General features: G+C 38.1%; 1 protein-coding gene, 1 long non-coding RNA gene and 1 pseudogene across 10 annotated transcripts; all 3 read right to left on the bottom strand.

Moving 5' to 3' along the window:
- Positions 1-35869: 35869 nt before the first annotated feature.
- On the bottom strand, positions 35870-38190 carry LOC143880066 (L-type lectin-domain containing receptor kinase IV.1 pseudogene; annotated as a pseudogene).
- A 14175-nt stretch (positions 38191-52365) lies between these two features.
- Positions 52366-53484, bottom strand: LOC143878811 (uncharacterized). The gene has a single exon (XM_077381046.1). It carries the CDS (start codon positions 53482-53484, stop codon positions 52366-52368), a length of 1119 nt encoding a protein of 372 aa, XP_077237161.1.
- A 1775-nt stretch (positions 53485-55259) lies between these two features.
- LOC143880064 (uncharacterized) lies at positions 55260-64589 on the bottom strand. Of its 9 annotated transcripts, none has more exons than XR_013251484.1 (9): positions 64495-64589; positions 64080-64232; positions 62279-62426; positions 60268-60424; positions 59986-60041; positions 56560-56815; positions 56154-56288; positions 55953-55994; positions 55260-55446 (listed from the first exon to the last, which is right to left on the bottom strand). It is a non-coding gene; the product is annotated as an uncharacterized LOC143880064 (long non-coding RNA). The 9 variants fall into 9 exon arrangements; XR_013251481.1 differs by lacking the exon at positions 59986-60041 and adding an exon at positions 59120-59333; XR_013251480.1 differs by lacking the exon at positions 59986-60041.
- Positions 64590-72089: the final 7500 nt, after the last annotated feature.

Below are 72089 nucleotides of genomic sequence, written 5' to 3'. Positions count from 1 at the left end.
GTTTTCAACTCTCATTATGTTGCCTCCATCTGACTTGAGTGTCGAATGGTACCCCTGGAGTTCCCACTCTGGATGTCTCTAACCTTTTGTCTATGAGGGTAGGCCGTGGAATGAGATCACCACTATTGTACTAAAGTGATGATGTTGAAATCTGGTCCCTTGATCCAAGGTATGGTAGAGCTCCAATTTGTGATATCCTATGCTCACAGACATAAATAATAACTGAGAGGGAGCATATCTCATGGGCTTAAGTTGAAGGTGAAGTAATGGCTAGAAAAGAATAGATTATGGTAACTTTTAGCATGGGGACTTATATAGAGAAGGATCCTCTACACTATAGCTTAGTGTGAGCGCCACGCGACATAGTCTCATCGGGGGAGAGGTGATGATGGCGCTATGCCATATTGGAAAGTCTCTTTTAACACTCCTTGACAGTATATCACAAGAGCGACGGATAGGGATACGGGTCAAAGGGTGTGCCACTAGCACGTGATAGGGTGCAGAAGCCATTCATACACGGCTGGATTTGAGCCGCAATACTAGCTATAAAAGTTTTAGAATTCCCAAAAAGCTCTGGATAAAAAAATTAGTGCCATTATCAAAATAGGGAAATGATTTCTGCGCTCCAATTTTTGTCGTGTAGTATTTAAAGGGCTATCAGAGGAATATTATTGCTCTAAAAAAATTCTTAAATCCCTTTAAATACTACATGACAAATAGGTGGAGCGCATGTTTATCAAAACATTGGAGCGCTGAAATCATTTCCCTATCAAAATATTGTGATTAGAAGAACTAGTCACAATGTTCTGGAATTTTCGTGGCATGAAGAAGAATTTGTTGATAAGATTGGAATCAGGTAGACCTGGCAAGAAGTGACCCAGACCTGCGGGTCAACTCGGCCCACCCGTAATTTCTGTGTCCGGGTCCTAATGTAGTGACCCATTTCAATTTTACCCGCGGGTCCACCCGGCCAGTCAAAACTGGTGCGGGCCGGGTGGACCCGTGGGTGCCCTCTGTTGCCCGTTAAAAAGACCAAGTGATAATAAGGTTTTTGATAACAGTGAAAGTTAAGGTTTATTTCGATCTCTCACAACTCCATCGTTTATTTGCTCGACTCCATCTCTCTCGAAAGTTACGGTTTCTGAAATATGGGTCTAGGGAACCAAGATGGGGGTGAATTGGTTTTCACAAAATTTATCCCATTTTAAATTCAAATATTAAACCTAATTCAAGTTTTCTTTACTTGCTTAGTTTTTGGTTAGTTTCAATAATATCAAAAATGAAAACTAGAAGTTCAACCAAAACAAAAAAAATGAAAGTGCAAGAAGGAGAAACAAAACACACTGATGTATAGTGGTTCGGGTAAAACCCTACTCCACTCTTCTTGAGATCATCCTCAAGGATTTTCACTATTTGAGACCTCCACGATGCTCGGCTCTGAGGCAATTACAATCCCAAGGGTATTAAAAGAGGATTCTCTTGCCACCTTTACACCGACTCTCCTTCTTCGCCGAGTTCTAAGCGCTTCTTCCTAGGGTATTAAGAATAGGATGCCCTAGCCACCTTTACAATGAAGAAAGAAGATTGCTATGCCTTCCTCTAAGACTTGATGCACAATGATGTCCCCTTAAATGTTCTCCAAGATAACAAGTTGAAAGCCTAAATCGAAACTCAAAAGATTTGCATGGGCAAGGCAAGTTTGGGGGAGACAACAAAAGCTTAAGCCAAAATGGGTTGCAAGTGTTTTTAAATGCTTAAGATGGTTTTTCAATCATTCAAAAGAGTTGAAAGAACCTCTTGAATGTGTATTTATAAGCCCATATCAATTTATGACCGTTTGGGGGTGGAGGTAACAAAAACACCCAAAAAATCAATTTTCCATTTGAAACATAACGGCTATTTTTTTTGCTGTCGCGACGTTCTCGGAGCTCTGAGAAAATTCTTGGAGTTCCTAGAAAATGACCAGGGAATGAATTTTAATCCATAGACCATTTCTCGGAATTTCGAGAAAAATCTCGGAGTTCTGAGAAGCCTATAACAGCAGATTGTTTCTTATTTTTTGTGTTGTTTAGTTTTGGGCTTTTGGAACTCAACTTTACAAAGATAAATGGAATGTCATGAGGGTCCAAGCATGTTGGTCCACCTCACGAACATTCACTTAACCGTTTAAGTTTAATACGGGGAGTGTTAGTCTTTTTTGAAAACATATTTAAAAAGCTTGTCTTGACTTAGAAATCCAAAGAGAAAGGATGTACAACAAATTTAAGTATAGCTACACTTCTCTTTGGTCTTGGTCTTTATAGATCTTCCATTGTGTGCTTGCTTTGCTTGACTGTGTTGATGTGAGCTCCACATTGAATGTTCTTCCAAGGTAAGTTGGCCCATGTGATCTTGAGTTCCTTTGACTCCTATGTGGTACATCTTCAAGCACGATCAAGTGGTGTGTTGGTTTGTTCCATGATTGTCCTGTCTTAAAACAACACTTCAAGGCAAATTGATTAGTATTCAAAAGCATAATCAATTTAGTTTGAGAATCATCAAAACAAGGTAAAAGGATGAGCCATTAGGCTTACAATCTCCCCCTTTTTTATGATGACAAACATAATTGATTATGAAGTGTGTGTGGAGTGACATAATTAGCAAGTGAATACACATACTCCCCCTCAACATATGCACAAATGAAAAATAACAAGTGAAGGCAGATAGTGCATATGGAACATGAATAGATAATCAATTTCCAAAATTCTCCCCCTTTTGTCATCGACAAAAAGAAAAATTTATCAAGTTTAAGTGCATACATAAACAAGGAGATATCCAATAAGTGATTCATGTTGATTAGCTATAAAAAAAATTCCCCATTAAGATTTTGAATGAGGCAAACGAAAATATATAGCAAGTATGACTAGACTAAGCCTCCAACCCCTTTTTTTTGTTTTTTTTTTGAAAAATCTAAAGAAAAATAAGTAAACATATCATGATAAGCAAGTGATTCATACATTTGAAACTCCCCCTGAAGAAATGCATATGATATGAGTATATAGCCAATTAATGCACATGTACCTGTTCATGATTAAGATGCTGGCTCAATGCCAAATTATTAGGTATTTTAATTAAGGTGAAAGTACCTCTCCCCCTTAGAGAACTAAGAAGGCTAAGAGTACCAATTGAGTGACTTTTAAAGATTAGGGTTTGTCATCGCATTCATGCAGATACTACCAAAACAAGGATGGTACATATATACTATATAGATAAGCAGGTGAAAGGCATAAAGTATTTATTTGGCAATTTCTTTGACTTGATCTGCACTCCAAATGTTTAAGGCACTTCTGATATAATATATTCTATCATCACTAAGGGGTTTTGTAAAGATGTCAGCCAATTGTTCCTCAGTATTGATATACTTTAGACAAATGTCCCCTTTTTGTGAGTGATTTCTAATGAAGTGGTGCCTAATCTCAATATGTTTGGTTCTAGAGTGTTGTATGGGGTTCTTTGTCAAGTTTATAGCACTAGTGTTGTCACATTGGATGGGAATATTTTTCAATTTAATTCCATAGTCCATCAATGTGCTTTTCATCCATGGGATTTGCGCACAGCAAGCCCCAACTGCCACATATTCAGCTTCTGTTGTGGATAGAGCTACTGAATTTTGTTTCTAACTAAACCATGAGACAAGTGATTTGCCCAAGAATTGACAAGTCCCAGTAGTGCTTTTCTTATCCACTCTACATCTAGTAAAGTCTGCATCTGAATATCCACTGAGAGTGAAGTCACTAGATCTTTCATACCATAGTCCCAGACTTTGGGTTCCTCTTAAGTACTTGAAGATCTTCTTGACTGCAGATAGATGAGACTCCTTTGGATCTGATTGAAACTGAGCACAGAGACAGACAGTAAACATAATGTGTGGTCTACTGGCTGTCAAATAGAGTAGACTACATATCATACCCCTGTACATTTTTGGTCCACTGACTTGCCAAATTCATCATTTTCTAACTTAGCGGCTGTACTCATTGGAATTCTTGATGTCTTGCTGCTATCCATACCATACTTCTTCATTAACTCCTTTGTATATTTTTCTTTATTTATAAATGTCCCATTTTAGTACTGTTTGATTTGGAGTCCTAAGAAGTAGGTTAACTCACCTATCATGCTTATTTCAAATTCATTTTTCATTAGATTTAAAAATTCATCACACATCCTTTGATTAGTTGAGCCACAGATGGTGTCATCCACATAGATCTGGACAAGTAGGATATCTTGATTTTTCTTTTTGATAAATAAGGTCTTATCTACTTTTCCCATCTCAAAGCCCTTTTCTACAAGAAATGTACAGAGTCTCTCATACCAAACTCTAGGAGCTTGCTTCAATCCATATAAAGCTTTATCAAGCTTGAAGACATGATTTTGATGTTTGTAGTCTTCAAAACCTGGAGGTTGCTCAACATACACTTCCTCTTGGATACAGCCATTTAGGAAGGCACTTTTGACATCCATTTGATATAATTTAAATCCTTTAGGAGATGTATATGCCAAAAGTATCCTAATAGCTTCCATACAGGCAACAGGAGCAAATGTCTCATCATAGTCTATCCCTTCATCCTAATTGTACCCTTTGGCTACAAGCCTAGCTTTATTTCTAGTGATTATTCCATTTTCATTCATTTTGTTTCTATACACCCATCTTGTGCTAACAACTGGATGATCACTAGGCCTAAGCACTAACCTCCACACCTTGTTCCTTTTGAATTGATTCAATTCCTCTTGCATAGCCATAAACCAATATTCATCTTTTTCGGCTTCCTTGATGGACTTAGGTTCCAATTCGGATAGGAATGCCAAATTGTTACTCACACTTCTATAGTATGATCTAGTTCTCACCGGCGATGTCGCATCACCTAAGATTTGGGATTCTGGATGATCTAACAATATTCTCCTATCCCTAGGTAATGAGTTGTCCTCTCCACTTTCAACTTCCTCACTAGGTAATGTATCACTTGTAGACTCTTGGGGATGAGCATTTGCCTTAGGTAAAAGGTGTTCAATGTGTTCATCCTCATCATGCGACATTTCTTGAGGTGTTGGCTCTCTCTCATCAAATGTAACATGCATGAATTCTTCTACAATGCTTTGCTATGTGTAGAATACCCTATAAGAATATGCCATCATCCGACTTCTTATCAAATTTATGCAAGTTGTCTTTGATATTCAAGATGTAGCATTTACAACCAAATACCCTAAAGTAGCTTATATTGGTTTCAAGTTTTTTCAAAGCTCATAAGGTGTTTTCTTAGAAATTGGCCTCATATACACCCTCTTTATGATATAACAAGCGGTGCTAACCGATTCCGCCCAAAAATATCTAGGGAGATGATTTTCATGTAACATTGATCAAGCCATTTCTTGAAGGGTTCGGTTCTTTCTTTCTACAACCCCATTTTGTTGAGGTGTCCTAGGTGCCTAAATCTTCATAATCTTGCTAAGTCCATTTGTTTTTAGGTACCCCACTCGCCCGAACGCACTCTGTCTTTTATGCCTTATTTATTACCTTTAAAGAAATTTTGGGAAATTCCTATTGACCTGATCATGCCTTGATACTAACTCCATTCTCTTGGTTTCATTTCACCATGCTTAACTTTCTACAACCTGTGTATTTGGCATTGTTCTCTTGACTCCCTTGGGTAATGGCTGTAGTCATAATCGGCAATTGTAACTATTAGGTTAGAATTAAGTAGGTCTGATTATAAAACATGGCTGTGGTGATATCTTTTCCTTGGAACAGACATATAAGCCTGATGATTGTATTACCATATTTTTTTATGTCTGCCGTCCTTCATTTTAGATGATAGTATTATCATTATGATATTAATAGAAGCCTAAAATAGTGTGATTGTCGAAACAAGCAAGGTCATCGGTGAAAGATTAAAAATATTCCCCATTAGTTTGATATGAAATAATGATCATTAAGCCATGTGTATATTCCTCATGATCTGTAGCTTTAGATGTTGTTTTTTTTTTTTTTGAAAAACCAGGGAGAATCCCCATGGACGAAATTCTAAAAAATAGTAGGGATCTCCTCCCTCATTATCCCTTTGTAATTTAGCTTCAATGTTATCATGATCTGTTATTGCACAGACTCATCTCGACCTTTAATTCCTTAGTTGGATTGTGAGAGCTTCTCATTTTTGGAAATTGACATGACTCTCTTGATAGTTCTTCAACTACAGATGGATAAGTTGAGTTAGTGCAGCTGCCAAAACATGGCACTGCCAATACCCTTGCTTAAAGAAGTCTTCCATTCTTTGCTGCTAATGAAGATAATACTAGCTTAACTATGTTTGATAATTGTACAGCTCAATCTGTCTCATTTCTCTAAATTGCCTCGCCAGAGTCTTTTAGGATTATTTCATTAGGTTGTGAGCTTTCATTTTGCTGTGAAAACTCATCTTGCTAGAATCATAATATTGTTCATGCATTTTGAATGGCATCATCATGTTTTTGACATCAGTCAGGTTGCCTATAATGCATTGGTTGATTGTCTTTATCAGTTTGTATGCTATACAGTTTGGAAATAGCAATCAATCCTAGTTTGATTATTCTCTTTTGAGAGATTTAAAAATTCGATTATAACCTTTCATTGCTATTATCATGTATAGTATGAGAGCTGTAATGTGTTGTTTTTTTAATGTGAAAGAGAGCAGAGTTAAGTCATTATGGTGTTCATATTTCTGTTTACCAAGCTTTTAAAAAAAAACTTCAACAACAGTTTGTATAAACATATATGGCCTATCAATTGAGGATCACTCATATAATTAGTTGAATTCCATTAATTCTCATCCTGATCATTGAATATGTTTATGTTGTGATAATTCTTGTGCCCATTTATTTAGGGGAATATGTTAAATTGGTGTGATTATTTGAGCAAAGCATGAATTGAAACAAGGGCAACGCTTATTAAGGCCATATGAGTTGATTCAAGGTTCCTAGATTAAATACTTATTAGAGCATGATTGTCTTCTTATTCTGTTCATTGGGTTATTAATATCAAAAGGGATAGGGAGGTGGTGTTCAAGAGAGATTCATATTCAATTTGTTATTTCTACCCTCATAGTTTCGCTTTAAGGTTTCCTTTAGAATTGTGATAACTTGGTAAAGTGAAAGGCAATACGGCTTGTAGGAGCATTTAATGAATGTATTAATGCCCTCTCATATTTCCTCTCTACCCTTTGGTGTCAGTCGAAGTTTCTTACAAGTTCCAAAACTCCATCAGTTCTTGGAATCCTTTTTGTAGCCTTTTCTCTAGTTAAGGCTATGATGGTGCTATCCAGAGCCTCCCCTTAGGAGACATTCTTTGTCTCATTAGAAATTTCCCCATTTAAGAGACATGATTTGTCTCTATAGCGAGTCAACCCTTTTAGGAGATAGGCTTTGTCTCATTAGAAAAGTTACGTCCTTGGGAGACAGGCTTTGTCTTGTTAGAAAGTTGCACCCCCTATCAAGTTAAAGACTAACTTAGTCTTTTAGATATACTATCGTCTTATTTATCACTGTAAGAGCAATAATAAGGTTACTTGGAGCCCTCCATAGGAGGCATACATTGTCTCAATAGTGGTAATTGTTTCATGTTCATTTAGGAGGCAAGGTTTGTCTTATTAGCCTTAATTGTTTTCCCTTCTATTGAAGACATGTTTTGTCTCATTTGGCTCAGTTGTTTCCCTTCCTTCTAGGAGACATGCTTTGTCTTATTAACACCCCCTTTTGCAGAGTCATGAGTTTAGAGGTCAGCTTTATAGATTAGGAGTATACCCTTTAGTTAGGAGTCTATTCTTTAGCCATTGTTTCTTCTTCCATAGAGACTAGCTTAGACATATACTTTCTTGGGATCATAGCTTTCATTTCTGGGACACTAGTTCACTTGTTTAGGAATACCCTGTAGGTCAGGGATTCTGTCATTTAGTTTTGACACTCCGCCAGGCTGTGGATCACGGGGTGTGGTCATATAGGTTCCCTTTAGCTGAAAAGGTGAAAATTTGAAAACATAAAAAACACAAAAATATTGAAACATCTTTGAAAATACAAAAACTTTGAAAAACTTCAAAAAGACAAAAACATCGGAACAATAAAATTCAAAAACACTAAAATATTTTTAAAAATACAAAAATATAAAAAAAAGTTAAAAGACACTAAAAATGTATTTTGGAAAAGCTGTTTCCGAACTACGTTGGCTTTATCCTCTTCCACGAGGTACGTAGGCAGCTTGGGATCCTCATCCCAAGTCCAGTCAAACTTTGTAAATAAAATTTTTCAAACCCTTAAAAAAATCATTTAAACCGAAATCTTTCAAACCTTTTAAATTCTTTAAACAAAACCCTTTTCAGCTTACTTTCAAACTTAATAAGACGGTTTTCGAAAACCTAAGGAAAAACAATTTTCAACCAACAACAAAGAAGAAAAGGTTGTTGTTGACGACACTTTGAAGTCAACGCTCTTATGAGAGTTGATTTCATTGAACATAGGCTGTAGGTAAGGACGATTACCCTCTCGAGCCTATAAGCCCCTTTTCTTTCGCAAACTCCTTTTATTGATTCTTTGATTGGTTTGTTGACATAACTAGCATAGACTTGTCCTGATTGTATGCTTAGTTGTAGCATTATTATTGCTTTGATCACATACTTAGCTATAGTTTTCTTGTCTTTATTGCTTATTCATATATCACTTGCTTATTCAAATGCTTAGCTATAGATTTATATGTTCATTATCTCTTGACTATTTACTTAGCTGTAGCTCTTGACAATTTGCATGTTCATTATTTGCTTAGTTATAGATCTTTACTGCTTACCTGCTTAATATCTCTTGCTTATTTAATTAGTTGTAGATCTTTGTTCCCATTTACATGAATTGTGCCCAAAAATCTTCAAAAATAATAAAAGTGGCATAAGAGACCGATGGCGCTTAGGCGAGTGGGGTGCCTAACACCACCCCTACTCGTAACCAGGCACAGACCTGTTATTCTCTGGATTTATCCATTGCACAGAGTAAATTTTGGTTCCAGGGCCTTATCCCCTGGATGGTGACTCTTCTTCATTTTTTAGCACGTCTTGGTTCCGAGCTTTGTCTCTGAATCAAGAGGTATCACATATACCGCCACAACTCATGCTGTGAGGGCACAATTTCGAGAGGTTCTTGGTAGAACTCTCCTTCTCATGTAGAGATCGAAGGATCGTGGGTCCACATCGCTGAGGCGAACCGGATGTTCTTCTGGTGTGAGCTCGTTTTCAATCGATTCGTGGTCGTCGGCATCTTCAAGAGATTCATCTGCTTGAATTTTATCTTCCTCAAGGAAAACCTCAAGTTTTTCATTTGGTATTTGTGGTTCTTCAATGACGGTTGGAGGTGGTGCTCTGCTCAAACTATGTTCCTCAACACGCTGATCTAATACATCAATCATCGCCTTGCTTGCTCAGTAAGGGCGTTGATTTGAGTTTGAAACTTTTCATCGCAAACCCGTTGTTCTTCATCTCAAACCCATTGTTGTTCTTGCATATAGCTTATGATCTTCAACATCTAGGCCATTGGATATTTCTCTATAGCTTGTGATGGAGACATGGTGACCACTAATACTTTTCCGACCCAAGATTACAAGAGGATAGGATTCTTGTTTTCCTAGGCTCTGATACCAAATAGGGCGGATAGCGATTCAAGGAGTAAAGAAATATGAGCAGTAGATGGCTCAATTGAAGAGCAACAGATGGCTCCTTAATTCCGAAGGCAACAATTCCAAAAAGCAACGACTAAATTTTTATTATAAAAGATTATAAAAAACGATTACATAAGTGTCATATTTATAGGCTTTTTGAAAAGATCCCCTATCTAATCTCAAATTCCTAAAATTTCTCCTACACATGGATGTTCCTAATTCTACTCTAAGTTAGAAACGAAAAGAATCCCTATAAACTCTCTAAATTTTGCTAACTCTATCACCCCCTACAACGTAGAAAATTCAATATTTTCCTCTCTCCTTTAAACGGCCAACTACAACTCAACTCTTTAAAAAAAAGACTCCAAATAAAATTCTAACTCCCTTAAATCTCTACTAAAGAATTCTAGCCAACAATAAAAAAATTAGAAAAAGAATTTCCTAATTAATCTAAACTCTTCAAACGTAGAGATCAAAGTAGGCCGTCGATCGAGACGCCATCTTATATCTTTCGATCTGAGGGTCTTAAATGATCCGATTAAGGTTTTGACACCCTCAACCGTTGATCTTCGTGATCGTGTGAGATGCACATGCATCAGTGGGCTCCTGTTTTCCTTGTTCATGTATGATGGTTTTGATTTGCTTTTTATTTTTGCATTCTTGATTTTGTAGCTAATGGGTTTTTGGATCTTAGAACAATGAGGAAAAATAACTTGAAATATGTGAGATAGAATGATTGTGTTGATGGGATTTTACAGATGGGGTTTCCTTGAAAAGTTGAATTTTTTTGCAGATGAGGCAAAAAAACTGGTGACCCGCAGGTCGACCTGGCCGGTACTGGTGGGGTCCGGGTCCACACTTAGTGACATGTAAATTTTACGGGTCATTTTTTAAAGGGCCCGTGTGAACCGGTTTGCCAGGTTTAGAATCAGGAGACCATGGCAATTATATCTATTGGAATATAATCTTTGGCCCCATTATGTGGAGAACTTTCCCAGTGGAAGTCCTAGTCCTCGCGGTCGCCAAAGACATTTACTTTGCAAAATTGCAACCACCCAATTAATATTATATAGAGGGATCTGCTAGGGTCCATCACAAAAGATCGTTCATTATGACTCTTTGCATGATTAATTCAAAAGTTAATGGAAAATTCTTAAATAAAGATTAGACCGCCATTATCAAAACATGAGCTTGAGGATACAATTTTTCCCATCATGTATTACAAGTAAAAAGGCATGTGCACCGCACGTGCAGCGTCTTAATGAACTATTCTGACTGAAAATGAATTTAATAATAATAATCTTTAAGCAAGAAAGGCAAGTTTATGAAGGTCACACATTTTTTTGGAAAGTATGATACAGAAAAACACCTAAGATGAAAATACTCCAAGCATGAGGAGTCACATAAGTGCAATTATAACCTCAAAATAACATGTATCAAAAGCATGTGTAAATTTGTATTCTATTGGAAACTATTGTTGAAACTACATATGTAATCTGTATTCTAATGGAAACTATTATTGAAATTACATATGTTGATGAAAATAATGAAGTCACATGATTTTTAATTAATTATAGTGTAAATTCAGCAATTCGAATTGGATATGCTATATGAAAACTTTCCCTTTTATAACCATTAACTAATTGGGAAAAAACTATGAATCAAAGATTTAAAGTTTTAGAAGTCTCTAAGCAAAAAATGTCAATGTAGGAGTTTCTACCAAGTTTCCATGTGCATTGATGAGAAGTGAGTCATAATTTATTGGAAAATGAGATGATCATATTACTACAATTCTTAAGCTTGTTTAAAAATAATAGATCAAAGAGGGGCTACTCCATGGCTTAGTCAAACCCAAATTCGTTACCTGAACCCAAAACTGGTTACTCGACCCAGACTGGTGCAACTTGAACTCAAACAAATGGTCGCTAATTCAAAATTCATGGCCTAAATAGTGAGAACCCTTGCATATTTTTTGGGTTTCCTGTATCATAAAGTATAAACAACCCAAGAAAAGTAATGAATATCTAAAAATGGCATTGACTTTTAACTTTTATGCTAATTCATCCAAGAATTGAGAGAACAAGAGAGTAGTATCTCCGTTAGAAAATCCCATCAAGTAGTAGTTGTCTTGCTATAGGGACTGTTCATGGTTGTAAGCAACATTTAACTTCCATTGGTATTAGATAGGCTTCTGATAAAAAACCAAAAGAATTTAGCAATTAACAATCAATGAATGGGCTATGTTTGGCATGAATTAGCAGGATCTATGTCCTTGTTACCAATACTTAACACTAATTGAACCAAAACAAAGCTTCTAGGCTTCAATGGAACAGTTTTCAGATCTATTTGTGTGGAGATTTTTATCGCAATGCAATCATTCCCAAGAGGGAAATTCACATCCTAATAGGCCGAGATCAAATTCCAAATGAGATGTCCAAGTCATATAAGCATTTTTTTGTCACTAAAATTTAGTTGAAGATATTAAGTTCAACCAGAACCCCAATTTCTGCATATGTTCCATCACTTCAAAAACCGAGAAACCGTGCATGAACAATGATTGGTGGTGCGCAATAGAACCTTTTGTTAATTGATTGGCGGGAGGCAAAAGCAAAGAGTGAAGGGCTATGTTGGGCAACCAAGGAAAGAAAATGCAGGATAAAATGATTAGTCCACATTTGAAATCCGATTTATACAAACAGACACTTTATTTAAATTCCAGTATTCTTCAAAACATATTATGCCGCCCACTTCATAGGATGATCCAAACCGTTCATTTACGCTAATCAACCCGTTAGACTAAATAAACCAAGCCAACTTTGCTTAAACTGAAAACTTATAGAAAATTTTGATAATCATAAATGGCTCCAAAAGCAATTTTGAACCCCCCCTGCCCAATTGGCACATTAGACAAAATAAATCAAGCCAACCTTGCTCAAATTGAGAACTCACTAATCAAGAAATCAAATTGGGGTCGTTCTCCACAGTGATAGAACCAAAATAATAATAATAAGAATAATAATAATTCAACCTTCATAAATTCAATACCCACTACGCCTGCAGATCAAATAAATCGGTCAAACATTCCTAAGAACACTAATCACCTCATTAGACCAAATAAACCAAGATAACCTTGCTCAAACTCAAAACACATAACCCAATCGATCAATTGGGTCTGTTCTCCACAGGTTAGCAGGCATGAATTTATTTTATCCTTCAAAAGGCTCATTCTTTTGTGTTCTTGGATAAAAATATTAGCAAAACAAAATTAGTCAACAGTAGACAAGATAATTTCAGGAAAAAATTGTGCAAGTAGGATATCCAATCAGAAGAACAATTTATCGAAGGATTTACAGCGCAGCCCCAATGAAAGAAGAAACAACACTCGCACCAGCTTCTGAGAGCAGAAACTATCAGAAATTATAAATTTATTAAAGCCCACTTTGATTGTAATAGAAAATGGTAAAAATAAAAAGAATGAAGAGATCAACAGGAAAAGAGTAAGAAAAAAGAATCTAAGAAGCCTAACCTGCTTTGAGTCAGGAGGAGCTGATGAAAACTCTCCACCATCTCCACAAATCCCCAATTATATCAGTGAATCTCTGTTGCCAAAACATAAGTAAAAATGTCAATATCATGAGATAATATGGAAACAACATAATGAAGAGGTGACACTTACCACAAGACCTTTAATCAGTTCAAAAGATGAGACGAAAAGGGATGTATTTGCATTTAAAGAAGAGGAAAAACTATCAAATTGCTTCCTCCTTATGTCATTCAGTTTGTAAAACCGACCAAAATAAGCATGAATTCCCAATTTAAGAAGAAGAAAAATTGTCAAACGACCAATTTTAGTGGCGTTGATGAGATTATATCTCTGATTTTCAAGGGAAAAAACAGTATCTTTCATTCCTTGCATTTTTGTTCCAGAAAGAACTCTAAATCTGGGCTGTGTAAGAAATAGAGACGATGTAGATGCTGATATCTCAAAGAAGATACATAAAACCCTACTAAAATAAATTTTATATTTCTGATTTTTAGGGAAAAGAAAGGTTCTTTCATTTCAGAAGGGGGATGAGCACAGGTCATGGTTTGGATAATCGAGAGCGTTTTACGTGACAGGGCATGTTTTGACGTATCTCCACAGGTAGAAGCTTATTGACTTTTGGATGTTTCTTGAGGGGCAAAATAGGGGTTGTTAAATGACGAGAATACCCTTAAAAGGAACCAACAATTCATTAATTTGGATGAAAAAAAAGCTTTACATTGTTTTAACTTTTAAAAGAGGCAATGTTTGTGATGCAGCCCACACCATGAGGTTGACAAGTTTGAAGCCCAGATGAACCATCCTAAGCAAGTGAGAAGGTCAGCCCGCATCCAAGCCCAACACAAGGCCCATGTCCAACTTGAATCTATTAAGCATAAAGACCACCATGGACACGTCGATCGAGCTGGATTCCCGCATTAATGAGTCTGACCACTTTTTGGAGCCCATTGCATTCTTCAGTGAGAAATTGAATGGTGCCAAGCTCAAATATAGTACCTATGATTTTGAGTTTTATGCCTTGTTTCGCACACTTGAACATTGGAGACAATATCTAATTCATAGAGAATTTATTTTGTACACTGACCATGAAGCATTGAAGTACATTTCAGGTCAACAAAAGCTCAATTCTCGGCGTGCAAAATTGGCAGAATATCTTCAAGATTTCACCTTCAACATCAAGCACAAAGCGGGTGAACAAAATCAGGTTGCCGATGCTCTTAGCCGAAAGAAAAGCTTGCTCAATACCATGCGCACTACCGTGCTCGGCTTTGACTCCTTCCAACAACTGTACATGGATGATGAATATTTTTCCAAACTCATATCAGATGCTCAAGATAAAAAGCTTGCTGATTTCAACTTATGTGATGGTTTTCTCTTCAAAGGAAATCGCTTATGTGTACCGGATTGCTCTCTTCGGCAAAAGGTGATTGGCAAGATACATAATGAAGGTCATTTCTGTCGTGACAAAACTCTCCAACTCGTTTCAGCAAAGTACTTTTGGGCACATCAGAAACGGGATGTACATCGTTATGTTATGAGATGCCGAAATTGTCAAATTGGTAAAGGACAAGCTACAAATGCCAATCTCTATTTGCCTTTGCCTTTGCCTATACCACATGCACCATGGGAGGATATATCCATGGATTTTGTCCTTGGATTGCCATGGACACACCGAGGAATGGATTTCATATTTGTGTTCATTGATAGATTTTTCAAAATAGCACATTTCATACCTTGCTGAAAGACTATGGATGCCTCGCGCATTGCTAGCTTATTTTTCAAAGAAATCTTCAGAATGCATGGAGTACCAAATACCATCACTTCAGACCGAGACACGAAGTTCCCTAGTCACTTTTGGCGTCAATTATGGAAGAGTATTGGGACCACACTGCAATTTAGTACTGTGTTTGACACTCAAACTGATGGGCAAACTGAAGTTGTAAACAGATCATTGGAAAATTTGTTGAGAACCTTGATTGATGACAATCCTCGTTCTTGGGAAGACCGCCTATCACTTGGAGAATTTGCTTACAACAGTTCGGTGAACTGTTCTACAGGTTGCAGCCCTTTCTTGGTTATCTATGGGCGACAACCCAAGTCAGCACTAGATCTTGCACCTATTCCATTTGCTGAAAAGCTCATTGCCCAAGTTGAAGATTTTGTATCTCAAATGAAGCTTATACATGAAGATGTTCATCGTAAGCTGGAAAGTAAATATGAGACCTATAAGAAGGCTGTTGATAAGAGGCGTCTTGAAGTCATATTTGAACTCGCAGATTTTGTTTGGGCTTACTTGCCACCGGAACGTCACCCCGTTGTAATCTACAACAAGCTTAGTGATAGAAAGCTTGGTCCACTTGAAGTAATTGAACGCATCAATCCCAATGCGTATCGTCTCAAGCTTCCTTCCCATATGAAGATACATGATGTGTTTAACGTCCGCCATTTGACACCTTAAATGGGAGATTCTACTGATGATGATACGTCGATCTAAACACATTAACTAGTCAAAGCTAGCAAATACACTCTACCAAAATAGCCATAACTATTCAACCACTAACCCAAATTAAGACCATGAATATCCCTTGGAAAGATAATTCCAAGACCTACAACTTCCTAGTTAAGTATTTGCTCTGATTCATCCATCTAGAGGTCCAAACATGCACTCCAAAATGTGGTCAGACTCATTAATGCGGGATCCAGCTCGATCGGCGTGTCCGTGGTGGTCTTTATGCTTAATGGATTCAAGTTGGACATGGGCCTTGTGTTGGGCTTGGATGCGGGCTGACCTTCTCACTTGCTTAGGATGGTTCGTCTGGGCTTCAAACTTGTCAACCTCATGGGTGTGGGCTGCATCATTGTCCATCTTTGGTCTTGAATGCCGTCTTCCATTCATCTCCGGACTTGATTCGGATTTGATGATATCCACTCTTTAAATCTAACTTTGAGTGGCACCGGAAAGTTGGTCCAAGAGATCATCAAGGCGAGGGATCGGAAAGCGGTATTTGATGGTGATTTTGTTGATGGCTCTACTATCAACACACGTTCTCCAAGTCCCATTTCTCTTAGGCACCAAAAGGGCTGGAACAGCACATGGGCTGGCACATGGGCTGAGACTCTCTCTTATGAAAGCTTTGTTCAATAGTTCCATGATTTGCCGTTGTAATTCTTCATGCTCCACTGGACTCATCCGATAGTGAGCTAGGTTGGGTAAAGAGGCATCGAGCAGCAAGTCAATTTGGTGCTGAATGTCTGTCATGGGGGGAAGGCCAGAGGGAAGGTCTAATGGAAATACATCTTTAAATTCTTCCAAAAGAGGCTTGACTTGGTTCGGAATGATTGGTGTAACCACATCTCCAATATCGGACTTGTTAAGTAAGATGTATATAACACTAACCCCTTCCATAGCACTCTTTACATCTTTCATTACAACAAAATTAGAGGATGGGGAGTTTTCAACCAAAAGAGTTTGAATTGGCTCTTTACTAGGTGCTAAAGTAATCTTCTTTCCTCTATAATCAAAAGAGTAAGTGTTGCGATACCCGTCATGGATTGTTTTCTTATCAAATTGCCATGAACGGCCAAGGATGATATGACTACAATCCATAGGTATAACATCACACCATATCTTGTCAAAGTAGATGGAAGCAATAGAAAGATTGGCAAGACAACGTTTGGAAACGGTTACCTCCGTACCTCGCTTTAACAAAGACATCTTGTGAGGGGTTGGATGTTCTTTCAACTCCAATTTCAACTTGTTTGCTGCCGCCTCAAAAATTACATTTTCACAACATCCAGAATCAACGATTAATCGACATACCTTTTCAGAAACGGTGCATGCCGAGTGAAAAATGTTGTTGCGAAGCCAACGATTTCCAGCTTCTTGTTTTGGAGTTAGAAAAATTTTCCGCATCATAAGGACCTCACCGGTATCGGCATTAAGCACTTGCTCATCCTCTGAGTTACTTTCATCATCCTCTGGGTCAATATCAGCATCTTCCTCCCCCGGATCATCATATTCATTTTCCACAAGTAATGCTTTACCCACTTACCGCTTTCAACAATTGCTAGCACGATGTCCTATCTCACCACATGAATAGCAACGTATACTGGTTGTAGAGCTTTGACTGGTAGGAGGGGGCTGATTAAAAACCTTAGGCTGAGTAGGGGCTTTGTTGATGCTAGTGGGGTGTGCACTTGTGTTGCTGGCTTTGGTGGTGCCAACCAAACCTTGAACTGTTCAGTTTGTGAAAGATGTGGATTGTGGCTTCCGAGAGCGTGAACGCTCCACCTTGAGAGCTCTTTGGTGTGCATCTCCCAAATCCCAGATGTCAAGATCATCAAGGGTGTCTTGGATATGAAGTTGAAGGCCTCCCAAATACTTGTTCACGAGCATCTCCTCCGGGTCTTGAATATTGTTGCGAATTACCAACTCATTGAATTCATTGGTGTATTGGTCTACCGATCGCGTACCTTGCCTCAAATTTTGGTACGGTTGGTACAGATCTCTCTTATAACCTTTGGGAAGAAAGTACTTGTGGATCTTATCCTCCATCTTTCTCCATCGAGTGATAGGATCTTTGCCGGCCGAGTGCCGGGTTTGCTTCTCGCGTCTCCACCAAGCTATGGCGTTGCCTCGGAATCGCATGGCAATGATGCCAACACGACGCTCTTCCGGGACATTTGTATGCTCAAAAACTTCATTTACAAGTGTTATCCAATCAATGATTTCATTAGGGGAATCAGTTCCTAGAAATTCCGGAATGTCTCTCCTGACTTCCTTTTCACAATCCGGTTCTCGAACACCTAGTGTGTGGAGTTGGGGGCGCCTTCCTTGTCGCAAAGATTGAACACTTTCTGAAGAAGAAGAATCACCATTAGTTCTTCCGGATCTAGAATGGGGTGGAGGATTGTTTGCTTCAGCACGAAGACGTTCAACTTCTTGAGTCAAATCATTAATTTGTTGTTGCATATGTTGCTGCAAGTTTCAGCAAGTGTGTGTACTTCATCCAAGGGGATTGTTCTACCACCTCGGCGTCGGGCTTGTCTTGGAGGCATTGTCCTCTCCTCCAAAGCTTTGATACCAAAATGAAGCAAGCCTCTCCTAGGCTTCTTGGACTAAGGATCGGGAGAGTGACAGACACACACTCAATTGCTCAAGAATTCGGATTCAAGAAAAAAAACAGATTTGCACTATAGGTCGGAATGACTCGATTCAAAAGCTAAACTTTCAAGGACTTAAAGATCTACAACTTTTCTGAAAAAAGTTTTCTTAGAAAAACACTGGAAAGGGCTCGAAATGGTGATGGAAGTGGATGAATGCGAGTGGACAGGTTTCTGAAAAATACAGTGGGGCAAAATAGAGAAAGAGAACTTCAATGGCTACTCTTCTAGATTGCCAAGGAAGATAGGTAACATCAATTCTTCTAGATTGATGGTTGCAACTCTTCAATGATGCAAACAATAGGGGGAAAGCTCCTACTCTTCAAGGAAGGAGTGAAACTCTTCTAGGTTTCAAAGAAGAACTCTTCAAGGTTCAAGGGAAAATGCACTAAGCAAATTTTCATTCAAATATTCAACTAACTCCATTACATATGTTTGATACTCTTTAAATAGAGAAATACATGAGAAAATTCGTTCAAACTAGTCCACTAACTAGTTTATAGACTCACATACATCATTAATAGTTTAGGAACTCTAAACACATTAACTAGTCAAAGCTAGTAAACACAGTCTACCTAAATCCCCCCCTTTAACGATTTCTGTGAGAATGGTTCACTGCTTGAGGATGAATTCACCCTTTTTAACGTAATTCTTTGCCTTTAAAACTTAACGAATTTAACAGGGGGGGGGGTATCATTTCCCTATTAATATCCTTAGATGAAGAAAATTTACTATAATGCCACTAAAACTGGTAAAATAACAAAAATTAGGGGTGCAACTCGGGCCAGGTTCGTGTTGGATTGAGTTCGGGTTCAGGTTTAGGTTGAGTTTTCCAACCCGGGTTTAGTTCGGATTGGGGGCTTGGGAAACCCGAGCCGAGTGAAACCCGATATTGTTTTTAAACTTTTTTTGTTGTGAGTTTAAAAATTCGGGTTGGGTCCAGTTCGGGTTGGAAAAAAGAGTTTCTTGGATCGGGTTGAACCTCATCAGGTTGGAAATCGGGCCGGTTGGGTCAGGTTGGGTAAATGGTTCCTCACATCACATTTGGGTTGACCTTAACCCGACCCAACCCAACCCGAATTGCACCACTAACAAAAATGCAACTACTAAACCACAAGATCACAAAAGACATGAAAAATAGCCAAACTGACTGGTATACCCTACTAATGCAAGTGAACAAATGACAAAAATGACCCTACACTAATGGATCAATGTAGGACACCGATGGAATAAGGGATGCTCTTGCATCACTTCCCTGACCCGTGCCGACTCGACGAGGAAGGGGACATCATGTTGGGGTAAAACCTGGTCATCCACAGCACACTAACGCATGGCAGAGAGTGCACCCGGCTGGGAGGGGCCCTCAAAGTTGAGGGCAAAAAGCACCACCTCCCGACGGCTCCGCTACTACCTTGACCGAGAGAAGAGCCCTTGATTGACTAATGCTCGACAGCCTGTTGCAACCCTCAAGTAGGCAAGAGCACTCAGAAACCGCACGGCACCACAGAGCCTACCGACCGACAGATTCGCCGCTGCCGAGGATTGTATGACATCCCTCCAATTGCTGACCAATTCCACCAGATCCATGCAAGGCCCTACCATTTTCAAAGTCCCATCCTTGTCAGAGATTGTACACGGTCCCATCATTGCCAGTTCCTTATTATAACCAGTAGCTTCTAACCAGTCTTTATTAGTGACAAATTCCGACATGATACATCACATGTACGTGCCCCCCCCCCCCCCACAACCACAAAAATGACAGCGATCACACAACATTTCGTCACCGTCATATCCCACCCACCAGACATGAAACCTTCGCCTATAAAAGGGAACCCACCACTCCATATCAAAATGTCGAAGGTTGACTGCTTCCATCCAGGTAATGACAATCCACTGCCACATCATCCAGGTACGCGCATCTCAGTCGGGCTACCAAGCAATATTCACACTCCTCACCCTCACCATTCACCACCATCTTTGTGTTCAACTCTCATTATGTTGCCTCCATCTGATTTGAGTGTCGAATGCTACCCCTAGAGTTCCCACTCCGGATGTCTCTAACCTTTTGTCTATGAGGCTAGGCCACGGAATGAGATCACCACTATTCTAATAAAGTGATGATGTCGAAATCTAGTCTCTTGATCCAAGGGATGGTAGAGCTCCAATCTGTGATATCCTATGCTCACAGAGAGAGCATTAGGGATCTCGGAGGTTTGGCTCCGGGAAGCCACTCCGATGCTCAAGTCAGAAATCGATATCAGAGACAGAAATAATAACTGAGAGGGAGCATATCTCATGGGCTTAAGTTGAAGGTGAAGTAATGACTAGAAAAGATTAGATTATGGTAACTTTTAGCATGGGGACTTATATGGAGAGGGAGCTTCTATACTGTAGCTTAGTGTGAGTGCGACGCGGCATAGTCTCATTGGGGGAGAGGTGATGATGGCGCTACGCCATATTGGAAAGTCTCTTTTAACACTCCTTGACAGTATATCAGAAGAGAGATGGATAGGGATACGGGTCAAAGGGTGTGCTACTGACACGTGATAGGGTGCTGAAGCCATTCATACACACGTCTGGATTTGAGCCCCAATACTACCTATAAAAGCTTTTAGAATTCCCAAAAAGCTCTGGATAAAAAAATTAGTGCCATTATCAAAATAGGGAAATGATTTCTGCGCTCCAATTTTTGTCGTGTAGTATTTAAAGGGCTGTCAGAGGAATATTACTGCTCTCAAAAAATTCTTAAAGCCCTTTAAATACTACATGACAAATAGGTGGAGCGCATGTTTATCAAAACATTGGAGAGCTGAAATCCTTTCCCTGTCAAAATATTGTGATTAGAAGAACTAGTCACAGTGTTTTGGAATTTTCGTGGCGTGAAGAAGAATTTTTTGATAGGTAGACCTGGCAAGAAGTGACCCTGACCTATGGGTCAACCCGGCCCACCCGTAATTTCTGTGTCCGGGTCCCAATGTAAGGACCCATTTCAATTTGACCCGCGGGTCCACCTGGCCCGTCAAAACTAGTGCGGGCCAGGTGGACCCGCGGGTGCCCTCTAGTGCCCGTTAAAAAGACCAAGTGGAAATAGGGTTTTTGATAACAGTGAAAGTTAAGGTTTATTTCGATCTTTCACAACTCCATCCTTTACTTGCTCAACTCCATCTCTCTCGAAAGTTAGGGTTTTTCCCTCAGACTCTGGCGCCGATCTCCAACTGCCTCGCCGGCGTCGCCTCCTCTCTCTCTCTCTCTCTCTCTCTCTCTCTCTCATTCCATGGATTCTTCTTTCTATCGCCCTCTCTCTCTCTCTCTCTTGAGAATACGGTTAGGGATGATCCTAACCCTCTTGATTTTCTTAATAGGTTAGGTTTTTTACTTTATAAGAATAGGGTTTGATGGTTTGATAATTGGGTTTGGGAATAGGGTTTGATTTGTCTCTTCAAGGTAGGTTTTTGTTATCACACTTTACTCTTTGTGGGTAACGCAGGGCGGATAGCGAAAGCTTTGGGCGGATAACGATTCAAAGGGCAAAGGAATATGAGCAGCAGATGGCTCAATTGAAGAGCAACAGATGGCGCCTTGATTCTGAAGGCAACAATTCCAAAAGGCAATGACTAAATTTTTATTCCAAAAGATTATAAAAAATGATTAAATAAGTGTCATATTTATAGGCTTTTTGAAAAGTCTCCTATCTAATCTCAGATTCCTAAAATTTCTCCTACACATGGACGTTCCTAATTCTACTCAAAGTTGGAAATGAAAAGAAGAAAATAATCCTATAAACTCTCTAAATTTTGTTAACTCTATCACCCCCTAAAAAGTAGGAAAATTCAATCTTTTCCTCTCTCCTTTAGAGAACTACAACTCAACTCTTTTAAAAAAAAGACTCCTAATAAAATTCTAACCCCCTAAAATCTCTACTAAAGAATTCTAACCAACAATAAAAAATTAGAAAAATAATTTCCTAATTAATCTAAACTCTTCAAACGTAGAGATCAATGTAGGTTGATGATTCAGACCCCCTTTCTTGAAATGAACTCGACCACGAGTTCATGTTAAGGTTGATAATGTCATAGGGAGTAAAAATTGACACACCGGTTCTTGCTCCAACTTTGAACTGTAGTCCTTTCCAGGGAATTAAATATTTCTATTGGGCAATTATGTTGGCACATGTGGGTGAACAAGGGAATTCAATTCGGATGGAAAACATGCCCTCAAAATGCTCATTGAACTGTGGCAACGAAAGCAGAAAATAACTCTCGCTTTGATCTGCATCAATGGCTTTACAGTCACCTGTGGACCCGCGATCCCGGACTGCGGAGGATGGATTCCCCCTCACACCCTTCAATCTCCACATGAGAAGGAGGGCTTTACCAAGGACCTCTTGAAATGGTGCCCTCACAGCATGAGTTATGGCGGTATATGCGATACCTCTTGATTCGGAGAAAAAGCCCGGAACCAAGACATACCTAAAAATGAAGAAGAGTCACCATCCATGGATTAAGGCCATGAAACCCATAAAATATACTCTGTTGCAATGGACAAATCCAGAGAATAACGGGTCTGGTTCCGAGTAGGGAAGGTGTTAGGCAGCCCACTTGCTCGAGCGTACTATGTCTTTTATGCCATTTTTATTACCTTTAAAGAAATTTTGGGAAATTCCTACTGACCTGATCATGCCTTGATACTAACTCCATTCTTCGGTTTCATTTCTTCATGCCTAATTTTCTACAACCTGTGTATTTGGCATTGTTCTCTTGACTCCCTGGGTAATGGCTGTAGTCATAATCAGCAATTGTAACTATTAGGTTAAAATTAAGTAGGTGTGATTATAAAACATGGCTGTGGTGATATCTTTTCCTTGAAACAGACATATAAGGCTGATGATTGTATTACCATATTTTGGATGCCTGCAGTCCTTCATTTTAGATGATATTATTATCATTATGATATTAATAGAAGCCTAAAATAGTGTGATTGTCTAAACAAGCAAGGTCATCGGTGAAAGATTAAAAAAATTCCCCATCAGTTTAATATGAAATAATGATCATTCAGCCACGTGTATATTCCTCATGATCTCTAGCTTTAGTTGTTGTTGTTGTTTTTTTTTTTTTTGAAAAACCTGGGAGAATCCCCACGGACGAAATTCTAAAAAATAACAGGGATCTCCTCCCTCATTGTCCCTTTGTAATTTAGCTTCAATGTTATCATGATCTGTTATTGCACAGACTCATCTCGTCCTTTAATTCCTTAGTTGGATTGTGAGAGCTTCTCATTTTGGAAATTGAAATGACTCTCTTGATAGCTCTTCAAATACAGATGGATAAGTTGAGTTAGTGCAGCTGCCAAAACATGGCACTGCCAATACCCTTGCTTAAAGAAGTCTTCCATTCTTTGCTGCTAATGAAGATAATACTGGCTTAACTATGTTTGGTAATTCTCAATCTGTCTCATTTCTCTAAATTGCCTTGCCAGAGTCTTTTAGGATTATTTCATTAGGTTGTGAGCTTTCATTTTGCTGTGAACACTCATCTTGCTAGAATCATAATATTGTTCATGAATTTTGAATGGCATCATCATGTTTTTGACATCAGTCAGGTTGCCTATAATGCATTGGTTGATTGTCTTTATCAGTTTGTATGCTATACAGTTTGGAAATCACAATCAATCTCAGCTTGATTATTCTCTTTTGAGAGATTTAAAAATTCGATTATAACCTTTCATTGCTATTATCATGTATATTATGAGAGCTGTAATGTGTTGTTTATTTTAATGTGAAAGAGAGCAGGGTTAAGTCATTATGGTGTTCATATTTCTATTTACCAAGCTTTTTAAAAAAAAAAACTTCAACAGCAGTTTGTATAACCATATATGGAATATCAATTGAGGATCACTCATATAATTAGTTGAATTCAATTAATTCTCATCCTGATCATTGAATATGTTTATGTTGTGATAATTCTTGTGCCCATTTATTTAGGGGAATATGTTAAATTGGTGTGATTATCTGAGCAAAGCATGAATTGAAACAAGGGCAACGCTTATTAAGGCCATATGAGTTGATTCAAGGTTCCTGGATTCAATACTTATTAGAGCATGATTGTCTTCTTATTCTGTTCATTGGGTTATTAATATCAAAAGGGATAGAGAGGTGGTGTTCAAGAGAGATTCATATTCAATTTGTTATTTCTGCCCTCATAGTTTCTCTTTAAGGTTTCCTTTAGAATTGTGATAACTTGGTGAAGTGAAAGGCAATACGGATAGTAGGAGCATTTAATGATTGTATTAATGCCCTCTCATATTTCATCTCTACCCTTTGGTGTCAGTCGAAGTTTCTTACAAGTTACGAAACCCCATCAGTTCATGGAATCCTTTTTGTAGCCTTTTCTCTAGTTAAGGCTATGATGGAGCTATCTGGAGCCTCCCCTTAGGAGACATTCTTTGTCTCATTAGAAATTTCCCCTTTTAAGAGACATGCTTTGTCTCTATAGCGAGTCATCCCTTTTAGGAGATAGGCTTTGCCTCATTAGAAAAGTTACGTCCTTGGGAGACAGGCTTTGTCTTGTTAGAAAGTTGCACCCCCTATCAAGTTAAAGGCTAACTTAGTTTTTTAGATATCCTATATTCTTATTTATCATTGCAAGAGCAATAATAAGGTTACTTGGAGCCCTTCACAGGAGGCATACATTGTCTCAATAGTAGTAATTGTTTCATGTTCATTTAGGAGACAAGCTTTGTCTTATTAGCCTTAATTGTTTTCCCTTCTATTGGAGACATATTTTGTCTCATTTGGCTCAGTTGTTTCCCTTCCTTCTAGGAGATATGCTTTGTCTTATTAGCACCCCTTTCTGCAGAGTCATGAGTTTAGAGGTCAGCTTTATAGATTAGGAATATACCCTTTAGTTAGGAGTCTATTCTTTAGTCATTGTTTCTTCTTCCATAGAGATTAGTTTAGACATATACTTTCTTGGGATCATAGCTTTCATTTCTGTTACACTAGTTCACTGGTTTAGGAATACCTTTTAGGTCTAGAGATTCTATCCTTTAGTTTTGACACTCTGCCAGGCTGTGGATCACGGGGTGTGGTCAAATAGGTTCCCTTTAGCTGAAAGGGTGAAAATTTGAAAACATAAAAAACACAAAAATATTGAAACATCTTTGAAAATACAAAAACATTGAAAAACTTCAAAAACACAAAAACATCGGAACATTAAAATTCAAAAACACTAAAAAATTCCGAAAAATACAAAAACATCAAAAAAAGTTAAAAGACACTAAAAATGTATTTTGGAAAAGCTGTTTCTGAACTACGTTGGCTTTATCCTCTTCCACGATGTACGTAGGCGACTTGGGACCCTCATCCCAAGTCTAGTCAAACTTTGTAAATAAAACTTTTCAAACTCTTCAAAAAATCATTTAAACCAAAATCTTTCAAACCATTTAAATTCTTTAAACAAAACCCTTTTCAGCTTACTTTCAAAGTTACTAAGGCTGTTTTCGAAAACCTAAGGAAAAATAGTTTTCAACCAATAACAAAGAAGAAAAGGTTGTTGTTGACGACACTTTGAAGTCAACGCTCTTATGAGAGTTGATTCATTGGACACAGGCTGTGGGTAAGGACGATTACCCTCTGGAGCCTATAAGCCCCTTTTCTTTCGCAAACCCCTTTTATTGATTCTTTGATTTGTTTGTTGACATGACTAGCATAGACTTGTCCTAATTGTATGGTTAGTTGTAGCATTATTATTACTTTGATTACATACTTAGCTATAGTTTTCTTGTCTTTAATGCTTATTCATATATCATTTGCTTATTCACATGCTTAGCTATAGCATTTTTATGTTCATTATCTCTTGATTATTTTCTTAGCTGTAGCTCTTTACTATTTGCATGTTCATTATCTCTTATCATTTGCTTAGTTATAGCTCTTTACTGCTTACCTGTTTATTATCTCTTGCTTATTTAATTAGTTGTAGATCTTTGTTGCCATTTACATGATTTTTGCCCAAAATTCTTCAAAAATAATAAAAGTCGCATAAGAGACCGGTGCGCTCAGATGAGTGGAGTGCCTAACACCTCCCCTACTTGTAAGCAGGCACGGACCTATTATTCTCTGGATTTATCCATTGCATAGAGTATATTATGGTTCCAGGGCCTTATTCCCTGGATGGCTACTCTTCTTCATTTTTGAGTACGTCTTGGTTCCGAGCTTTGTCTCTGAATCAAGACGTATCACATATACCGCCACAACTCATGCTATGAGGGCACCATTTCGAGAGGTCCTTGGTAGAACTCTCCTTCTCATGTAGAGATCGAAGGATGATAGGGGGATCCGTCCTCCGCCGTCCGGGATCGTGGGTCCACATTGCCGAGGCGAACCGCATGTTCTTCTGGTGTAAGCTCGTTTTCAATCGATTCATGGTCGTAAGCATCTTCAAGAGATTCATCTCCTTGAATTTTATCTTCCTCAAGGAAAACCTTAAGTTGTTCATTTGGTATTTGTGGATCTTCAATGACGGTTGGAGGTGGTGCTTTGCTCAAACTATGTTCCTCAACACGCTGATCTAATACATCAATCATCGCCTTTTCCAACCCACAATTACAAGAGGATAGGATTCTTGTTTCCTGAGCTCTGATACCAAATAGGGCGGATAGCGATTCAAGGGGCAAAGAAATATGAGCAGTAGATGGCTCAATTGCAGAGCAACAGACGGCTCTTTAATTCCGAACGCAACAATTCTAAAAGGCAACGACTAAATTTTTATTATAAAAGATTATAAAAAATGATTACATAAGTGTCATATTTATAGGCTTTTTGAAAAGATCTCTTATCTAATCTCAAATTCCTAAAATTTCTCCTACACATGGACGTTCCTAATTTTACTCAAATTGGAAACGAAACGAAGAAAAGAATCCCTATAAACTCTCTAAATTTCGTTAACTCTATCACCCTCTACAAAGTAGGAAAATTCAATCTTTTCCTCTCTCCTTTAAACGGCCAACTAAAATTCAACTCTTTAAAAAGAAAGACTCTAAATAAAATTCTAACTCCCTAAAATCTCTACTAAAGAATTCTAGCCAACAATAAAAAAATTAGAAAAAGAATTTCCTAATTAATCTAAACTCTTCAAACGTAGAGATCAAAGTAGGCCATTGATCGAGACGCCATCTTATATCTTTCCATCTGAGGGTCTTGAACGATCCGATTAAGGTTTTGACACCCTTAACCGTTGATCTTTATGACGTGCGAGATGCACATGCATCAGTGCGCTCCTTTTTTCCTTGTTCATGTATGATGGTTCTGATTTGCTTTTTATTTTGCATTCTTGATTTTGTAGCTAATGGGTTTTTGGATCGTAGAGCAATGAGGAAAAATAACTTGAAATATGTGAGATAGAATGATTGTGTTGATGGGTTTTTGCAGATGGGGTTTCCTTGAAAAGTTGAATTTTTTTGCAGATGAGGGAAAAAAACTGGTGACCCGCGGGTCGACTCGGCCGGTAGGGGTGAGGTCCGGGTCCACAAATAGTGACATGTAAATTTTCCGGGTCATTTTTTACCTGGCCCGTATGACCTAGACCCATACGGGTCAGGTCAAACCTCTCCCGGTCCACCGGTTTGCCAAGTTTAGAATCAGGAGACCATGGCAATTATATCTATTGGAATAAAAACTTTGGCCCCATTATGTGGAGAACTTTCCCGATGGAAGTCCTAGTCCTCGCGGTCACCAAAGACATTTACTCTGCAAAATTGCAACCACCCAATTAATATTATCTAGAGGGTTCTGCTAGGGTCCATCGCAAAAGGTCGTTCATTATGACTCTTTGCATGATTAATTCAAAAGTAAATGGAAAAGTCTTAAATAAAGATTAGACTGCCATTATCAAAACATTAGCGTGAGGATACGATTTTTCCCATCATGTATTATTCAATAGAAGTTGATAACGGAGCGAATATTCCGCGAGGCAGAGACAGAAAGTTTGTTATCAAGAAGAAAAGAGTTGGACGCACAAAAACCAAAAACTGAAAGAAATAAAAGCCAGCCACAGGCTTTGTTACTGCTTTCCTCTCCTTTTCTCGTTAACATTGACCCAGGGTCCTCGTTAACATTGACCCAGGGTCCGTTTAGATGCCGTGAAGGGAATTGCAACAATGAGGGCGACAGGTAAAGAGAAAACATGTATTTATGTTTCCATGGACCCCTTTTCAATTCCTTTGGCTCTTTGGTTTTCAGGTTGATGTTATAGTTCTAAGTGGGGACTATGTGGAAGTAAAAATGATTAAATGACACCTACTCTAGCAGCTTAAGATTTTGGCGTAATTTGTGGTTTCACATTATATAGGAGCTATTGCCTCCTGGGTTCTAAACCCAACAACTCCTTGGCATTAAAAATTCACGTTTACGGGAAAAAAGAAGGGCCACAAGTAGAGAGAAACACAAATGCACAGATTCACACAAACCCCCTCTCTTGGAATTAAAAAGCTATATCAGATAGAGTTACAAATTAATATATTGAACTCTAAAGTGGTTTGTATTGCTAAAACATCTATTTTGATCCATTTGAATTGCGCTTTTCCTTCCAACAAACCCATCAAGGACATTAATTCTATAACAAAACTGGGCTTTCCCTATTTACTTTAGTTACAGTGTTTCCTTTCTTAGAGAAAAACAAATGTTCCTTTACGAGAGAGAAACAAACTCATTAACAATGTTATATTCCCTGTTACGCTCATTATGTAAAAGTTTGTATTGCACCTGTAGAGGAAATCTGATGCATAGTCAGATAGCAACAGCAGAAGCTCTGTTGGAAAATATTGCAGGGTAGGCGTAGCGGAAGCTATGTATGTAGGGATGCAGAAGCTAAGGGGAAATTAGAAGGAAAATGTAAGATAACTTACTAAAAGTGAAGGGAAAGGGATATGAAAAGTTGAAAGGATTGAAAATGGTGGTGAAAAGGGCACATGAAATGGTTGGAAAAGCGCCTAAAAGGTACTGCATTGAACTAATAAAAAGCCTCGTTTGAATTGAAGGTGGTTTGGTTATAAATTTTGGTAGGCTTACAGAAGACTAAGAATGGATGAATCTCTGTTACAAGATATCATCATGGTTGTTAGGTAGTTAAAAGTTGGTTATAAAGTATGAAGGTTCGGGTTGGATAACAAGAAGGTTAAAGGCTGTTAAATAATTCCAAGAGATTGGTCATTTGGGATGGTTTTTGGAAGGTTGTTGTGGATCTGCTTGAGGAAGGAAGTAAGGTGATGGGTTCGTTAACAAATGTGGCTGGAATAAGGTGAAGGTTGGCGGCTATTTTTGATGGAAGAAGTGTTGGGGGTTCCACGTGAAAGCAAAGATCCCACATCGGTGAAGTAAAAAGAAGTGGATGGGCTTTATTAGGACTAGGGCACCCTCTCCTTAATGGCTAGCTTTGAGGGTGAGTTCTACCCGGGTCCCAAAAGGTGGTATCAGAGCCGGGTGTGGTAACCCCAGTTTAGCCTCCAAGGATGGAACGTTAACCCCAGTATGCCTCCGTGGACGGAAGAATCTCTGGAGGAAGATCTCGTAGTTCCCACGTTTTAGCCAAGTTAGAAGATCGTGGATGGGCTTTTTGGGACTTGGGCACCCTCCCAATAACGGCTAGCTTTTGAGGGTGAGTTCTACCCAGGTCCCAACAACAAGAAGGAGATTTAAGGGGTTTTTTGCTAGGAAGAGACTAAGGTCATATGGGGGTTCACGGGTTAGATTCTAAGAGGGCTATGGACTGCTGTTTTGGAGGGAAAAGAAGGGTGTTCTCCGATAAATCAAGGCAGAGAATAGACAGGAGTTAGAATTGGTTGAAAGTATGGGTTACTTCAGATTTTGCAAAGGGAGAATAAGTGGTGATTTTATGGTTGTTTGTGCCACCAAGGAAAAGTATATTGGCCTATGGAGAAGGCTGCTAACAGGGACTGGTTTGCGCCTAAAATTGAGGGAGACTATGGTTTGGTGATGAACTGGCCTCAACAATGCTGATCAGTTGATCTCCAGTTAGTTTAGGCAGCCAAACAACAGCGGCAGGTGGCTGTGCTTTTAGCCAGTGGGCAGGATCTTCAATTGGCAGGACAATCTTGACAAGTAGCAGGTGACTTGCTACGAAACTTGGGACATGGACTAGTTTTTGATGATATTCAACTAAACTAGAGTTTTCATTAATCACAAGCTTGTCCAAATAGTTTACATGTATGGAATATCATCACCAGAAAAATATAAAGAAAGACGGATTTCACAACACCGGAAAATCCTCTTCTCAAATAGTGAAACCAAAGTTTACACTAGTCCAAGAACAATAACCAAAAGAGAAGAAGAACAATCACCACAAGATGTAATCCAATATATATGATAGAAGAATACAATACAAGACAAGAACAAAAAAGAAGAAGAAAGCTTCAAAACCAAGTTTGCACACAAGAGAGCTTCAATGGAGGTCTAGGTAGTGGAGAATCTCTACAAAAGTGAAGTTATGAGAATAGGCTAGTCAAAGGAAAGTAAAGAGAAGTAATAGCTTTGGTAGGAGATAGTGGGTATGGGAAAGTGGGGACTTTAATGCTAGAATAGTGGGTTTAGAGTTTCAAGTAGGGTTTGAATTTGAAATAGGAAGTAGTGGGAATAGTTGTAGCGCACATGTGTGGCTCACACATGTGCAAGCTAGGCCAACAAAAGACCAAAATGCGCATGGACACAAAATACATATTTCTCTTCACTACATCTCTCAAAATAAATAAATAAAAAATCAACCCAAAAAATACACTTTAGAAATTAACACTCCCCCTTAAAGTGATTTTTTGGAAACTACTCCAAGCTTACCCCGAAGTAGCTCAAATGGTCCTTTGGAAAGTAACTTGGTAAAGATGTCGGCAATGTTATCTTTGCTCCTCACTTCCGCTACACCAATTGTACCATCTAACACCTTTTCACGAATGAAATGATGCTCGATCTCAATATGCTTTTTTCTGGCATGACAAACCGGATTTGTGGCAAGTTTGAGTGCACTTTGGTTGTCACCAAGAATAGTCGTCGCCTTGTGAATAGGTAAATTAACATCTTCAATCAACTGCCGCAACCAAACACATTCTTGAGACGCAAGAGCGACGGCCTTATATTCCGCTTCCATTGTTGAAAGGGACACCGAGTCTTGTTTCTTACTACACCAAGAAACACCCGCCGATCCACACAAAAACACATAACCGGAAGTCGATCTTCGATCATCCAAGTCTCCTCCATAATCGGCATCGGCAAATCCATTCAACATAAAATCAACTCCTCTCTTGTAAAGCAACCCAACGTCGAGAGTAGAATTCACATACTTCAAAATTCTCTTTGCCGCTTCCTAGTATTGTTTCTGTGGCGCTTGCATATAGCGACTAACAAGTCCAACGGAAAAAGAAATGTCCGGTCTTGTGATAGTCAAGTAGATGAGACTACCCACAAGAGCACGATATGGTCGCGGATTTGGAAGAAGCTTGCCTTCTTCTCGCCTTATCTTTATGTTAGGATCAAAAGGAGTAGCGGATCTTTTACTTTGATTCATCCCAAATCTTCCAACTAATTTCTCCGCATAGCCTTTTTGAGAAACTAGTACTCCATCTTTCAAAATTTTCACCTCCAAGCCAAGAAAGTGACTTAGCTCTCCCAAGTCCTTCATTTCAAAACGAATAGATAGCTCCTCCCTTAGCTTTGCAACCTCAACATCATTGTTGGCGGTAACTATCATGTCGTCGACGTAAAGAAGCATAATGACAAGCAAGCCTTTATCTTTCTTTACAAATAAACTAGAATCGGAGTTGGAAGCAAAATAACCGCAAAATTGTAAGTATTCGGCAATCTTACTATACCACGCCCTTGGAGCTTGCTTCAACCCATAAAGAGCTTTCTTGAGCTTGCAAACATGAGTCGGATGATCACTTGAATTGTAACCCGGCGGTTGCTCCATGTAGATGTCTTTGTCAATCTCACCATACAAAAATGTATTTTTCACATCAAGTTGAAACAATTTCCAACCATGACAAGCGGCGAATGAGATAACAACTCGGACGGAAGTCATCTTTGCAACGGAGCTAAAGGTCTCCTCATAATCCTCTCCATACTTTTGAGAAAATCCTCTAGCCACCAACCTTGCTTTGAACCTATCCACACTCCCATCCACTTTCCGCTTCAATTTGTATACCCATTTACATGTAACCGGGTTCACATCATTAGGCTTAGGAACAAGATCCCAAGTCTCATTTTTCACAAGTGCATTCATCTCTTCATCCATGGCATCCTTCCATTCTCTCACCCCTTTTGCTTCATCAAAGCAAGAAGGCTCAATGTCATCAAGTGGATCCGAAAGGAAACAAGAATAAGTGCTCACCATGTTATTATCCCGATACCGTGCCGGCTTGACAATCTTTCTTTTCGATCTTCTAGGATGTGATGCACTATACTCCTCTTCATTAATTTCTTCATTTTGCTCATCTTCTTGAACATGACGTGCAACATCACTCCCCCTATCACCTTGCACCTCCATCGGCAAAGAAGAAGAAGAAGACCCAAATTCCATTGGAGCATTTGGTGTTAAATGCAAGTTCATTGTTGCTTGAGGCTCAACCTCAACAAGGATGTGCTCACCTACACCCACGCCATTAGTGGAACCACCATCCAAACCATAATAGGAAGAGACTTCATCAAACACAACATTTCTTGAAACAATGGACTTGTGAGCTGTAGGATCCATACACTTCCAACCTTTCTTCCTTTCATCATACCCAATGAAAATACACTTCTTCGCCTTAGCATCCAACTTTGTTCTCTTTTCATCCGGCACATGCACATAGCAAATTGAACCAAAAATCTTGAAATGCTTAACACTAGGCTTCACCCCAAACATCAACTCATAAGGAGACTTCATATTAATCGGACTAAGAGGCACCCGATTAATCACATAAGTTGCACAAGACATACCTTTCGCCCATAAGGCCTTAGGTAAATTCTTTGCAAATAACCAACTTTTACAAGTTTCCACAAGATGCCTAATCTTCCTCTCCGCAACTCCGTTTTGTTGAGGCGTATAGGCACAAGTGAGATCCCTTTGGATACCATTCTCACGAACAAAATGCGAAAAATTCATCGGAAGTAAACTCCCCACCATTATCGGTTCTCAACCGCTTGATATTCTTGTGAAGTACACCTTCAACGGTCTTCTTGAACTCAACAAACTTGGACAATACATCGGATTTCTCTCTTATAAAATACACCAAAGTGAATCTAGTAAAATCATCAACAAATAACAACATATAGCGGAATCCGAAAAATGAAGGTGTCCTACAAGGTCCCATTACATCACTATGGATAAGCTCCAATGGGGCCTTACACCTTGAAAGAGACTTGTCAAATGGAAGACGATGTGCCTTACTATATTGACAACCCTCACACACCTTTCCACTACCAAAGAAATTCAAATTTGGTAGCCCATTCACTAGATTCTTAGTCACCATGACCTTCAATTTATCCATGCTAATATAACCCAATCTAGCATGCCAAATTGAAGCACCATCATTTGTACTCATTTTATCAACATACAAAGTTGAAGCCGATAAAACAAATAAATCTTCAACCCTCTTACCGGTATAGACAACATCAACCTTCAAGCTTGAAATATTCCGAAGAAATTTCACCTCCTTAGGCCCGAACAAAATATAATTCTCCGCATCAACCGCATTTACGACCAAGAAAAGATTCTTCTTCATACCGGGAACATGAAACACACTCTAAAGTGTAATAGGATCCGCATTTGCAGCACCAATGGTAATGACCCCTTCTTTCTCTACCGAATGTATAGTGTTGTCCGCCGTGATAATAGCATCGTTGCCTTCATATTTTCGGAACTTTGAGAATTTGGATTCATCGTCGATAAGATGATGCCCACAACCGAAATCGACAATCCAATCATCCTCAAAATTGATGGATGCCAAAGCACCCACCGTAGTAGATCTACCCTAATCTTCTTCATTTTTTTGGTCATCAACATTTTCGGCTACATTACCATCCTTCAATTTGACACCGCAATTCTTTTGTATATGCCCAAGTTTACCACATCGGTAACACTTGATACCTTTTCGGTTTCTATTACCCATAACGGATGATCCTCCTTCATCTCCACCTTTACTTGGAAAATTTTTCTTCTCTTTATATTTGTTGGAAGGCTTCTTGTTGCTTGAAAATAATGCTTCTCCTTCACTCCCGGATATTGAACAACCCGCCATTTGTCTAGCTAAACACTCTTGTGAAGCAAGAAGATTCTCAAACTCCACCAAAGAAGGTTGCTGATCCCACCCTTGAATCGACATAACATAAGGATTTTACTCTCTTTTCAACCCACGAATAATATGCCGCTTCATTCGTGCCTCCGAAATAGGCTCTTCCGGATCCAATAAAGAAATCTCCGAACAAGATTCTTGATCTTCAAAAAGAATTGAGAAATAGAGAGACCACCTTGTGTAGTATTTGCCAACTCATTCTCCAACATTTGTAGACGAGCCATATTCTTCTTGTTAAGCAATCCATCAAGGGTAGTCCAAATCACACTCGCCGATTTACACCCAATGATGTGCTCAAACAAGTCATGCGAAATAGACCGCTTCAAAAGAAATTCGGCCTTGGCATTCTTCATCATCCACGCCTTCAATACATCGGCATTTTCTTGTGTATCTTCCGGAGCTATAACGGCATTGCCACGAACAACCTCCCTTAAATCTTCTCCCACTAGATATGACTCCATACGTGTTCTCCATATCTTGTAATTTGATTGATTTAACAACTCAATGCCGAGTCCACTAACTCTTCCACTCATATCCATCTTCAAAGCACCGATTGCACTTCTTCACCAAGGGAATCTTGACAAGCACCAACTACCACCCTTGTGGCTCTGATACCATATAGAGAAAGACAGATTTCACAACACCGAAAAATCCTCTTCTCAAATAGTGAAACCAAAGTTTATACTAGACCAAGAACAATAACCAAAAGAGAAGAAGAACAATCACCACAAGATGTAATCCAATATCTATGATGGAAGAACACAATACCAGACAAGAACAAAAAAGAAGAAGAAAGCTTCAAAACCAAGCTTGCACACAAGAGAGCTTCAATGAAGCTTCAATGGAGGTCTAGGTAGTGGAGAATCTCTACAAAAGTGAAGTTATGAGAATAGGCTAGTCAAAGGAAAGGAAAGTAAAGAGAAGTAATAGCTTTGGTAGGAGATAGTGGGTATGGGAAAGTGGGGACTTTAATGCTAGGATAGTGGGTTTAGAGTTTCAAGTAGGATTTGAAATTGAAATAGGAAGTAGTGGGAAACTTGTAGCATACATGTGTGGCTCACACAGGTGCAAGCTAGGCCAACAAAAGACCAAAATGCGCATGGACACAAAATACATATTTCTCCTCACTACATCTCTCAAAATAAAAATAAAATAAAGCAACCCAAAAAATATACTTTAAAAATTAACAAAAAAAACTAACTAAAACTAATTAAAATTGGATTCATAGTAAATAAGAACCGTAGATTTGGACATCGTCCGATATCAGGATGATCTGGGACTTTTCAACCTTCTGGAAATATGATCTGGCATTTACTCAAACTTTATTGTCAATCTGGACAGTTGGTTCGCTGATCCAATAGTCCGTAGGGGTCTGATCATGGATTTGAAATGTCCAACCTTCAAACTGCTTAGATGCATCTGCATCAGAATCAACGACCCCCAGAGAGGATTGAATCCCCAATGGACGACGAGTATCCACCTGACCTGTCCAAAAAAGGATTTGACATGGTGAAAGCATCCAAACCTTCATTGTGCCCCACTTCTAAAGGACTTACTCTAAAACTATTTGAAGACAGATCAGGTAGAGGAGCATCCCCATCTAGAAACTGCATGACCTGCCTCATGCTTGGCCTAGTGCATGGCACGGGATGCGAACAGAGCAATCCAAGCTTCAACACCAACTCCATTTCATGCACCTGGTAATCAGTTCCCAGATTCGGATCACTTGTCTGTAAAATTATGCCTCTCCTCCAACATTCTGACACCCAATCAACAAGAACCACTTCTTCTGCAGACGCCCGTAGATTGATTGGTCTCCTTCCACATGCAACCTCGAGTATGAAGGCCCCAAAGGAAAACACGTCGGTGCTTGTCGTTGCCTTGCCAGTTCTGCTTAACTCCGGTGCCATATAACCTAGAGTTCCGACCACATGAGTGGTTTGAGGATCCGTTCCATGATCATATAATCTCGATAGACCAAAATCGCCTAATCTTCCATTGAATTCATGATCTAGTAAAACATTGCTCGCTTTGATGTCTCTGTGGATGACAATCTGCTCCCATTCTTCATGCAAGTAATAGAGCCCAGAAGCTACTCCTTTGATGATTTGAAATCTTTGATTCCATTGTAGAACTGAAATGGGCTGATCAAAGAGTAATTTGTCAAGACTTCCATTGGGCATGAAATCATAGACCAAGAGGAGCTCTCCTTTACGCCGGCAATATCCGAGTAGCTGTACTAAGTTCCGGTGACTGAGCCTTCCAATGCTGATGATCTCTGCTACAAACTCCCTCATCCCTTGCCTTGATTCATGAGAGACTCTCTTCACAGCAACTTCGACTTTGGAGGAAGGTAACACACCTTTGTACACCCTACCGAAACCTCCGATGCCCAGAAGCTCTTCGCCTCTAAAGCCCTTGGTTGCTCTGAATAGATCCTTGTATGAGAACCTTTGTGGCCCATATTCACGCTCCCAATCCTCGAGTATCTCTGCGAATTTGATCCTCCTTCTGACAGTAAGTAGAATGCTGGTGAGGATCACTAACATGAAAACTGTTGTAATTGTGGGCAACCCAACTGTCAATACTTTCGATTTCTTTTTGGGACCTCTCCGAGGAAGCTTAGGAAGACGCGATATATCAAGTTCTTGAGCTTTTCCATTCATCTGAAAGCTCCATCCCAGAACATAGTGAGAAGTTGGAATCGATCCTGTCGATGATGAAAACCCCACATACATATCTTCTAACACGACAGACGAAAGATAATGACCCTTCGAAGACAAGAGAGGGCGATTAGGTTTAGGTTTCTTGACTGGAGATATTGTTACATCAAGTTTCTTATCTGTACCATTGTACTCTACCCAAACCTGCATTGGTTCTCCACTTATAAGGCTCAAGTTCTTGATCCCACCATTTTCATTACTGTAATAAGCTGCAGGGGCCGAGTTAGTAGAATTTAAGCTGTTGATATCGATTCCTACATGGTTATCGTTGATATCTCCAAATTCGGGGTTCTTGATGGTATCCAGCTCAATGGCAAGAACATGATTAGAAGAATTTCCATTGTTGCTCGAATTGAAGAGACCCAGATATTGGCTACCTAGAGCCCCAGAGAGATCTCTCAAGGGGGCGATGACCAAGGCAATACCATGGCCACTTAAATCATGATAAGGGGCGAAAATTGCAAAGACAAAAGTAGTAGAAAAGGAGTAAACAGTACCATTGGTTGGATCGTTAAATTGGAAAGGCATGGAGTGGAAGGCAAGACCCTTGATTTGCTTTGTGTTGTTGGTTAGCTGTAAGAGACCGTTGGGTGTAATTCCTGCGATGCCGTCGAAGCTCAGATTGGCACTGAGGAATCCATTGTAGGTGAAGCCATCATTGTTAGAAGCTGTAATTTTGATGAGGAGAAGCACCAGAAATATCTTGGTAAACATTGCTGATTTCTTGCTAGAGATTCAAAATGTCATTTAAAGAGCTTTCTCATGTAAAGCATTCTGTTTGATAATATATAGGCGAAGAGGAAAAGTGTATATCTCATGCATTAGGAGTGAACGCTATTTACTTGTGGAGTCAATGCAATTACTTGTACAGATAGACGTTAACTTCAGAATGCACGAATATTATAAGTACCATATTTTTTGTTAATGGCCCTCATCTCTTGGTTTACAGTTTCTTTAACTAGTTGTAAAAAGCTGTTAGAATTCCCAAATAGCTCTCACAAGCCAATCAGAAAAGTATAAACCATGGTGACTAGTGCCATTATCAAAATATGATGGTTGGGAGCACTAATTACAAGAGAGAATAGGAGAGATCTTTTTTTGTTTTTTCAAAGGAATATAAAAATGCTTCTTTCTATTTCTGACGACTAATAATTTTTTGCATCTCCCGTGGAATGAGTTACATTTAAGTGATAACAACCATTAAAATAAAGGGCAGTGATAAATCGACTCCCAAATATCTTAAATAGACTCCCCATGTGTCTATCTCTCTCCTCTCTCTCTCTCACCCAGAGGAGAGAGAAAGACACATGGGGAGTCTATTTAAGATATATGGGGGTCGATTTATCACTCCCGAAAATAAATTATAGGACTTGGCAAAGAGACCATCACACGTCTAACAAAACAAGACAGAGAAGAGAATAGGAGAGGTCTTTTTGGCTTTAGGAGGAGTCCGTTTGGATGCCGGGAATGGAAGGGAAGGGGATTGGAATGACGTGGGCAACAGGGAAAGTGAAGGAATAGATTTATGTTTCATGACCTCTTTTCAATTCCTTTGATTGTGTGGTTTTTGTAACACCCGGCCCCACCTTGGGTCGGTGATACAGGTGCATCTCAACCAATCGACGGTTGGGTGTTTCGAATGTTTCGCAAGAGTAATCGGGTTGATTGGAAAGCTACAAATCTGTGATCGGACTGCTTTGGACCCTCGGGTCCACGCTCAGACGATCAGGTCGACAATCGGGCCAATGAATGTAGCCGAAGATACTATCATAAGTATCTTCAGACGAATCATTCAATGGCTATAAGGAGATTCAAATATTTTCAAGATCGACCGCCCAATTAGATTCCTTCAAAATTTTTATCAACAAGGTTCATAGAAAGATCAACAAGGTTCATGGAAATACTTTCTAAAACTAAGGTTTATAGTAAGTAATTTCATATTTTCTAGTAGTTTGATTTAAGATTTTCATAAATTAGCCTTCCTATATTAGTTACTAGTGGGACCAACTGTGCGATGCACAGTTTGGAAGTCCAAAAGTCATTAAATCCTTATTTCTTTAGAAGTCCAAAAGTCTCACCAATAAATCGAAAAGGTCAAGTGGATTGGAGAAGTTCATGAGTTCATCTAACCGATGTGTTGTCAAAATATAAGGTAAAAAGATCGATAAAGGAGAACTATGGGTCGAAGGAGAAGAAAGGTATAAAGTAGGGCTGCAACTCGGGTCGGGCGGGTCGGGTTTTGGAGAACCCAACCCTACCCGAGAAATATCTCGGGTCGGGTCGGGTCGGGTTTTTTTTTCGGAAAACCCACGATTCCCAAACCCGGCCCTACCCATGATAAATCTCGGGTCGGGTCAGGTTTTTTCACGTTGACACAATTTTTTAAGGAAAATTCTTGTTTGGCAAGGCAACTCAACTCATAGAAGCAGAAATTACATTCACATTACACTTGAATCAAACAATGATGTAATTGCACTCACATTACACTTGAATCAAACAATGTTGTAATCAAACAATGTTGTAATTACAATCAAACAATGCTGAATCAAACACTTGAATCAACTCAACTCATAGAAGTAGAAATTAACTCACATACAATAACAGTAGGTGCGTGGGTTTTCACTTTTGACTTTTAACTAACAAGAAAAAAATGTACATACTATAACTTATGTAACTTGGGTCGGGTCGGGTCGGGCCCCTTCAAACCCGGCTCGACCCGAGGTTCATGCGGGCTTTTGAATGCTCAACCGGCTCGACCCGAAACCCATGAAACCTGAACCCAACCCAGGCTATTTTCGGGTCGGGTCGATGCGGGTCGGGTAAAACCCGGCTCGAGTTGCAGCCCTAGTATAAAGGATCCAATTATACTATGGTATTAGTTTGGTTCGTGGGCTGGAGCTGCATATTGTCTGTTCTCTAGTAGTGTTATGGTGTAACTGTTCTCTAGTAGTGTTATGGTGTAACTGTCTTAATGTTGGTGGGATGTCTAGTTCCTGATGATGTATTTCAGTTGATGCGATATTAATAAAGTTTTTTTTCCAATAAAGTTCTTAGTTACCTTTAAAAAAATGTTTGGTTCCTAAAAACAACTCTTTCCCACTAATTGCTGAGCTCTAACATATCTTTTGGTAAAATATTACTCAGTTTCTTTACTATTCATGTTTCACCTTCATAATTTCTTTAGATTTTGATCCTTGAAGTCCAAAAATCTCTCCATTCAAGCAATCCAGCCCATCACAGATTTAGTTTGACAAAAAGATCATTTTAGTCTACATGGTGGACAGTTAGGATAGGCAAATCAAAGTAAGGTTAGGTGTGGGCCCAACGCTCACTGTCATGATCTTCACATTCATGTGCATGCCACATGTAAAGTGGGCCTATAGCCCTGTATTACAATGGGAATTGTTAAATCATGGTGCTGGTTTATCATTACCTAATATAATTTTGTAATGGGACTCAAGTAATGCCAAAGAATCTGTTAAAAAAAACATTAAATATCCATAAAGAAAATAAAAGGACCAAATGTATTCCATGTTCATTTTTTATAAAAGAGAGGTCTAGTAAAGTAATGCATTAGCGTACTCATAAGAACCCAATAACCATCATCATTCATAATAAATTTCACTAACATACAAACCGACCTGTCTTCCAACTCTACCCACATCCACCACAAACCCTCAAATCAAATAGAAACCCTCAAATCTCTTGAAAATGTGGTCTCTAAAAAGTAAGGATACGAAAGAAAAAATCTCAAAATGTGGTATCAAGAACTCCATCTATGATAGAAGTTGATTTTCGTAGCAAGGCGGTTAATTGTAGCTGCCCAATCTCAACTAAAGTCATTATTTACAAACTCTATCTATGTAAATTTCAATTACAAACTCTATCTAGCAGCCAATCTCAACTAAAGTCATTATTTATCAATACCTTGGAACTCTTTACTCAAAAAAGAGTCCTCGTTAAACAACCACTGTACACCTTACAATCTAAACAAACAAACAAAAAAACAATACCAAAACCGAAAACTCATGCGAGGTCTCACCTCAGGTACTGCAGAAGCTACTGGCAGTAGAAGACCCCAACTGGCTTCAACCGAAGCTTATATGATAAAAAAAATCTTAGCTCGTTGGGTTAGTGCAGCAACCCAATAACTATCTTACTTTCGAAAGCTGGATTTGGTCGATAGGATTGAGAATAAAAAAGACCAAACAAAATCGTTTCTCTTTCCGGACCCTTCCTGCATCTTCCCAAACCCCTCTTCTTCTTGTTCACTATGTGAATTTTGTTATGAGATTTTCCTCTTAATATAAATAATATGGCGTACCTGTTTACTGATTTCTGTGAAAAACAGAAAGAATAGATGATTAGTATAACCTTTTCGATACGGCGAGTTGAGGCACGGACTAGGTCGCTCTCTTTAAGGTGATTTTGCGCCTCTGCGGAAAACCCTCCTGTGCAACAGATCCGAACGCAATCACCCCCAGGATACAACAGCCCGACGCACCGTCGCTATCTATCTGAAGTGCACAATCAGATAGATCCGAACCAAACAGCGAACACTCCAAATGCCCAACAAATAAAACAGAACAGAGAAAAGAAAACAAAAATAACAGAAAGGAAACTGTTCTGTTTTTGCAAACGACTCAATAGAGATGGAAAAACGAATCAGCAGAGATGAAAGGCTCGTCTATCTGTTTAAAGAGAGATTCTAAAACAGATGTTAGAACTGTATTTCAAGACGTTGGAAACAATCTCTTTTTATAGAGAAAACGTGTCTGTTGAAGACACCTCTTTAAAACAGAAGAGACACCTTTTTTAAAAACGTCATTTAAAAAATTGTCGTTACTTAAGAGGGTTGTAACGGTTGGATTAAGTTAAAACTAAAGAGACATGACCGTTGGATTTATAAATAAAAAATCCGTTTAGAAAATCCAACACAGACACACACACACACACACACACCCGCACCCGCACCCGCGCCGCGCCCCGACACGGCACGGCACGGCACGGCTCGGCTCGGCGCGCGCGCGCGCGTGTGTGTTTTTTATTTATTTGATCTTGTTCTTTGTAAAACACCAAAGGCAAACAAATTGAATGCCCTTGAAAGGCCCAAGCCTTTGCTCAACACTCCCTCTTATATGGATGGGAGAATTTTTCTCAACTTCCCATCTTGGACTAAACTTTTAAGAGGTAAGAGAGCTACCTTCAAAAGTTTAAATGATATTGGTGGGAAAGTACAAGAGAATAGAATCAATTTGAAAATTTCAAATTTTGGGTGGGAAATTCAAAAGCAAAAAAGAATCTTTTTCAAAAGCAAATGTTTCTTTAATTTTTAGTATTTAAAATACTAACAATCCCCCACTTATTTTAATACAAAAAATATTAGTAAAACTTAATGCTGGGCATTCAGCAGAGTATCACGTATAATAAAGGTGACTATGTCTTGAACCTTTACTTAGTGTAAGTGCATTCTAATTGTAAGGAATTGATAGTGACTATGTCTTGAACTACAATCCTTGGGTACAGAGAGACGTGCACCACACACATGATACTAAAGTGTTCAATTGGTTCCAAAAAGCTCGCACATTACGGCCATGTGCTACATCCCAGTTTCCATGTAAGCATAAGAGAATAAGCTCTCGTCTCTTTTGGAAGCGGCCCACTTCCGCGCTAACATGTAGGTGAGTCTATCAAGGATGCTCCTGTAGCCTTTACATCCCACTCATACGAGCTATAGATCTCATTAAGAGTAATAACTCAACCTTCCAAATGCTTCAGGATATCATGCTTGAGTTACACCATAGGGATGGACTTTGAGATAAACTTGAAAATAGCATGATCGTGCACAAGTTACACTACGACTCGTTTTTCCCATTGAAAACCTAGTTCTTGGGATCTCCAGTCCCTAGGTTGGGTGTCCATCATAGGTAACTATTTACAAATGGGCTTTAGTCCCATCCCCCTCGATGTATTGCAGATTTTCTCCCTTGACAAGGCCTTAGTTAAGGGATCTGCCAAATTATCACCAGATCTCACAAAGTCAATGGTGATTGATCCATTAGAAATCAATTCTCTCACAGTACTATGTTTCCGGCGTATCTGTCGCGACTTTCCATTATAGTACTTATTATGTACTCTTCCAATAGCACCTGTGCTGTCACAGTGAATCAAAATAGCGGGAACAGGTCTTTCCCAAATAGGTATATCAGATAAAATATTTCTCAACCAACTAGCCTCTTCACATGCAGAGGTTAGTGCAATCAACTCAGATTCCATAGTGGACTGAGCAATAATAGTCTGTTTCTTGGATCTCCAAGAAACTGCACCACTATGTGGACCCCGATCCGAGAGAGTCGGCGGTGAGGGACGTGTGCCCCCACGCGAGTCAGTCTCAGGATCATCCACGTGAATGGAGAGCTCTACCAAGGAACTCTCGAAAGAATAATGCCCCTCACAGCATGAGTGGCGATACAAAGGTGAGATACCTCTCGATTCGGGGACTAGCCCAGATTCGAGGCGTACCTTAAACAAAAAAAAGAGTCGCCATCCAAGGAAAAAGGCAAATGGGCCCTGGATCCCATATTATGCTCTGTTGCAACGGATAACCAGAGATATAAAATAAGGTTCGTGCCTGGTTACGAATTCGGAAGGTCTAAAGAGCACCTCATCCGCCCAAGTGCAAACACCTGGTCTCTTATGCCATTTACTTAATAATTTTGAAGAGCTTTGGGCGAAAATCATATGGAATGGGAATGAATATCTCCGAGAAGACGTCTATCTAATCATGCATGTCTCGGAGATGAAATCAAAGGCACATAAGATAAAATAAAAGAAACATGTGTCACCTAAGCATAGCTAGGTTATAAGTGACATGCCTAATGGGTGTCTAAGTTCTGATGAACAAACACATGCACGACACACCAAAAAAGTATAAGGTCTGCGCAAGAAAGTAAGAAAACACTGCAAAACATAGAAACATGACTCGATACTATACAACCCTAAGACTCTAATCTATACCTAGGCCCGAGTCTTTAGATGATCTGATGTTCATCCAAAGAAGCCTACGTATCCCCGCCTCCACGAGAATCAAGGCAACGTAGTTCTTCGCACCTATTCTAAGCTACGATGCTTAAGACATCTAGACTTCTATCCTAGACTCGATCTAAAAGACCGGACTAGTTCTTAAAGCTTCTTGTATGATTATTTAAATTCCAATGGATTATAGATTTTAGGACACCCTATATGCCTTAACTAAATGCAGGTTAGCCCTAAGCTAATGCAGGTGGTTCCTATAATCTATGTGTAGCTAGGCTGTACGCCCTAAGGGAAACAATGGGATCACTAGCGTACCCAAGACTTAATCATCAGTCGGCGATATGAATCGCCACTGACTGGACGGAGGCGCTCCTATAACTCTAGGACAAACTCCTAACTCTAACACAAACACAAACAAACCACACAACACATCAAAGACAAACTCAAAACTCTAAAACTCTTTATCTAGGACAAACTCCTAACTCTAGAGGAAGATCTTGTTGAAAACAAGGTTTTGAAGATTTTTGGTATTTTTTCTTAAAATGGGTAAATGATTTATTTACAAAGGTTTGGCTGGACCTGAGATAAGAATCTCAAGCTGCACTACGTACCTCGTGGAAGAGGATCAAGCCAACGTAGTTCGAAACAGATTTCCTAACTACTCCTAATGACTCAAGATTTTTGAGATTTTTGGTTTTTTAGATGTTTTTGTTATTTTTAAGTATTTTTTACTCAAGGGGGGACAAATCCTATCATCATAAGGGGAGGACAGACTCCTGATATCCCGCAAAGGTTGGACAGCATCCTATGCTTTGCGGGGGAAAAGAACAGAATAACAACTCTGCAAGGGTTGGACAGCATCCTATACCTTACAAGAACGGATAGAAAAACACAAGATTTGATGAGAGGTTGGATAAAATCCTAACCCCTATGATGATAGGACTGACTCCTGAAAGAAAGACAGACTCTCTAGCTAAGGACAGACTTCTAGGCTAAGGACTGACTCTGAAAATAGGATTCTAAGAAGGAGATGCTAATGAGACAAAGCCTGTCTCCTAAAAGAAAAAGAGATAAAGAAGGGTGCTAGTGAGACTATCAAGCTAAGATAAAACTCACAAGTAACAAGGAAAAAGAGACCTTGCGCATATTTAGCAAAGGTAAAACACCCAGCCGGGCCTGACAGCTACCTAGCCCTAGGGTGCAACAAATGTGCAACCCAATACCCATAAGGGTAAGGGGTATGTTGCCAAGCCGGGTAGGATGTTTTCCCAAAACCAAATGCTGCACAAAGAGGATGATGCTAATAGAATGAGACTGGGCAAGTCTCTTAGACATATAGGTAGGATAGAGAAAAAAAAAATGTGAACAAGGAAAAAGAGACCTTGTGCATATTTGGTTTAGGTAAAACACTCAGCCGGGCCGGACAGCTACCTAGCCCTAGGGTGCAACAAATGTGCAACCCAATACCCATAGGGTAAGGGGTATGATGCCAAGCCGAGCAAGGTGTTCTTCCAAAAACCAAGAGACGCACAAAGATGAGGTTTAGAAAGAAAATGAGACTAGGTAAGTCTCTTAGACACAGAGGTAGGATAGAGAAAAATACTAACAAGGAAAAAGAGACCTTGTGCATATTTGGCAAAGGTAAAACACCCAGCCGGGCCGGACAGCTACCTAGCCCTAGAGTGCAACAAATGTGCAACCCAATACCCATAAGGGTAAGGGGTATGTTGCCAAGCCGGGTAGGGTGTTCTCCCAAAACCAAACGACACAAAAAAGGAGGATTTAAGACCTATGAGACTAGAGATAGTCTTCTAGAGGTTAACTCAGGTTGATTCATTAATGAGACAATGCCTGTCTCCAAAGATTTGGATCTAAAAGACTAGGCAAGTCTTTTGAGAAAATAGAATGCTATTCGGACTGTGCAAGTCCCCTAGAGATGGGCTTGGGCTAGCGCCTTCATCGCCCTACAAGAAAAGGGGATTCTAGTATCTAAAGAAAATTAACAACAATCTATAAGACTGTGTTAGTCTATCAAAAAGAGAAGAAAAGGCTATCAGATAATCGCAAATTTTATTCTAAAAATAAATCAATTGCCAAGCAAAGAAAAATATACAATCTAATAGCAATCATAAAATGATAAATAACATTAATTAGTCCAGACCAGCCGCTGGATAGCCTAATAAAGTAAAAACAACATCAAACACTTCAAAACCAACCACAAACCCCAATACGGGGACTCCAATGAAATCAGATGATGCCAAAGTAATCATCTGATATCAAATACACATGATAATATTTCTAATCCCGCCTTGAGATCAGACAGTACTCATGTCGATGATATCGAATAGAGTAGTCATCTGATCTCCTTCTTCCTATTAACAATTCATTTAAATAATAAGGAATGAGTATAATAAAAAATGAAAGGAAATGAAATCTACGTGATCAATTATAAATGCTGCAAAGTATAGGAAATAATGGACAGCAAATAATAAGCAACAGTGAATATCAGCTAGGTGCTTATAAATTATTCTAATGGGCAGCAATTATACACAACGATGGACAATAAGTAGTAAGAAACAGTGAATATCAGCTAGGTGCTTGTAAATTATTCTAATGAGCAATAATTATACTTGACAATGGACAGCAAGTAATGAGCAACAATGAACATCAGCTATATAAGACAACAAAATGGCAGCAGCTATATATATTTATGAAGAAAAAAAAAAAAAACAACCAAAGGACATCAAACAAGGGGCAACAACTATATATTTGTGAAAAACAACCAAGGGGCAGCAGCTGTGCATAGTAAGATAATAGCATAGTGATTTTTAATTCATCCAAAATTATAATTTTAAAGTAATGAAACTATGGGCAGCAGCTATGCAAAGTGAATAGCAGATATGTACTTTTTAATTCGTCCAAAATTATAATGTCAAAGTAATGAAACTATGGGCAGCAGCTTTAGGCTAAACATGAGTAGTTAAATAGAGTAGAAATACTTACATGAATGATAGTATCAGAATGTAAAGGTTGAAGAAGGTCTGTTAGTGGGGTGAAATAATTTTCAAAAAAATAAAAAAATAAAAAAATGCACAGGAGCATACCAGTGAGAACAGTCCATACAACTTCTAAACTTAACAATTTCACACGAGCTTGAAACCAAAACAGATATAAACTTGATTTCTAATCCAACCAATGGTAGAATCTCCATAAATCTTATGCAACCCAAAACATGCATGTTATACACAACAGAACAAATAAACATGCAATGTCCTATTGAAATAGAAACTAAATATACCAAAGTTGGATATTAACCTTTCAAACTACAATGACAGAACATGATGAAAATAGAAATGACATTATCACTATCACATGCTAACACTAACACTCTTATACTACTACATCACTGTAAGAATTTGATAATTTTCTTATCATCAGGACATTCATAAAAGGGGATATCTCTTGAATATTATCGAATCAAATCATTCAACATAGGGAATACTCTGTTCTTAGAATTTGGGATAATGAGAATGGTTCACTACTACATTCCAATTTTCTTCTTACCAATAAAAATATGATCAGTTTTCACTTTAATTCACAAAACAAAACAAAAAATCACCCTGTGTCATTCACTGAGTATTCCATATGGCTTATCACACGTTATAATCAAGAATAATAACAATAATAATAATAATAATAATAATAATAATAAATATTAGGGAAATATTTTCCTAAAAAAATAATCCTTTTCATTCATTTGACAGAACTACTAAAGAGTGTTTTTACTTGTTTAATAACAAAACTGAACTCCCAAGCATAGGAAACGAAACAATATAATAAATTAGTTGGTTCACAATTTAATTCTACACTCTTTACACACATAATTAATAATTTGATCATTGAAATGAACAAAATGACATTGTAAAATTAATTCATGACCATGAGATAATCATTATCTCTGCAAAGAAACTTTTAAGTTTAAAATCCTAAATCTGATTTTTGATTTCTCGACCCATACAAATTCTATTTTATATCTTAAAATCAGCCAAATACGCAACAAATAAACGGATTATCTCACCGTTTATAAAATACTTCAGAAATCATCAGCTCAAAAGACAAAATTTGAAGTGAAAATCTCTGTGTATTTACTAATTGCTATTAAAAAAAATTAAACAAGATGATGATACATGATTATAGAAGCTTAAAATGGTAAAGAATCTGGAGATTAAAAGAGAATTACCTCAGATCTAAGCAAAATAATAATTATATATTATTAAACAAGTAGAAATCTAAGAAAATTAAGGAACTAACCTGAATTAGTAGATTTGCAGCCAAATAATACTTCTCTCTAAGTTGATTTGGGGAAAACTCTTAATTTCTTCCAACAGATCCTTGATCGGAGCTAGGGTGTAAAATCTTGAAGTAAGATTTGTCTTCCTCCTTTATAAATCTGAGCTTCTGGATGAGCAGATCTGAGTTAGGCCGGAAAAAATGGAATTTCGATCGGAAAATGACCGGAACCTTGCCGGATCTACCGGAGAAGATGATCGAAAACACAGAGATCTATATTTTTTTATAGATCTGAGGATTTGAAGAGAAGGAGACTAGAATCTGACAAATCTCGCCAGAAAATATAATGATTTGCCGGATGTGATAAAAAAAAAATGTCAAGATCAGAGCTGGAATCGGAGAAGACAGAGTACAGAGGGGAATTAGGGTTTTAAAGGACAGATCTAGGGTTGAAATACAAAGAAAACAATGGAGAAGAAGAAGACCGGAGATTTGACCGGAGATTTGCCGGGATCTGACCGGAGATCTGCCGGAGAAGACAACGGAGAAAAGGTGAGTTTGGAATCTCTCTCTCTCTCTCTTTTCTTCTGCCGATTTTCCCTTTCTACTTAGCTTTTCTCTGAAATCTATAGATTAATCTCCCTCTCTAGTTAGATCTGCAGTTAGGGTTTCAAGGAGAAAAATGGTAGAACTAGGGTTTAAAAGATGAGAAAAAGTGAAAACAAATGGATCTAGTGTCTATCAAGGAAGGAATCAACTTTCGAAGAAGATTAGAGATGGGCCGGAGCTCGGTCGGAGGTCGACCGAAGACTTACCGGAGAAGAAGGGGAAGAAAGGGTTTCAACTAAGGTTCTCTGTTTTTCTCTCTCTCAGATTTTCTTAAAAAAAAAAGAATCCCCCCTTTGTAACGGAAAACATGCTTTAAGTAGGATAATGCCAAATTCGCACCTCTTCTATTACCTTGGACAGCCCCATCTAGGATAATCCACCTCCCTTTTGGTTTACACTAAGGACATTCTCCCATCTCGTTCGCTGGGCAAACGCGCTCGAAATTCGACGAAATTTTGCAGGGAGCTAGCTGGGACTCTAAACTAGCTTAGGGTGAAATTTAGGACCCTAACTCAATCATTTGATGAGGTTTTACACAAAATTGGAGTGCTTAGGGCACGGTCAAAATGGGGTGTCTACACACTACCAATAGTAAATACATACCCAGTGGTAGCCTTGGAATCTTCTGACAAAGTATTCCAATCGGCATCACTGAAACCCTCTAGAACAGCAGGAAACCTATGGTAGTGAATCCCATTATTAATGGTTCGTTTGAGGTATCTCATGACTCGTGATATAGCATTCCAATGTTCTATACTTGGATTACTAGTATATCTACATAATATGCCTACTGCATATGCTATATCAGGTCTGGTACAGTCTGTAGCATACCTTAAACTATCAATAATACTAGCATACTCTTTTTGATTAACACTATCACCTTCATTAGAATACAATCTAATACTAGGATCAAAATGAGTACATACTGGATTACAATCAAAGTACTTATACTTTTTAAGTATCTTTTCTATATAATGGGACTGGTCTAAAGATATACCACTATCAGATCTTGTAATTTTAATCCTTAAAATTACATTTGCTTCTCCTAGATCTTTCATATCAAAGTTTTGTTTTAATAGATTTTTGGTTTGTTTAACTATTTCCAAGTTAGAACCAAAAATTAAAAGATCATCAACATACAAGCAAATAATAATACAATAAGTATTAATATACTTATAATATATACACTTATCACTTTCATTGATTTAAAAACCATTTGATATAATGATATTATCAAATTTTTCATGCCACTGTTTTGGTGCTTGTTTAAGTCCATACAGTGACTTCACCAACTTACATACTTTATTTTCTTGACCTGGAGATATGAAACCACTAGGTTGGTCCATATATATCTCCTCTTCTAGATTACCATTTAAGAAAGCAGTCTTTACATCCATTTGATGAATTACCAGATTATGGATTGCAGCCACTGCAATCAAAACTCTAATGGATGTAATCCTAGTAACCGGAGAGAATGTATCAAAGAAATCTATATTTTCTTTTTGCCTAAAGCCTTTAGCAACAAGCCTAGCTTTATATTTGTCTATGGTTCCATCTGGTTTCAATTTTCTTCTAAGAATCCATTTACACCCTATGGTCTTAAATCCTGGTGGTAAATCTACTAATTTCCAAGTCTGGTTTGACATCAGAGACTCCATCTCATCATTGACAGCTTCTCTCCAAAAGTCAGCATCTGACGAGGACAAAGCTTCCTCTAAAGAAGAAGGATCTCCCTCCAAACTAAAGACATAGAAATCAGAGCCAAAATCCTTGGCTAATTTGGATCTTTTACTTCTCCTAGGTTCAATTTCTACTTCAGGGTTTACCTCAATCCTAGGCTCGGTGCCCCCACTATCTCCAATAGTCATGGTACCCCCACTATGTCTAGATTTAAAAGGAAATTTATCTTCAAAGAATTCAGCATCCACTGACTCTATTATTACACTGTTATTTAGGTCTAAAAACCTATATGTTTTGCTTGTAAGAGAGTAACCCATAAAGGCACACTCTATGGCTCTACTTCCTATTTTGGGTCTCTTAATATTAGAAAGTCTTACATAAGCTAAACATCCCCAAACTCTAAAGTAACTCACATTGGGTTTCCTATTTTTCCAAAATTCAAAAGGTGAGACTTTAGTTTTGTAATTAGGAATTCTATTAAGAACATAGCAGGAAGTTAGAATTGCTTCTCCCCATAAGTTAGAAGGGGCTCCTGAACTTAGGAGTAAAGCATTCGTAAGTTCCACTAGTGTTCTATTTTTCCTTTCTGCAACCCCATTTGAAGCGGGAGAGTAAGGAGCGGTTGTTTCATGTATAATTCCTAATGACTTAACAAAGTCAGTGAATTCTAATGATTCATATTCACCTCCTCTATCACTTCTTAGTCTCTTAATCTTCCTATTGAATTGGTTCTCTACTTCTAATAGGTATTCCTTAAACATTTTTAAGGCTTCACTCTTATGTCTAATTAAATAAATGATTGTATACTTAGAAAAATCATCTATAAAGGTTATAAAGTATCTTTTACCACTACGGGTCAAGATACCGTCTAACTCACAAATGTCACTATGAATTAAGTCTAAAAGTTCTGAATTCCTTTCAACACTTTTGAAAGGCTTTCTAGAAATTTTAGCCTTACTACATATTTCACATTTGTTAAATTCTTCTAAGACTACTTTAGGAATCATACCTAATACACTCATGTTATGTACATATTTCCTATTTATATGACACAACCTAGCATGCCATGAATTAACAGAAGAAAGCATGTAAACAGAAGAATCACTTTCATTCATTATTTCAACATTCAGTTTGAACATTCCATCACATGCATATCCTTTACCAACAAAGGATCCAAACTTGGTTACAACATACTGGTCACTCTATGGTTTGTTTAAAACCAGCCTTGTTAAGAAGAAAACCAGAAACTAAGTTCTTCCTCATGTCTGGAGTATGAAGAACATCCTTCAGTATCACTTTCCGCCCTGAAGTGAAGCAAAGTTCAGTTCAACGTCCCCAACACCGAGTACCTTTATTGTATGCGAGTCCCCTAGAAGCACCTTCTTCTCATTATCTGCATGAGCATACGTCTTGAACCACTTCCTGTCAAGACACACATGACGGGACGCACCAGTGTCGACCCACCACCCTTCAGATCCTCCAACGATATTCACTTCAGTGATCATAGCCACAAGTGGCTCTTCTATCACGTTGGCTTGAGGGATTGGTGCAGTCTTCTTACGTCGACACATCCGTGCAATATGACCCTTGAGCCCACAAATATAGCACACAATTTTGGAATAGTCATTCTTTCCAGAAGTTGTGTTTTGGTTCGAACGCTTGAAGGTACCTCGGTTTTGGTTCTGTTGCTTTTTCTTCAACTTCTTTTTGGGCTTCAGATTCACTTGCGGTTTCTGATTTTGGTTCTTAACTTCAGAAATGGCATTCACATTAGTTACAATTTCAGTATTCCCTTCTTTCTTATCTTGGTTACGGTTTTCTTCTTCGATCCGAAGACGAACAAGAAGACCTTCCATAGATAATTCCTTAGTTTTATGAAGAAGGGAATTTCTGAATTCTTTCCAAGAAGGAGGTAATTTGTCAATCACGGCTGCAACTTGAAATTGTTCACTAATAGTCATTCCTTCCGCAAGAATGTCGTGAACAAGTTTTTGCAACTCGTGGGTTTGAGAAATCACCGTCTTCTCATCCACCATGTAATATCTAAAATACTTGCTAACCGCATATTTTTTAGACCCAGCCTCTTCCGTATCATACTTCTTCTGTAAGGCTTCCCAAAGTGTCATGGAATCCTTACAGTCACTATAAAAATCGTATAATTCGTCGGATAGGCAATTGAGAATAAAGTTTTGGCATAGGAAATCAGAATCTGTCCAGTTCTTTTTCAAAGTAGATCTAACTGGTTCAAGTTCTGATCGCCAAGGCTTTGGGTCTTCCAAAACATGGGCTACTTTCTTGGTGGATAAATAGAAAAACATTTTCTTCTTCCATCTCTTAAAATTAGCACCACTAAATCGAAAAGGCTTATTCGGATTTGAGGAATCCGATATAATCTCGTCATGGGATGCCATATTTTAGAAAGAGGAAAACAGAAACGAATAAATCACCTTAAAATTGTTATGAGATTTTCCTCTTAATATAAATAATATGGCGTACCTGTTTACTGATTTCTGTGAAAAAACAGAAAGAATAGATGATTAGTATAACCTTTTCGATGCGGCGAGTTGAGGCACGGACTAGGTCGCTCTCTTTAAGGTGATTTTGCGCCTCTGCGGAAAACCCTCCTGTGCAACAGATCCGAACGCAATCACCCCCAGGATACAACAGCCCGACGCACCGTCGCTATCTATCTGAAGTGCACAATCAGATAGATCCGAACCAAACAGCGAACACTCCAAATGCCCAACAAATAAAACAGAACAGAGAAAAGAAAACAAAAATAACAGAAAGGAAACTGTTCTGTTTTTGCAAACGACTCAATAGAGATGGAAAAACGAATCAGCAGAGATGAAAGGCTCGTCTATCTGTTTAAAGAGAGATTCTAAAACAGATGTTAGAACTGTATTTCAAGACGTTGGAAACAATCTCTTTTTGTAGAGAAAACGTGTCTGTTGAAGACACTTCTTTAAAACAGAAGAGACACCTTTTTTAAAAACGTCATTTAAAAAATTGTCGTTACTTAAGAGGGTTGTAACGGTTGGATTAAGTTAAAACTAAAGAGACATGACCCTTGGATTTATAAATAAAAAATCCGTTTAGAAAATCCAACACAGACAGACACACACACAGACACACCCGCACCCCCGCCCCGCCCCGCCCCGACACGGCACGGCACGGCCCGACACGGCTCGGCTCGGCTCGGCTCGGCGTGCGCGCGCGTGTGTGTTTTTTATTTATTTGATCTTGTTCTTTGTAAAACACCAAAGGCAAACAAATTGAATGCCCTTGAAAGGCCCAAGCCTTTGCTCAACACTCCCTCTTATATGGATGGGAGAATTTTTCTCAACTTCCCATCTTGGACTAAACTTTTAAGAGGTAAGAGAGCTACCTTCAAAAGTTTAAATGATATTGGTGGGAAAGTACAAGAGAATAGAATCAATTTGAAAATTTCAAATTTTGGGTGGGAAATTCAAAAGCAAAAAAGAATCTTTTTCAAAAGCAAATGTTTCTTTAATTTTTAGTATTTAAAATACTAACAAATTTATCAATGCCCTAGATTTACGATGGTAGTGGCCCCTTATTGGTTACTAAATTGAGGATTTTTACAATTAGAAAGGAGTCTTTTTCTGCATAGGATTCTTTTAGGAGTTCCTGAGTGGGTTTGGAAAGATACGAAAGAGGATGTGTTAAAATAGAAGTGGGACATCGTCTTATTAACTCCCAAATCGTTCAACGCAAGAGAGAGAGAGAGAGAGTCCTCTACAAAAATGAGCAACAAATTAGGAAACCAATCCAGATTCCTAAACAATACGGTTTCTAAAGACTAGTAAGAAATGCACGTGCAACTAAGGTATTTTACGTGGTTTAGTATACCTACGAAAGAGAAATATTTTTTCCTAGAAATTATCATTTAATTAAGCAATTAAAATAACAATTACTATATAAACTAATTCATATGACTTAAGTACTTAGGGGGAAAGAAACCCCAATATTCAATGATGAGAATGTCGAACACCGAATAACAATAGAACTGAATTACAATAAACAAAATATATAGAAGGGGAAAGAGAAGAAATCCCAATACTCAATCATGAGAATGCCCGACACAGAATAGCAATAGAACTTAATTACAACAAACAAAACCTGTAGAACTAATCTTTAATTTAAGTGCCATCAAAGAGAAAGATTGCACAGAGAAGCTTCATTTCAATGAGATGAGAAAGTTGTGCATAAAAATAACATTATATCATACTATTATATCCAACTGCTGGATATTTCTCCATAAAGCAAAGAGAGTGGCGTTTTCAATGCCCCGGTAGAATCCCCTCGGACGAAGCTTCATTCGACTTTGTAAGTTACAGAGACTCTTTATTCTTGTAAAACAACATCAATAACAAAAGTAAATAAATAACAACAAGAAAACAAAAGAGTTAAACAGGTCCTGATTTGTGTTAACCCAAATTGTGGTCAAGTTTTTTCTTGCTATGTTTATATAGAACACTCATTCTTCCCTCATTTAAATTGCTGTTTGTGAAGTTGAGCATCTGTCCATGTAAATTAGGACCAAGATTATTCTTTTTGTCAAAAAGTTTGGGATCTATTATAATGTACAACATGGGGATAAATGATTCTTAAAGAAGGCAATAAAAATACACAAAAGAAAACTATCCATGTGGGGAAGGAATGGATGTATGATTATTAAATAAGGTGGTTTGATTTAAGTACGAAAACGACATCAACATTTAATTAGTTTTTCTTTCGAACAGTTAAAGGGCAAATGACTCGAGCCTCCCCCATGAAATAGAATCTTTCCACCTTTAAAAACCATGCAATTTTGGTTAGACTTCTCATATGCAAGGTAAGTGTGAAGTATATTTACATTGCATAGTTCATCTTTGGTCTTTGGCGACATAATCCAAATCTGCAACAAGGAAGCATTAGAGTATCAGAAACAGAGCATGAAGTATTAGTCTCAGAAATAGAGCATGATGCATACTGGGCATCTATAGATGAGAAGTCGACATAAATCAAAGGAACTTTTCTCAACTACAATCTCTAGTTTAAGTATGGGCAATCTGACCTTGTAGGCTACGTCTCGGGGGATGAAGCAATTGTAGTGCCTTTGGTATATAAAATTTCTATCTAAACAGGACCATTCTCATCATTCCCGACGGACAGAAGCTCTGATGTATGATGTAGACTCCTCTGAAGCATCCTACAAGTATACCGTAATATTGTTTGAGAGATGAATAGTATTATTCTTGAAGAAATGGTTCTCAGAAGGATGATACAATCATCAGCTCTGCTTTTCAAGCTCCCAACATGGATTCTAATTGTCTGTACAAAGTCCATCTCCGCCTCTTAAGAAAGAGAGTACTTTTATCCTTGTCCTTTTTTTTTTAATGGGAATAATTTTTTAACATTATACATGCATGGCCTCTATGAATAAATGGTAAACTATAGGTGTTAGCAAAAGTAATTCCTACCGAAAAGATTCAGGGTGAATGTGTAAAGAACACCCAATTGGCATAGCAATGTGTTAGTGTTACAAATGGCACATGGCAGGATTCTTCAAAACCGAATTTACAAGCACATCTAGTAGTGCGGCTCAGTGCACGAGGCTCCCGCCATTGCGGGGTCTGGGGAGGGCTAGATGTACGCAGCCTTACCCCTACTTTGCAGAAAGGCTGTTTCCGTGACTCGAACCCGTGACCAACAGGTCACAATGGAGTGCAAGCACACCTAGAATATATAGAAAAATTGTCTCAGCTCTACATCGTAAACAAAGAATAGACATAGCATATCAATCTGCAGTTAGCAACAAAAAAGATCAAAATCTCTATTGTTCCGGAATTTCAAAAGTCCAAAAACCATTTGATGTTTCTAAAGAGGAATGCATATACAAAGGAAGTTAATCTTCAACTCTACAACGAAAAAGTGCAAAATTGAGTTACATAAATCAAAATTGTTACTCTATGATTTATGATTATTGTTCTTTTATTGATAGAGGTAAGTCACCAAAATTTTACAACCCAAGAAATTGCAATCACAGCAAAATAGTCTATGGATCAAGAAATTGTATTTCTCAGAGGCCCAATATCCTTAGCCTCCGACCTCACTCCTAGAAGATAGTGTGAATAGAACATAGAAAAGCAAAGGAATATATATATATATATATATATATATATATATATATATATATATATATATATATATATATATTCAACCTCTCTTGTTTGTCTTTTTTAGTTTTCCTAAAAGGAGCTGTATTTCCCATAATTGAAATGGCAGCATAGGAGCAGAACTGGTAATTTCGAAAATATATAGGTAATCGCGCATGAAGCAATCATCACAATTTGCCAAGAGTAAAAACATTAAGACAAAACCACATCCCATTGTATTTTAGACTATATCCTCATTTAATTACATTGCTTACTTTCATCGCATTGCATACACCGAAGATAAAAGCTGAAATTCACGAAGTTGTATCCTCAACACCCTTGAAATCCACGAATTGACCCAATCCATAAAAATATTAAATGCATACAGAATACATAAGCTGGAAAACAAGCATAGAATCACTGAGAACCAGTCATTTCCACACACCCATTAACACAAATTTCAGGAATTCATAACAACTTGAGGCATACTAAACTCAAGTATCATTTCACATCACAAAAATTACATTGATCCCGTGAAAATGAAAAGGCTAAATCAAAGCCAATCACTTAGACACATACCCATCAGTGTACAAAGACCATGACCCCATACAAAATTTATAGTATCTTCCATCGGATAAAAGTAGAATTTGAGTCAAAAAAGCAAATGGTTATCTTCAACACCCACGAAAATTAAATTCAAGAGGTGTCACCTGGCCTCATCGCTCTTGGAGCAAGCATTACTTCATGAAAAAGGATTGAGAAGAGCTTTTATAAAGAGATTTTATTTTGATAGAACTCATAAAAGAATCCAGCTTCAATGATAAACAACCAACCAATATATAACCTTAGTTCAAGTCAATGAATGTAAAAATTTCAGAGAAAAAACCATATACCTGCTGGGCCTTTTATGGATAGGCTAGACACTAAAATCCAACCAATTGGATGATTCTAAGTCTACTTTTGTGGTCCTTAAATAGACAGTTAAAAAGTAAAAAAAGGGAGGGGGAGCAATGAACTATTTTCTTTACAAAAAAATTCAACAAATCAAAAGATTAAGATAGTTTAATAGGAAAGACTTCTGTTCCATGGCTCATCCTTATCATAAACAAAGCCTAACAAATACATGGTTTTAATCATTGAACAAATGGCCCTCAATTTTAGTAAGCCTACTTTTGTGGTCCTTAAATGGACAGTTAAAAAGTAAAAAAGAAAAAGAAAAAAGGAACAACGATCTATAATCTTTGAAAAAATTTCAACAAATCGAAAGGTTAAGATACTTTAATGGGAAAGAAATTTGGTCCACGGCCCATTCCTATCATAACAAAGCCTAGCAAATATATGGTTTTAATCATTGAACAAATGGCCTTTGATTCTAGTTAAGCTTCCATGTACTTGGGCCCTGTACTTGGACCTTGTTTGCATTGTAGGAAAAATCATTTCTCGAGGAAAAAATTTTCCTAGGTTTTTTGTTTTTTGTTTTTTTGTTTTTGCATAATTTAGAGGCAAATTTTAAATTTTAGGGAAGACATTATAAATTAAAGGGCCCTGCAAATAAAACTTGAACCTTGTTCGAACTACTTTTTCTTATTTTTTAATCATTGGAAAAACATGAAAGTTTGGGGAAAAAATTATGTTGCCTGTTACAGAAAATTCTTGCAATCCAAACATGGCCTAAATTCTTATTTGCTACCATTTGTTTCTTTATCTTCCTTACACATGCTCTATTATCAGAACATATTACTCTATTCAAAGATATTGTCACATGAATAAGATGGCAAGAAAATAGAATCTAAAATTCAATTTCACAATTCAAATACTAAATTTGGAGCGGAAAAACTATGTAACATTGCAAGTTTTGAAATGGATTTATCCTACTGTTACGTACCAATGCCTCTATGACTGCAATAGGTTGTAAAGCTTATTCAACTTTCTCTTTTCGGCCAGCAAAGTTGAAAGAAATCTCATAACCATCAGTGGATAAGGTTTCACAAATGGTATAAAATCTTCAATTGCCAAAGTAAAACCCGATATTTTGAGTAACACAGCAGCTACTTCAATTGCCATAGTAAACCTTGTTCTATATAAGTATATATAGCATCCTGAGTATTACATAGAAATAAAAACCTAATTAAAAAGTGAAAAACAAAGTGAGAACTGCCATTACTTTTGAAACGAAATAATGGGAATTCACAATTCTTGGACCATAAACGGAACAGATAGAATAATTATCAGGGCGGGTTTAATTATCAAGATGAAAAACACATGTCATGTATGGTATATTAGATTGTCTAATGCAAAGAAGTGGGACAGAATACCAAGTTTACCACTCTTTTTTATGCACACAGAAGCATTGCAGGCAAATCGAAATTTAGTTTCATGATGAAATGTTATCAGCACTACTGTATCAATCTATAGAGGTTTAGGATCAACCCTCTAACATTCATAGTGGAGGGTTAGGATCGACCTATGGAAATGATTTTTGGGGCACAACCTATTTAGGCTGTGGCACATCTAATGGACGTTTGACAAGACAGCCTATGACCCCAAAAGAGAAACGGGGGAAAGATAGAGATGCAGAGAAGCATGAAAACAAACCCAGAAAAGAAAAAAGAGGAAAATGTTAAAAAAAAAAAAATACTGGACAGCGGGAGAAATACCCAGAGAATTTAAAAAAAAAAAACTTACAAAACATGTAAAACTCAGAAAAAAAAAAACAAAAAAACAATAGGAAGATGGTGTTAAAAAAATTACCCAAAAAAATAATGGGAAATCCATCCGTGCTAATCAGAACTTCCTTGGGCATCGACCTAAAGAGAATGGCATGAGGTTTCTCATGCCTAAACAGTATCAATAGGATGATTCTATACATGAGGCTTGTCTGCCCATCAACCATCTTGCACATGTCTATCGGCAAAGGATGGCTATTAAAAAATGGTGCAAAAAACGAAGGAAAAAAAACAGAAACTGAAAGAGAGATGATATAAAAAGAAAGAAGGAAACTGAATAAATGGGAAAAAGAGGATCGAAAAGTACCTTATCCAAAAAGAGACTAATTCGAAGGTGGGGAACCTTGCATCTTCTTTAATGGCAGCTCCGTGCGATTTTTGTGAGGAATGAGACCAGCCAGGGTTTTGGAACTATGGGGCCGCTGAAAGGAAGGGACACGAATCCTGCAGATGGAAACGCGTGGCTGGGAAAGGAAAGGTAAAGATTACATGTGGCGGGATTATTACAGTTGCCTTGACGGGCGTAATGACAAAAATGCCCAGGAAAATGGGACCGAATAGGAAGATTTACAAACCAAGGGTATGGAATTTAAAGAAAAGAAACAGACGACTTTTCTTTGTTTTTTGCTTTTTAGAATAACATAAGAAGCAAGAAAAAAACCAACACGAAGATGACGAGTGGCCTGCGGAAAGTACAAGTGGCGGAAATGTTGCAAAGAACATTATAGAGAATGAAATGGCGAAAATGCCCTGAAGAAATTGGACATTGTAGGAAGATTTAGTCTAACAAGGGCATGGAATATTAACAAAAGACGCAGACGAACATTTAGGGGTTTTCCCTTTTAGTAGTAAAGGATTTATAAATGTAAAATGTAGCATGAACTCATTAATTCTCACAATATGACATTTCACATAAGAATAGCTCATTAATTCCAATATGGAAATGCTAAATTAATGCAATGCTTCAAAAAGATTCTAAATAATGGGGATGGCAAATTGTTGAAAATCGAATTAATTTTTTCTGGGCTTTTGGGAGGATAAAACAAACAAAAGGGGTGAAAATACTGGAAAAGTGGTGGAGATATCATTTCACAAAGGATTATATCATCCCTCTGGATAATTATTAGCATGCCCCCAAAACCCACAAATGCAGTGAGGTAATAAAAACAACAGAAACTACACCTCAGAAACTTGATTAAGCATGCTTTCTAGGTGCTCTTATGCAAAGATGTGCAGATACAAAAAGGAAAGAAACCCCAAAAGTTTCCCTTGAAAATCTTGATAAGAGATGCTTTCCGCTTGCTTATATGCAAAGGAATCCAGTGAGCTCTTAAAACATTTAGAAATTGCAAAGGTTGTGGTAAAAAACATTGATTAAACATTTATTCCATTTGCTAGCATACAATGGACTGCAATGAGCTATGAAAAATAGAGAAACCACATAAATTGCACCAAAAGATCTTCATTAAAGATGGTTTTCAAGTGCTCATTCATCCCAATAAAACTAAGTTGAATTAAAAAGACAAGCTCAACATTTAAAACAAGGTTTTGTCGTGGTAAATGGCCTTTTCCAAACCACACCAATGAGAGCAATCCCCACAATAATGAAACCAAAAAAGGAAAAAAGAATGAAGTTACTCTAAAGTTATTGCGAGCAAATAACCTGTAGTAAGTTATTAAAAAGAAGAGAAGAAACATAAATCATACCCCCAAAGTTCAATTAAAGATGCTTTCCACGTGCTTTATGCAAAGGACTACAATAACCTATTTAAGGACATTTAAACAACTTAAACTCCAGCTTGGGTTTTCACCTCAAGATTTTGTTAGTTTTAACAACTTAAACCTGAAAATGACTTATAATTCTATGTTGTGCATTCCAAGTCAATTACGTCATAAAACCCATATGAAAGATAAAATATATTATTTTTGTTTCCTCATCTTTGAGGGTTGCCAACATTTAAACGAAACTTACAACCTTTTGTTAGAGTAGTGTAGATTTTCTCAAGTCACTGATCTTGATTCTGATTTCTCCCAATAAGGAAAAATATAAAACTAAGGACTGCATGAATGGAAATTCTCATAGCAGTGGTTTTGGCACAAATGAAGATGTAGGAGTGAAAGCATCAATTGGAATCAAAATACACGAGAAAACTTGAGCAATTCATAGGAGAACATATGAGAATCCCTTAAACAGATGTATGCATTAAAAGTAATGTGGGTTGGGCAAAATCCAATTTTCCAACCAGATAAAATAGCATATGTTTTGTTGTGTGGACTAAAGCAACGGATTGCTAATCTGCTATACGAGTTGTTCGTACCGAGGGTTAGCTAGAATGGATCTTTCATATGCACTTATGATACCCAAGTGCTTTGTGGTAATGTTCTTGAACAAATCTTAACAATGAGGGTTGGGCCTGCAGCTCAATGGTTGAGGCTTTGTATCTCAACCTTGAGGTCGCAGCTTACCTACCAAAAAAATTCTTAACAATGAGCACTCAAGTATGGCAATTGGTAAGGAATTCAAGCTGAGTAAAAGATGAAAAAAACTTTCTAAACGAAGGAATATAGTGAGAAGAAAAGTTGAAGAGAAATGGGTACTTCATTTATAGCACATAAACAATACATATGGCATTACAACCACGGTAATAAAAGGCGAAACAACAATCAAGGTGCTGAAATTGTCCAAACTAAAGGTGTAAAATGCCCTATCCTTCAAAACCTAGTGTTCTAGGCTTCATTGAAAAGAGGAAAGGTAAAGAACTACAACATCCCAAATTTTTTTTTGAGCTGGTATGCAACTGTATGCATCATATGTAAAACACAGCAAATTTAGAGAAGTTTAACAGTAAAAATCATTTCAGAGTACTAATGGAACATGGTACTTGAAAAAATAAAGCATGTACATGACTAAATTCACTTCTAATTCCATCTGCTTCTTCCTTCGTTGTATAAAGTGGCCCAGACACATGGAGTTTGAGAGGTCAATTTTTCTACCACTGACACTAGTAGAGTTTGAGAGAAGAGAAAAAAGCATCAACATATTTCTCATACTAAGGATATGAGTCATCCTCCGTAATGACATTTTAACATATGTATTTCTGCATCATTTTTAAAGGAGTTCAAATGGGAAAAGACCCTGAAGTGGATCGTTGGGGATAAATTTATGATTTTATGAGAAAGCAGCTGCAGTCAGAAACTTTTTCCAGATTAGCTTCCAAAATATATACAGCAATATATGTATCTACTGGTTGTGTGGTCTTCCATCCAACTCGAGGGAATTTAAACCTTGTCCGAGTTCAATTTTATGTTTTCTGCTCTTTTAGTATTTCTTCTTTCAAATTGCAAGGCATTGGAAGCAGGCGTAAAGCTACGAAAGTAACCATAGCTCATGAAGCACCCAATAATTCCTATTATCCACCACCGAAGTAGATTGGACAAAGTAATTCCACATAACAACTGACCAATATTTTTTCCAAGTGAAATTTATTGGTCTGCTGTTTAAACACGAAATTTAAACAGCAGCGATAACTGAAGAAATACTTTCTAAAACAATTAATAACTGAAGAAATAGTATGATCTACACAATGTCGCTATGACTATGCTTTAGAGTAAAATAAATGGATTAAAAGAACTCTATAGCATTAATGAAAGAATATTGAGAAATTTTATATCATGCAAATTATGCCAGACACAATTAATGAAAACACCACTAAAATGATCTTATTTAACTCCAACTTAGGAGGTGTAGGATCTTGATAGAAACTGGGGATGGGTCATCTAGTAAAAGAAGCTTGTTTTTTGAATAAGAGATGCAGAGGGAGACCATTTCTGCAAATCAAAAACCCTTATAGACGAATATATAGAACAATAATAATACACTCTTGCTAAAAAGTGATACTCACCATTTTCACAAAAAAAACCAACATGTTAAATTAAGAGAACGCAGTAGAACCAATGTTGGGACAAAAGATAAAAAACTGAAATTGTTTCACCATTTCCCACAAAAACAAAGCCATTATCCAGAATTATTGATGCAAACGAAAAGATTAATCAATGCAGTATCGCATTGTGCATTTTCTAAATAAAAAAATTAGAAACAAAAAGCTATAGATAGGCTACCTTGCTTATCTATAATTGTCCATATCAGTTCTGCTAGCAGCAGTTGCAGACACCATTTCCCCAATTCCATCAAAATTCAATCCAATGTAAGCTGTGCCATAGTCTGGAAGATAGTGAAGATAGGTCACGAAAAGAGTCAAACCTTCCTTTAATCTAGCCAATGAATTTGGAAATCGTCAATAAAGCATGAACTAATCAATACCAAATACAAAAAAACATTGCAAACAGAGAGAAGTCTCAATGTTAAAGATGTGTGGGAAAAATTCCTATCATAGGAAGTTTGCCATTGGAAAAAAACAACATGACAGGTTAAAGAAAAAAAAAAACTTCAAAGCACATGACAGGTTAAAGAAACAAGAACAACACATAATATTCAATGCCAAGGAAAGAGGAATTGATATCCAAACTTCATAACTGCATTTGCATGGCTTCAATTGCTGATCAGTGAAGTCCATCTCTTCAGTACATAGAGGGCAAGTTCTTTCCCCAGCCTCACTCATAGTTGCCCTACGAAACAGAAGAAAAAAAAATGAAAAAAATTCTAATAAGATATTAAAAAGCATTTTTTGCTAATAATAAAAATATGGTTTATAAGTAGCGAAATGGGTTTTGCAGGAATCATTTTAAGAACAATACAATAAAAAGAAGAGAGACACTCCAAATCTTAAAAATGCACTAAATCACCCAAGAGTTACCAGTTTAAATCCAAACCTACTTCACAAAATCCAAGCCAAACCCTAGAAACCCTAATTCAATTGGCAAAAAAAATAAAAAATCTCATATCAACAACATTACAGAGAAATGCTACAAACTCGTAAAGCAACATCGAACCCAAGAAACAGAAAACTGCAACAAAGAATCAACGATGAAGATGGCCAAGAATCAAGAAATGAAACATGAAGAAGGAAAGAAAAGAAATAACTAGGGTTTTTCTCATCGAAGAGACATGGGGCTTGGGTTTCAAGCACTGCACAGATAAAAGAGGTTTTCTGTTAAACAGCCGCATGTACTGCAAAAGTGGGACGCGTGTTCGGTTGACGGAGAAACCAAATTAGGAAAAACACAAAAGACACCCAATTGAGGACGCGTGGCATGAGAAAGGAGATGTCGATTACAAGTGGCGGGATTTTTGCATGTACCAAAGAAGAATTGAAATGGCCAAAATGCCCCGAAGAAATTGGATGCAGCAGGAAGACATAAGAGAACAGGGGTAGGGAATTATGGCAAAAGTTGGCTGACGAACTTTCAGTGGTTTACGCTTTTAGAATAGTAAGGATAAGGATTTCTTTGGGTCTTTTAAGTGAAACACCCATCCTGCTATATTATAATAGATTTCCCTGAGTTAGGAGTTATGTATTAGCAACTAGAGAAAAGTACGGAATCAAGGCCGATGTTTAGTGAAAATATGGATTACGGGCACCTTTTAAAACAATAACTAAAAAAGGGCTTAACTTCAAAATCGAGTTGGAAAAAGACCCCAATACCCTTCTGACAACAAGAGAACTCCTCGTATGTTGGTCCTAATCATTCACTTTTTCATTATTTTACTAGTTTCTTCGTAGGGAAAGCCCCCTGTGTTTAATGCATCTCACCCCCATTTACGTTTGGTGCACTGCACGAGGTTTTGTTGGGTTTGTCTCAATGTGTATTTGAATCGACAGAAGCGTGGGTTCGTTTAGATCCTGGCCGTTGGAAATAAGTGCAGACGGAAGGATGCTTGACACGTCCTAAATAAACTTTTCTGAACGGTGGCGCCTTTGTTGACAGCTGGTTTGGTTTGATTTCAAAATTTGTGTTTGAACCAAACTCCCTTGGGTTCGTTTAAATCTTGGCCGTCGCCAATATGCATAGACGGTGGGATCAACGACATGTGGACATGTACATAGAACGGTGGCGTCCTTTATTAATAACGTCGGCGTTAGTAAAAAATTTAAACCAAAACCATCACACCCTTTGCGCATCCCTGTCATTTCAACCATTTCCATCTCTCTGTATTCACCATCTTCTTCATTCGAACCCTTGCCTTTCAACAGTTTGTTCAACCCACCCTTGCATTCATTCATCAAACTCCCTCCGTTCATCAAATCCCCCCCCCCCAAAATCTAAAGGCAAAATGGGACCGAAGAAATCCAAGAAGGCCGCAATAACTGCATCGACGGTGCAGGTTCCTCCTGTGGAAGCACCACTGAAGCCTGGAATGATGAAGAGAGAGGTATGAATGATTTTTTTTCTTGCATTTCTTACACTGTAACTGTAAGTAACATGGTATTTGAAAAGAGGCGGCATGGACCACACCAGAGTAACGTCCTTTTCTAGGTTAAATGATCATGCTAAAAAAACACCTACCTAACCGGTGGCGTTTCCCTTACCACAATCTACTCGACCTTTTCTAATTACTGGGTAAATTTCGATAACACTGGCGTTTTAGTTGGAGTTTCCTGGATCGATATCGATTCGGCCTTGTCGTCGTGTTAGGGTACATCCTATAGCGCTGGCTTTTCAGGTGACGTTACCTGCAGCTTGTGGTACCCTGATCCCGCGAGAGGGGGTGGGGCGCGAGCCGCCGCGCGCTCTCTCTTGGTCTCTCGTACCCACGCAATTGGCGTGTGCATTTTAATATTGATTTGAATTCGTCTTTCCTGTGGACTTGGGATCACTAAGGCAATCCGAATTCCACACGAAAGAGACTGACAGAGTCGCCACCTAGATATGGGATCTAGGACCCGTAATTAACCAGAAATCTAGACTCGCTACCTGGTTGCGAGAATGGAAGGTATGGGGAGTTATCCACCACATGCACCATTCTTGCCCGATAATCGGTCTTCGATTCCAAAAGCTAACTCTTTTAAATTTATTTTAAATGGCTCATTCAACTCTATGTTAAAGTGCGAACTAAGTGACATGCATCCTATGATCTAATTTCAATGTGAATCCTAAATGTGTATCTTGATTTATTAATTTATCTGGATTCAATCTAAGTGAAAGTTCTCCTAGAATTCTAATTTCATGGAAAGCCCTAACTGATTTGATTAAGTATTTACAAGAAAATTAATATACAAAACACCACAATTTGTTGTGGTGCCGACTCGCGGGTGGTATGCCGTCAGACATCCAAGCTGCCTACGTACCCAAGCCTCACTGGGATCAGAGTCGACGTAGTTCGGTGCACCTAAGCTAAGTTACATATGCCTAACTCAACTAAGACACCGACCTGGACGGGAATGACTGTTTCAACAGTTTTAAGAGGAGTTATTTAATTCAAGTTGAGGATTTTATTATCTTAGGATTTCATCTAAGATGCTATATGATTCTTATCTAAATGCAAGTTGTCCCTTAGACTAATGCAGGTTTGCCTACATCCTAGTTTACTAGGCATGTCCTAAGGAAAGATTGGGCGACTAGTGTAACTAGACCTATGGTACGGTTGCTATTCATAGCAAGCGTCCGTGATGAGGCTGGACTCCTAACTCTAGGACTCCCTAAAACCTAGGACACGGCACGACACCAGTGTTCCTAAATTGGGCTCTAATGGTTCTTAGATTGGAAACCATAATCCAGTGGTTCCGGAAGACTCGAGACAAATCGATTCAAATTCTTGAAGTTAATTAATTTCAGATTTCATGGATTTTCGGTTTCTGGACATTTAAGGAATACCAATGGTTCTAGGGTTCACCAATTTCGGCCCAGAATGACATCCAAGGGAGGGAATCGTGCGCTCTTTCCTTGTGCAATTTAATACTTAGGTTATAGCATCTTATTGCCTGGCAGATCTCAGGATTTCCGTGGACAGTAACCTCGGAGCCAACAGCATGCTATAGCTTAAATATTCAAATTGTCAAAGATCGGTTGCAATTGGGATACGATTATGGATGCACTGGCCATTTTTCCAGGGAAATCTAAAGATCCTAAAATTTCTGTTTCAATGGATTAAGGAGTGAACATGTGATAGAATTTAAGGTTCTTTGGAAATTTTCACAATGACTTTTAATTAATTTCGAATTTTCAATGGATTTTACCAATTTTTAACCATATGAGTGATTTTACAAGTGAAACTGTTACAAACGAATTCGAAAAAATTTGAAATTTCTGTAGAAACAAGATGTGATAGAATGTAGCTTACTGGAAGATTTTTACAGAATTTTACATTAAACTCATATTTAATTTCGATTTAACAATTAATTGACCAGATTGCAAAATAACACAGAAACTACTAGCAATAGAAATCTAAATTCATGGAAATTTCTACAGACATAAGATATGAATAAAAATAGCATGCTGTGAGAATTTCATGAATTTTGGAAATCAGTTACTATCAATTTCGGATTTTTCAATTTTCAGACCAGATTATGAATTAACACTACATCCCATATGCAAACAGATCTAAATCACTTGAAAATTTTAAAGTAACAAGGAATATGGAATATAATACTACTGTAAAAAGTTTAAGAATTTTAATGATGATCTGGTGTCAGTAATAATTCTCACAAAATCTGATAATTTTCAAAGAAAAATAAAATAATATACCAAAAAAATTCCAACAATTCTCAAAAATTCATGGTAGAATGTGTCAGTATCATATTAGTTTTCCACGAAATTTCATTAATTTTGGAATCTGTTTAGTATATTATTTATTTTCTTCGTCAAAAGAGGTTTTTTTTGAAGAGTTTTCACGATTTTCGGAAAAATTTGAAAAAAATTCAGAAAAATTCGAGAACAGTGTACCGACCTGTGGTGAAGATCTCCGCCCAATCCAAGAGTCAAAAAAATCTGAAAAATCCTGCCGCCGCCGATCCGCTCTGCCGTCTTTCGCTTTCTCTTTCTTTTTTTTTCTTTTTTTTTCTTTTTTTCTTTTTTTTTCTCACTGGTGATAGAGGGAGTGATTAGAAGAGATAATGGAAGAAGAATATGTCTTAGAGGGAGTGATTTGAAGAGATAATGGAAGAAGAATATATTTTTTTCTCTCCCCTGATATGGATGGGAAGGAAGATATATATAGGGAGAGAAAGAGAGAGAGAGAGAGAGATGTTAGTGGAGAGCCCATCATGTTGTCCTTCTTAGTGGAGAACCCATCATTGCTCTTAGTGGAGAGCTACCATCATTGCTCTTAGTGGAGAGCCCATCATGTTGTCTTTCTTAGTGGAGAGCTACCATCATTGCTCTTAGTGGAGGGCCCATCATGTTGTCTTTCTTAGTGGAGAGCTACCATCATTGCTCTTAGTGGGGGCCCATCATGTTGATCCAAATTTAAGCAAATGCTCAATGCGGGCCCACCGACGGGTCCAAATTCTCTCTGGCTCGGATTCTCGTGAATAATCACTCTCAACAATTATCAGGACGACGCAAAACATGACAGAAATAACCGAAAAGATTGAGAAAACTAGCGGACACGGGAATGGAAAACACTGACGGACTGACAGCGAAACCCTAATTTATTTATCGATTAAGGCAGAGCAAAATGGGGTGTCTACACAGCTCTATCGATTCGACCCTTCTGCAGTCAGATGGTTCATCCGATAGCGCTGGTGTTTCAGGTGGCGTATCCTGCAGCGCTATCGATTCGACCCTTCTGCAGCAAGATGATTCAATTAAGAGCGCTGGCGTTTTAGGTGGTGCCTCCAGTGTTTATTTGAGAGAGCTGGCGTTTCCGGTGGTGTTTCTGCTAGCGGTTTCAATCTGACCTTCCCTCAATTTCTGAGGCTGACTAATAGTTAAATGATTACATGGACGTTTCCGGTGGCATACTCTTTTCTCGTTGGCGTTATTTAAATCTACTTTGGCATTTTTACATGGCGATAGCGCTATAATTATTTCCGACAAAGTTTCCGGTGTAAAAGCTGCGCATGTAAAAGCTGCATTGTACGCCAGCGAAAATTTCGGTTACAGTCGTTTTCGTTCCCACATAAAAATTTAACTCTTAATCACTGACCCGGCAGTGAGAAAGAGTAAATCTACCAATACTAGAGATGGGTTGGTGTGGACCCCGATCCGAGGACGGTGAGGGAACGGGTCCCTACATCCTCTAGATCTCCACAACGTGAAGGAGAGCTCTACCAAGGAACTCTCGAAACAGGTTGCCACCCTCACAGCATAGCATGAGTGGCGATATAAAAAGAAAGAGATACATCCTGATCCGGAGCCAGGGCTCGAAACCAAGATATATCTAAAAATAACTCAGAGTCGCCATCCATGGACACGCCATGGAACCAAAACAAATGCTCTGTTTGCAATGGATAACCAGAGATACAAAAGGTCCGTGCCTGATGACGAATGGAGAAGGTCCGAAGAGCGCCCCCAATTCGCCCAAGTGCGAACACTTAGTCTCTTATGCCATTTATTATTAACCTTGAAGAGTTTCAAGCGAAAATCATATGAAATGGGAACACGCATCTCTGAGAAAACGTCTATCTAATCATGCATGTCTCAGAGATGAAAATAAGCACACACAAAAGAACCGAAATAAATGTCACCTAATGATAACTAGGTTATGAGTGACATGCTAATAGGTGTCTAAGTTCTTGTGGGCAAACACATGCATGCTACAGCTAAAGGTATAAAGTCTGCACAGGATAAAAAATCTAGAACTAGCAGTTAATCATGAAATGAATTAAGATACAATAAAAAAAGTAAAGAATAAACAGAAATGCAGGCAGATAAAAGAAGAAACAGGTGAATGAAGTAAAGAATAAGCAGCAATGCAAGCAGATAAAAGAATAAGCATGTAAGAAAGCCAAGAAATGAACACACACTATCATGATCCTATGTAAAAATCAATATACAAACATAAATCCCAAGCGCTAACGACAGACCCTAAGACTCTAATGCTTAAGCCCGAGTCCTCGGATGGTCTGATGTTCATCCAAAGAAGCCTACGTATCCCCGCCTCCACGAGAATCAAGGCAACGTAGTTCTTCGCGCCTATTCTAAGCTATGATGCCTAAGACACCTAGACCTCTATCTTAGACTTGATCTAAAAGACCGGACTAGCTATTAAAACTTCTTGAATGATTATTTCAATTCCAGTTAATTGTAAATTTTAGGACACCCTATATGCCCTAACTAAATGCAGATTAGCCCTAAGCTAATGCAGGTGGTTCCTACAACCTATGTGTAACTAGGCTGTATTTCCTAAGAAAAACAAAGGGTTGACTAACGCATCCTATTCTAGTCATCAGTCGGCGATGTGAATCGCCCACTAACCGGACGGAGGCGCTCCTATAACTCTATGACAAACCCCTAACTCTAAAACAAGCACACAACAAACAGACAACAAATCAAAACAAAACCTCAACTCTAAAACTCTCTATCTAAGACAAAGTCCTAACTCTAGAGGAAGATTTTTTCGAAAAAAACAATGCTTTGGAAGATTTTTGGTATTTTTTAAAATGGTTAAATGATTTATTTACAAAGTTTGGCTGGACCTGAGATAAGTATCTCAAGCTGCACTACGTACCTCTTAGAAGACGATCAAGCCAACGTAGTTCGAAAATCGAACTCTCCTAACTAAAACCTAATATTCCAAATGATTTAAGGGTTTTTAATGTATTTTTTAAATATTTTTGATATTTTTAAAGTCTTCAAATGTTTTTGAGTTTCAAATTTCTAATGTTTTCGAATTTTAAAATATTCCAATGCTTTTGGATCTTTAAATGTTTTCAATCTTAAAGGGAACACGTAAGCACAATCACAAACTAGGGCAAAGCCCTAAAACTAAAAGGGAAATCCGGAACAAGCAACTAGCGTCTCAAAGAGACAAACCACAACAAGAAAGCTAGTGCCCCAAGAACAGAGAAAACAATCTAAGATCCCAAGCAGGGAAGGCTCTATATGACTGAGTTAGTCTCTAATGGAAAAACTCCTAACTAATAACACTAGGGAGGGAGTACAAATGAGTCAGAGACTCGAGACTCTCTAATAACACTACAAAGTCTAAGACTCGCTCTAAAAGAGGAGGCCACTCTAACATGAGGCTAGGTAAACCTCCTAAAGGGGAAACTCTCTATAAGAGACAAG

This window comes from Tasmannia lanceolata, unplaced genomic scaffold, assembly GCF_043159265.1.
Source record: "Tasmannia lanceolata isolate RefF3 unplaced genomic scaffold, GAP_Taslan_0.1 ptg000006l, whole genome shotgun sequence".
Lineage (NCBI taxonomy): Eukaryota > Viridiplantae > Streptophyta > Magnoliopsida > Canellales > Winteraceae > Tasmannia > Tasmannia lanceolata.
Note: the sequence above shows the minus strand (reverse complement) of the source record. Positions and strands in the feature narration are given on the sequence as shown.

Coding starts and splice junctions, on each gene's coding strand:
- LOC143878811 (XM_077381046.1), bottom strand. CDS start 53,484: ATGGCATCCCATGACGAGATTATATCGGATTCCTCAAATCCGAATAAG.